This window comes from Henckelia pumila, chromosome 1 (assembly GCF_033568475.1).
Source record: "Henckelia pumila isolate YLH828 chromosome 1, ASM3356847v2, whole genome shotgun sequence".
NCBI classification, from domain to species: domain Eukaryota; kingdom Viridiplantae; phylum Streptophyta; class Magnoliopsida; order Lamiales; family Gesneriaceae; genus Henckelia; species Henckelia pumila.
In genome coordinates this window covers 147,497,606-147,569,694 of record NC_133120.1, presented here as the reverse complement: position 1 = coordinate 147,569,694, position 72,089 = coordinate 147,497,606, and the positions used below count along the sequence as shown (strand labels likewise).

At 38.2% G+C, this 72,089-nt stretch overlaps 1 protein-coding gene and 1 non-coding gene across 2 annotated transcripts; both read right to left on the bottom strand.

The window, feature by feature from the left end:
* Positions 1-20,925: 20,925 nt before the first annotated feature.
* On the bottom strand, positions 20,926-22,162 carry LOC140874185 (uncharacterized). Its single transcript, XM_073277465.1, has 2 exons — positions 21,618-22,162; positions 20,926-21,502 (listed from the first exon to the last, which is right to left on the bottom strand). The coding sequence occupies exons 1-2, from the start codon at positions 22,160-22,162 to the stop codon at positions 20,926-20,928; spliced, it is 1,122 nt and encodes a 373-aa protein (XP_073133566.1).
* Positions 22,163-39,120: 16,958 nt separating this feature from the next.
* On the bottom strand, positions 39,121-39,226 carry LOC140876520 (small nucleolar RNA R71). Its single transcript, XR_012148827.1, has one exon. It is a non-coding gene; the product is annotated as a small nucleolar RNA R71 (small nucleolar RNA).
* Positions 39,227-72,089: the final 32,863 nt, after the last annotated feature.

The window sequence follows — 72,089 nt, the reverse complement described above, 5'->3', positions numbered from 1 at the left end:
CACTCCCCCAGAATCTAGAAGTAAACCTGGGGTCCCGATCGCTGACAATGCTCACAGGCACTCCATGAAGTCGGACGATCTCCTCAATGTACATCCGTGCCATGCGATCCACAGAGTACTCTCGGCTATAGGCAATGAAATGCGCTGACTTGGTGAGTCGGTCCACCACCACCCAGATAGCATCACAGTTATTCGGGGATACCGGCAAATGGGTCACAAAGTCCATAGTGATAAACTCCCATTTCCATTCAGGAATAGGCAGACTGTGAAGCAATCCTCCAGGTCGTCGGTGCTCTGCCTTGACCTGTTGACACACCAAACATCTCGAAACAAACTGATAAACACTGCGTTTCATTCCCTTCCACCAGAAACGAGTACGTAGGTCCTTGTACATCTTGTTGCTCCCAGGATGAATACTCAACTTAGTGCGATGTGCCTGAGATAAAATCTCCTCTCGCAACTCTTCATCCTGTGGAATCACAAGCCTACCAGATAAACACAGAAAGCCATCTGACTGATAATGAAATCCAGACGAGCTACCCTCGTTAGCTAGACAAGCTAAACGTTGGGTCTTTGAATCAGACATCTGAGCATCTCGGATCCGCGAATACAAGGCTGGCTCAGATAATATCGCAAACATCTGGATACTCTGTATACCTTTCTTATGCTTGAAGGTAAAACCTGAAGTACAACAGTCACTGATCGCACTAGACATCGAACAAGTCTGAAGTGCGGATAGTCGCACCTTGCGACTCAAAGCATCAGCGGTGAGATTAGCAGCTCCCGGATGGTACTTAATCTCGCAATCATAGTCCTTAAGCAAGTCCATCCAACGTCTCTGTCTCATGTTCAATTCTGCCTGAGTGAACAAATACTTGAGACTCTTATGGTCGGTGAAGATCTCAAATTTCTCGCCATAAAGATAATGACGCCAGATCTTCAAAGCGAACACAATGGCTGCCAATTCCAAATCATGGACTGGGTAGTTGTCCTCGTGAAGCTTCAGCTGTCTAGAAGCGTATGCAATCACATGCCCATTCTGAGTCAGGACACAACCTAACCCCTGAAGAGAAGCATCCGTGTAAACTGCATACCCTCCAGATCCTAACGGTAATGCCAACACCGGCGCAGAAGTCAACCGCCGTCGAAGCTCACGGAAATTATCCTCTCCTCGCACTCGGAGGACCATTCGAAATCCACACCCTTGCGGGTAAGCTGCGTCAACGGTTGAGCTAACTGAGAGAAGTTCAGAATGAAGCGACGATAATACCCTGCTAGACCCAGAAAACTACGGATCTCAGCAACTGTCGTCGGACGCGACCAATTAAGTACCGCTTCAATCTTGCTTGGATCAACAGAAATCCCCTCCCTGGATATGATATGGCCAAGGAAGACCACTCTATCCATCCAGAACTCACACTTGCTCAGTTTGGCGTACAACTGCTCATCCCGAAGAGTCTGCAGTACCAACCGCAAGTGAGAAACATGCTCTTCCGTATTACGCGAATAAACCAGGATGTCGTCAATGAAGACCACGACAAACTTGTCCAAATACTCCCTGAAAACACGGTTCATCAGATCCATGAATATAGCCGGCGCATTAGTCAAACCAAATGGCATCACTAGGAACTCATAATGCCCGTAGCGAGTACGGAATGCAGTCTTGGCTATGTCCTGATCATGGACTCTCAACTGATGATACCCAGATCTCAAGTCAATCTTGGAGTAAACTGATGTGCCCTACAGCTGGTCAAACAAGTCATCAATACGAGGCAACGGATACTTGTTCTTCACAGTCACTCGATTCAGCTGCCGATAGTCAATGCACAGCCGCATCGACCCATCCTTCTTCTTTACGAAGAGAACAGGAGCTCCCCAAGGAGATACACTAGGACGAATGTACCCCTTGTCCAAAAGATCCTGTAGCTGATTCTTCAACTCACGCATCTCTGACGGAGCCAGACGATACGGTGCTCTAGAAATAGGCGAAGTACCCGGCATCAACTCTATGCCAAACTCGACTTCCCTAGCAGGAGAAAAACTCGGAATCTCATCAGGAAATACATCTGGAAATTCATCCACAACAGGAATGCTCTCTATCCCAATACTCTCAGCGGACAAATCAGCTGCATAGATAAGGTAACCTTCCCCGCCAGACTCTAGAGCTCGACAGGCTCTCAAAGCTGATACCAAAGGCATCGGGGGTCGCGCTCCCTCACCATAGAAAAACCAACTCTCACTCCCTTCCGGATGAAAGCGTACTAATCTCTGATAGCAGTTCACTGAAGCTCGATAGGTAGTCAACACATCTATTCCCAGAATGCAATCAAAGTCGTCCATCGCCAGGACCATGAGATTCGCCAACAGAACGTTCCCTTCGAACTCTAAAGGGCAACCCATCACTAGATGCTTAGCCAAAGCAGATTGGCCCGTCGAAGTAGAAACAGACATCACTACGTCTAGTGCAATGCATGGTAACTTATGCCTCTTAACAAAACGTGCAGAAATGAAGGAATGAGATGCACCAGTGTCAATAAGTACAAGAGCAGGTATACCATAAAGCATAAATGTACCTGCGATGACTTTCTCATTCTCCTCCACAGCCTGATCATGTCTCAGGGCAAACACCTGGCCAGAAGCTCGTGGCCTCAAATGAGAACTCCCAGCAGACTGTCCCTGCGACCTCTGCTGTACGGTAGCCTGAGAACCCGATCCTGTACCAGAACCAGAACCACCTCCCCCAGACATTGGACAATCTCTCCGGATATGACCAGTCTCTCCACAACGGAAACAAGCTCCAGAAGCTCTACGGCACTTGTCGGATGGATGGTTCTTCCCACAGTGATCACACTTGTCCTTCTTACCATAACGGACAATACCTCCAGAACCAGAGGAAGAAGAAGATCCAGACTTCTTGAAAGTTTGGGCACGGGGACCCAAAGAACTAGCAGGCCTCGACTGAGGGAAAGACCTGTTCCGCCGAATGCTGTCCTCTGCCTGATGACAACGGCTCACCAAACCTTCGTAGGACATGTCGTCGCCAACCGCCACACGGTCATGGATCTCAGGGTTAAGGCCCTGAAGAAACAGATTATACTTCATCTCTGAGCTATCAGAAATCTCGGGGCAATAGGATAACATATCAAAGAACCTGTGCTGATACTCATCGATAGACATGGTTCCCTGTCGCAGACTCAGTAGCTCGCCTGCCTTCGACTGTCGGAGTGCAGGAGGAAAATACCGCTTTTGGAAAGCTGTGCGAAACTCGGCCCAGGTGGCCACTCCTCTCGCCGCAACAAAAGGTGCAGAAGTAAACCTCCACCACCTGCGCGCACGCCCATCCAGAAGATAGCCAAGGGTCTCCACCTTCTGCTCATCGGTGCATTGGAAAGTCTGAAAAGTCGTCTCCATGCGGTCTAACCAGTTCTCCGCATCCTCCGAAGACTCACCTCCAACTAAGGGCTTAGGACCCATAGCTAAGAATCGACGCACAGTGAAACGCTCGTCGTCATGATGACGATGACGCCGTTCTCGACGAGGCTCCCGGTCGGCATCACCCCAACGCCTACCAACACTGCCATGAGAACTTTGGTCGTCACGATTTGACATCTACAAAAATACCTCAAGATGAGACTAAATCCCAAGAAATCTTTTGCATGCTCTGATACCATAAATGTAGTGACCCTTACCCGGATCACCTACTAAACAGAACTTATGCATGCAATTAACTTAATTAAACAGATATCAGAATAAAACTGTGGAATCCAATAACATTATACAATCCCAAGTAAAGGAATCTGTAATTATCCAATATTATACAACCAAATCGAATAGCTGTATAAACCCAAACAACAGTAATAAAAGCTAGACGAAGCTCCAGCTGGCCAACCACTGACTAGCCCTTCCTGGATCCACCCTCCTCGTCCAATCGCAAACCTGCCCCATGGAATAGGGTGTCCAGAAAATACAGAGTACGAGACGTGAGCATACAACGCTCAGTACGAGAGTATGAGTATACATGCATGCAAAGTGAACTCCCTATAGACTCGAGGTCAAGGATCAGATAACAGAGACAGACCGGGCCCTGGTATGTAGCACGCTGTGCCGTCGCTTCAGGAGGTGGCTCCCATACCGAGATAACCGTGGAAACGCCGGACCCAAATCGATGGAAGTCCATCCACTAACAGGATAGGGTACAACCCTACTAACAGACATCTCGAAGGAGATACCGCAAGAAGCAAATGAATGCAGCATAATATCATGGCATATAAATCATGCAGTCATATAATACATGCATACTCAATCAGGATATCTCGAACAGTACTTTCGTACCTCAAAACAGTGCAAGCTCTACCAACTCTAGGTCCACGCCTATAGTCTGCTCTACACTGCCAAATGATACTACTATCATTAAAGTGCTCTAAAAGCCTTAACTAAGCTATTGCATACTCCTAAATATTTATAGGAAGCAAAAGCTATACCTTCGTCCGTCGTTAGCCCTTTGGTGTCGATGCCTCCAGAACTTGGGCACAACTCCGCTACGACTACCGAACGCCTCTCCGACCTCCGGACCAAGCCTAAGAAGACTAGAACAGCTCCAAAAGGACTAGAAAGGAAAGGAGAACTCGGAATTGGCAAATGAAAGTGAAGTCTCGGCTTTCTATTTATAGACAATGATCGGAACTTCCGATCCTTGATCGGAACGTCCGAACCTCGATCGGAACGTCCGATCCTGTCATCGGAGCTTCCGAAGATCCTGATCTGCCACGTGTCAAAATATCACTTGTTGATTCCGGATAGGGGTGATCGGAGCTTCCGGTCCTGATCGGAGCTTCCGATCCAACCACACGTCATGCCTGACGTAATAACATCGGTGCCTCCGATCGCTCATCGGAGCTTCCGATCATGTTCGGAGCTTTCGATCATGTTCGGATCCTCCGATCGTGCCTTCGGAGCTTCCGATCCGTCCAATACCCAATTCAATTAATTAGAATTAATCCTTTAATTACTCAATTAGGGCACGGGCTACTACAGGTTTGATGGGATTGGATGTGAATTTTTGTTAAAATTTTTTTTTTTCTGAGGCCATTGCTCCATAGTAGTTCTTGATTCTTGTGTGTGTGTTGTTTAATCTTGCTCGAGGGCGAGCTAGGTTTAAGTTTGGGGGTGTTGATAAGTGTGTTTAGTATGCATTATTTTATAGCATTTTTTGTTTAGTTTGCATGCATTTAGGTTAATTTCATAAGTTTTATTAGTGTCTTTTGTTATGTGTTTGAATTAGACTCACCTGGTTGAATTTTGTAGGGAATTAAGCAAAAATTGGGAATTATGTTCGTCCAAGGCGCGCACGCGAGCCCCTTGCTCGCGCGTGCGCAGAAGAGAAATCCAGAGCATGAATAGAAGAGGCGCGCGCGGGCGAGCTCATGCCCCGCGCGCGCACCGAATAGATGTTCAGAGAGTTACAGAGAAGCCGCGCGAGACAATCGAGGATGCACTGTTTTTTTACGTTTCGCGCGCGCGAGATTTCCTAGGCGCACGCGCGCGTGTCCGCATAACCTAATTTTGAGTTTTTTTTAAGTTTGAAAAGGACTCCAATTGGCTCAGCCGTATAAATAGAATTTTTATGCTCTTTTCAAGGACTTTTGATCTTTTTGAGTTCGGGCAAAGCTTACGGTGGCTGTGGGGCGAATTTCTTCAGAATTTCTTCTATTCTCGTATTTTTATTTTATGTTTTTAAACTTGATTTATTGAATCATGTTTGTTAGTGAGTAGTTTCTTTTCTTCGATCAAGGCCACGTGATTGGGCCAGACAGTTTATGTAAAAACTTGATTTGTTTATTTGAGATTTTCAGACTTAATTGATTTTATTGATTATCAAATTTATCTTCGTCTTACAAATTTCTTGGCCAATTATTTGTTTGCTTGTTAATCGAGTCTAAGTCGACAGAAGAGGTCTCGAATTCGATCACTTTGATTTTCAACATAGTGTAAAGCTGACTAAAAATAGAATTCGGTTTCATTATGCGGTTTAGGTGTCTACTGAATTTTCACGGTGATTTATTCATTCAAATTTGATTAGAATTACGAAAGATTAGTTCATCAATATTTGAATAGGTTTGATTGTTCTAGAAATAGACATTCGAATAAATTAGGAAAATTTCCATAAATTAAGATTAAGTCTGATATCTTAGATCGATTGCTTGTTGCATGAATTGTCTGGTACCTACGTGTGTCCTTGATCGAACTTTTCCCAAATTTTATGTAATCCAAAGTTTTCTGTTGCGTTTTTATTTAATTTAATTTTATTTGCAATTTTCTTCATTAGTTTAAAATCTGAAATCATCCTTTTTCATTAGTCTAGATTAAGTAGAAATAAATAGATTTTGGTAATCATATTTTTACAGTCCCTGTGGGTTCGACATCTGGACTTTTGTCCACTTTATTATAATTTGACCTGGTTCGCTTGCCAGTAGAATTTATTAATACCGAAATAACCGGTCATTGCTCCATGATTGCGAGAACATATTGTGACTCGCAGATGAATATGTGATCCTACGAAATGATATTGAAGAAAGAACTTTCCGATATTGAATTTTGGAATTTTGCGAAATGTTGATTGATCGAATTTTTACTTGAAGACATTAGAGGAATATCGATTTGATTAATATTAACTCAACATATGAGTTTGGGATATTAGGAACTGTCTGATTGACATAAGTTTTCTCTGAATTCTAAACTGTGTATTGAGTCTAGATTAAGATTGATCGATTGAAGATGGAATTGTTTACTCGTTAAAGGATTTCGAAGTATTCTTGGTTGATCCATTATCAACTGACAGACAGCTAAAATCTGATAACAGAATTTAGGTCAGAGTTTGATATTCAAGAAACTTTTTTTTTCCTCGCCTTATCAGAGTATAATATATTATTTCAGACCGACAGACAGCTAGAGCAGAATGTTCATGGTTTTGGGAGGATATTCTACGAGCCGTAGTGCTAGAGTTTGCACTAGTTGGCTAGATTCATGATTTGGTTGATTGTTCTGATTTGAACAAATACCAGAAGATTTTAGAGATGACTCTTTTCGAAGCGAGATACGATGAGTACTACAAATTTTCTTCTCATTTCGAGAATGATGATTCTGAAATACATCAGCAATAGAGTACGATTTGACCTGATGTGGTAATAGATGTCAGATGTGTCAGAGTTGTAAGTCTTGATTCAGACTTTAATAATGGAACAAGATTCGTTCCTTTATACTTTGGCGAGATGAGACTGAATTGAATGAAACTTTGAACTACTTTGATTGATCGATAACCGATGACAGATACAGATTACGTACCGAAAGAGAAGTATTTCTAGAACAAGTCAATTCTAGTTGTTTCAGTATAATGACTTAAAGAAGGTCGAAGAAATCACTTGGAAGATAGAACATGATATGAGTTAGAGATATCCGAATCTTTTTATTGCAATGAGATTAAGTACAGATTCTTTCAGATCTTTATCTGATGTGCTCAAATTCCATGAGATTTCGAGGACGAAATCAATTCTTAGAGGGGGAGAATTGTAACGCCCCAAAAATTAATTAGCAATTAAAATAATTATTGAGTTGATGAAATAATTATTATTGCTAATGAGATTATAGAGTGTATTTATAAAATACACATACCACTTAATCAATGAATTTGACTATTTCTGGATATCTGATATTTTTGGCATTTTGAAATAATTATTGAGATATTGAAATAAAAATAATTATTTATGCTGGATAAATTGATTTGGAGAATATTTGACCGAGTTGACTGGTCAGAGTCTAAGTTGGACTATTATTTTAATTTGAAAAATTATGAGTTCAATAGACTGGTCAAAGTCAATAATTTCAGATAATGATGTTAATAGATTTTGGATTTGTGTACCAGAAAAATATCAGATTGAGGATTAATTTTACCAATTGTGTATCAAATAAATTAGTCCGAGATCCGAAAATATCGAGTTACTATAAATAGAAAAACTCACACTGAGAAAACACGGATCAAGATTTTTTCCCCAATTTTTCCCATTTTCTCGACTTTACTGTAGCAGTCCACGTTTTTGATTTTTTTTGGACGTTCACCGGAGCTCCGACCAAAGATCCGATCGGTCACTTTGTAGCAAACATCAAGACAAAGCTATTGGTGTAAAAACAATCGATGATCGGACGGTTGGATCGCTGGAAAATTGACGTAGAACAGACAAAATTTGCGCAGGTACTATTCATCATCATCTTTGTCGGAAAATTCACGATTAGAGCCCGTTTTTGTTGGTTTTAAGGCTATTAATCGATTCTATGAGGTGTGTAGAATATTTCCCAACCATAACCCGTCGGTTTTAGACCATTTCAGGCCAAGATCAGAGCTCAAAGACTTCGCCGGCGCCACCCTGTTTTTCTCCAATCTACGGCGCGTCGGAGCTCCGTTCCAGGTGTGGCTTAGATGGTTGAAATCGTCTTGTCAAGCTCTACAACCCTGCCAAATTTCATAATTTTTGGAGAAGTTTTGAATCGCCGCCGCCGGACCGCCGCGTTGCCGCCATCTTCTCCGGCGAGCCACTGGATTTCGACATATTACCCAATTTTGATCGTCTCGACATGATGAATTCAAATATCCAAGTTTCGAGTTGGGATTCAAAACCATGAAGCGGTGAGAACACAATAAAGTTTGCAATTTAGCGGTCAAAGTTTGACCAAAGTTGACCAAAGTTGACTTTTTGTATATTATGTGATTTTTTGCAGATTTGAAGCCATTCGAGGATAATTAGAGGTACAAATCAGCAGTCTAGGGATTTGAGCTTTTCCAGATTTGGAAAACTGAGGTATGAGCTGATGTTGATTTTGAAGGGAATGAACACTCGAGCGAGATTGAGATTCTCGAGTTCCCGTTAAAATCACATACTTGCATGATTATTTGATAGTGATTGAATACATGCTCTTATATGATTTTGTATGAGCTATTAATTTAATTGATTAATTTTTGATATGAATTGAAAGACATGAATTTGTTTATATGATTTTGATTTGGAATATTGATGCATTTATTTGATCGAAAAACATGATTTTGCTTATTTGAAATTAATTCAATGAGTTTCGATATTATATTCATGATTTTGAATATATGATTTGAATGAGATGACATCTACGATATTTTGATGTCTGAATAAAGAGATTTTTTGTTTTAATTTGATTTAATTGCATCTGAATCATGTGCATTCATCTTGAGCCTAAATCCTTGATTTTGAAATAGGCTGAGTTGCCCCGATGCGAATTAGACGATTTGGGAGCTATATTTGAGTGGCCTAGGTTGTTGAGTTACGCCTAGCGACCCGAATACTCATTATAGTTGCACCAAAGTCTAGAGGTTTGAGACACGTGACACCACCTCGAGCGGGAGAGTCGGTGAGTTTGTTGCGTGATCTTGACCTCGGGATCCCAACCGAAGTATCGAGTCTCCCTTGATTATCCGATTTGATAATCCCGATTTTTAAGCACATGCATTTCATATTTATTTATCATCGAAGAATGTTTATGTTATAACATGATTTTGACATACTTATTTGATATTGCATGTTACGTCTCTTATACTGGGATTTTATTCTCACTGGAGTTATCCGGCTGTTGTCTTATTTTGTATGTGTACTTGACAACAGGTGGGGCAGGAGCTAGTCAGAATCGGCATGGTTAGCTTGAGATCAAATGATAGACGTGAGGCGTCGGTTTAGAAGTTGAATAATTGTTCGAACTTGTAAAAAAAAAAATTTATTATTAGTGTCTTGACTTATTATTACTTATTGATTGATTTAATTTTGATTAGATGATTAGAACCGTGGTACTCATAGTTCGTCTTCCTCAACAAAGTATTAAAACTTAGCCAACAATATTCATGAATTTTCTAGAAAAATTCATGAAATAAAAATTAAATCTAAGAAAAGAGAAATGAAACCTAGCCGCCAAGAGATTCTCTTTTTATTCTATTCATAATTTCCCAAGACTCTAAAATTCGAGATATATATTTTAATTAAGGCTAGAGTCCTTAAAAATAAAATTTCCTAAATTACAGATTTTTTTCCGAACAGCCCGTCTCGCTCGATCTGTTGAAATCTGCGGATCGAGCGAGAGTCTTTTTCCAATCCTACTGTTTTCATATTTCTTGGCACCGCTCGATTGATTGAAGTATGCAGATCGAGCGGCCAAACTCTTTCTCGCAAAAATCATCTGCACACAGCCTTGCGCAAACGTGCATCACATAATCCTCAACAGCGCATCATGTTGTGCAAACAACATCCAAGCCTTCATCCTTGCTCATTTCCTTCTCTAAATCAAACCAAAAACATTCATTATTAACTATACAATGAATTTAATCAATGAAAACTCTTCCAATCACACCAATTAACCCACATAAATATAGGAAAATATAATCACATCAAACTCCCCCATACTTAATCCTTGCTCACCCTCGAGCAACACAAAAAAAAAAAAAAAAGTTCGAACTCATAATCCATAACAAAAATAACCATGATCTTCACATTTGTGCCTCAGGAATAAACTCAATGTATGATCAAGAAAGGCGCTAAAATGCTAACAACGGAAAAAATTTAATATCCAAACATTTCAACTAGAGATATAGCCCCAAACGTGTGTGTGTGTGTCATGTTACCCCAGTTACATGCAACTTCAAAAGACAAAGTCTCAAGACTGTTCGCCGACCTATAAAAATTCAGTGTAATGCTTCACAATCAAGAACCCTCATCTCAAAAATCCTTCGACACAACACACAACACGACTCTCTTGAGATAAAATTACGCATCGTCGGATTTTGCACCCGACAATTTTAAAGTCCCAATAATTACCCGCAGACTTAGCTATAACTAGATAGGATTCGAATTTCAATCCCCTCGTCTATATCCCGGATGAAACTTCAATCCCATTAAGTCCGCATACTTAGCTATGAAACAGTGAATAGAATTTCATTCACATTCCAAGCCCGGATGGAATTGTTATTTCAAAAAAAATTAAAAAGTTTAACCCATTCAATCCGCATACTTAGCCACAAACAAGAAGATTAGTATTTCAATCTTCTTGCTCGCAACCCGGATGGAGCTAATTAGAATTTCATAACCATTTCATAAAATATGTAAAAAGGTGTGCCCAAGAGGGTATATGTCACATCAAATAGATCATCAAGACTCAAGAAACTATCATGTTCCACAAACACCAAATGTTTTGTAATGATCCAACAGACATCCACAGTATCTAATACATCACTACACTTCACCGGTTAAACATGCGTGCTTAAAATATTCAAGAACCTTATCAAAGTCTAATTTTCATTGGAGATCAAAGTGTTCCAAGGTTAGCAAATAATCTATTTTCAAAAGTGTGCATGTCATCAATTAGATATCATCATAGGCTAGTTAATTTCAACAATAAAATTCATCACAAACTATGAGCTCTAAAAAAAAAATTTTTTTTTTTCACAAAAACGACTAAATTCTCTCAATGGCTGGCTAAGTCCTCTCCCCCATACTTAAAATCTTAAATTGTCCCCAATGTTAGTAAAAATGTAAAACAAAAATAAATAAACACTAATAATGAAAAGAATTACTCCCCTTGGGTTGCCTCCCAAGCAGCGCCTTTGTTTACAGTCGTCGGCCTGTCTGTATGCTTCATATCCTCATGGAGGTTCATATGTAAGGCCCAAGATTATTTGATTTAATCCGAACTTATTTAATTTTAATCCGAGTATATTTAGTTTGAGAATTTTTAGAGTTTTGATTTAAATTCTAATATTTTTAAATTATTTAGGATTGAAATAGAATTAAAAATAGGGTTGAGGTCTGAATTGCAATTTCTAAAGTTTTTAGGGACTTAATTGCAATTATGCTTTAATATATCTAAATCCACATGAATTTTCAGCTATCTTACGTGTGAAGTGCATATGCCATTCAGAAAAGTTAGAGCAGACGTCGAGACCTTCAAGTTTTTCATTTGATTTTGATTTTCAAATCCTTGTATCTTTTGATCCGATTGTCCGATTTCAATTCCGAAAATAGTGTTGCGATCTTTACGACTAGGGATTCAGTTTGGTGTAAGTCTTTATTGACTTCAGCATGTTTTGAAGATTGAAATATGGTAGAGATCAGAATTTGCTGCTATGCACGTGTTCTTGAGATTATATATTGTATCGTATCGAAACTGAATCAAAGAATGAGTGTCGTATGAGTTTAATATGTTTTCCAGAAAATGTTTCTAAAGTTAGGAATCTGATTTTTCTGAGTTTTGATGTTATTTAGCTGGTATATGATGGTTATGGATACTTTTGAATGATTAGAATTTGTTTTGATATTGTGTCGGTTACCAATTTTCAATCGCTACGCTGTCGGGTTATGATTTGAGGCCGTTTTGATAGCCTATGATTGAGCTGAGATATTCTTTGAGTTGTTGTTGATAGTTTAGCTTATGCATTCTTCAATTGCAGATTAGTATTGAAGGCCAACGACTCAAGAACTTTGACTTCGAACCGAAGAAGAAGTGATCAAGGTTTGAAGTCATTTTGATTGAAGATCTAATGATGCTTGTGAATCGATTTTTGAAGTATAGAAATGAATGAAGTTTGATATGAATGTTTTGATGTTATGTGTCAAATTTGAAGCGTTCAAAACCAAGAAAATAAGAAGCTATAAGACAACATCGCAATTCAGGGATTTGAAACTCGAGAATGAAGCTTCTTGAGTTATTCCGCCAAAATCACATACTTGTTTATTGTTTTATAATTGATATTGTCGATCCATCAAAGGTAGTAGATCTTTATTTGATATGAGATGATATGTGATATGAATGGATTCTTGACAAGGTTTGATGAACCTTATTTTCGAGTCAGACGACTATGATAGATGGATATTCATGTCAAGATCGGATACAAATCTTGATGGCAATGGCGTTATATGAATCAATTTTGTATATATTTATGCGTTGATTACTCTATTCTCGAGATGAAATGTTAGAGTTGATATTATTTATGTTAACACATATATATGTTGATTATACTGAGATTGTATTCTCACCGGAGTTTATCCGGCTGCTGTCTTGTTTTGTATGTGTGCATGACAACAGATGAGGCATGAGCTAGTCAAAGACGACATTGATATCTCGAGAGAGAGTATAGAAGTGTGGACTCGGGTTGTGTAGCTGAATGATGAACTTAGAAGGTTTGAAGGCATGTTTAAAAATAATTTAGCATGTTATGTTTTGAAGAACATTGGAACAAGTTATGTAACTTCATGCTTTTGGTTAGTTTGTACTCTTGTAGATCTTGTAAAACCTAGTATATTATGCTTAAGACTTGATATATATGTTGATACATGGTTAGGCATTGAGATATCATGCTTTGGAATTGATTTGGTTGAGTGGTTATGTGTTGGTATCGGTTTTGACAGCAAACAGAGTCTGCAGAATTTTTGAAATAGAGGTGTCGCTCGATCGATTAATTTGCACCGATCGAGCGAGGCCTGTTTTTGTCAAACAGAAACTTTGATGATTTGAGCCCGATCGATCGGCTAAATTTCACCGATCGAGCGAGGCCAAATTTTGCTCAAACCCGAGACTTTGCATTTCTTGCTTGCTCGATCGGTAGGATTTAACCGATCGAGTGAGGTGCCCTTTAAAAAAAAATTTAGTTCTTGGTTTGAGTATTCTTTTAAGGTATGATTAATTGTTAATTAATCGTTACTTGCCCTAAGATGAGATTAGCAACCCACCCGAGGTTCCCACAACAGGTGGTATCAGAGCTTAAGTTTCTCGGACTGAGAATAGATGAGTGGGGTAGATCGAGTCCTTTTGATTGCATGCTCGCATGGTATATGCTTTACTATTGTTAAATTTTATTATCGCATGATTATGTGATTAAATGGTAAAATTATGCTGTATAGTTTTCCGAATACATGCTATCCGAATATCTGAATTGAGTAGCCGCATGTATTGAATGAGTATGAATCAGAACTCGATCTCTTGACGACGCATGAAAGTGCTAATCAGAGGAGGGACTGAGACAGAATTGTGTATATGATATATTGATGAATTGTGCAATAATCTGTTTGATTATCAGATATGCCTCCCCGTCAAGTACCGAATCCTCGACAGATATTGGCAGTGAATCAACCAGAGCAGATTAATGATGCACAGATAGTGCCACAGGTACAAGTGACAGCGCCTGAACTAGGTCAGGATAGTACTTCTGCTGATACCATGAGTGCAACTGCAACTCCCATGGAAACACTATTGAAAATATTTCAGTCCTTCAAACCGCCAACATTACGAGGAACTAAGAACGCTGTTGATTGTGAGAATTGGCTAGAGGATATCGAGCAGTTATTTGAATCCCTTGTTTATACAGATGACTGACGAGTCAGACTTGTGATTCATCAACTACATGGCCTTTCAAAGAGTTGGTGGATAGCGACGAAGAGAGAGTTTGAAAACCGAGGTACAGTTATCACATGGTTTGTATTTAAAACTGATTTCTATCAATTGGTTCTTTAATGTTTCTTATCGCAAGGACAAAGGAGCAGAATTTGCAAGTTTGCAACAAGGGAAATTAAATATTGAAGAATATCTTGCAAAGTTTAGTAGTCTACTGAAGTTCGCTCCGCATATTGCTGCAAGTGATGAAGCTCAAGCTGATCAGTTTATAAACGGGCTAAATCCAGAAGTGTTCACTTTAGTGAATGCGGGACGACCAAACAACTTTGCCGATGCTCTTAATCGTGCAAAAGGAGCTGAAGCAGGGATACTGAGGCAACGAGGAGTACAGTTTGTGCCACAGCCGGTGAAACAACCGCAAGAGTAGCCACAAATTCCACCACCACCTCGATTTGATGCAGGAGGTAGCAGTAGTGGTAAGAAAAATTTCTTTAAGGGAAAAGAGAAACTGTTTAAATGATCAGGAGATAGCTCTTCTAGTTCAAGTGAATCCCGATAGTCTAGAGCTAGACAGAGATCTGATGTTTACTGTACCAAGTGTGGGGGTCGTCACACTAGTGAGAAATGTCGAGGAGATTTTGGAAGCTATCATATTTGCAATCAGACAGGTCATTTTGCACGAGTTTGCCCACAGCGGGGTTTTGGAAGTGCACAGGGTACGGGATCGTCTAGACCAGTAGCACAAACTGGGAGACAAGGATCCTCTGTGAATTCGTTTCAACCACAACCAACAGCACAAGGTAGAGAAGGAGGAGGAAATCAGACAGTGAATCAACCTCCAAGACAACATGCTCGAGTGTTTGCACTGACTGAAGAGCAAGCACAAGCTGCACCTGATGATGTGATTGCAGGTAACTGCTCTATTAATGGTTATCCTTCTTATGTGTTATTTGATACTGGTGCATTACACACATTTATTTATGAGCAATTTGTTGCATTACATGAATTTCCTGTTGAACCCTTAGTTACTGTAGTGTCTATTTCATCACCTTTGGGAAGATGTATTATACCAGTGAAGTCTGTAAGAAATTTTACATTGCAGTTTGGTTGTCATGAGATTGAAATGGATTGTGTTGTGATTGGTTTGTCTAATTTTGATTGTTTTATCTGCATAGACACGTTAACCAAGTACAGGGCTACAGTTGATTGCTTTCAGAAACTTGTGAGGTTCAGACCAGAGATGGCAGACGAGTGGAAGTTCTATGGTAAGGGTTCACGAGCCAGAATTCCTTTGATATCTGTTCTTTCTATGACTGATTTATTGCAGAAAGGGGCAGAAGGATTTCTGATTTACGCAGTTGATGTACTTAAAACTAGCTCGAAATTGGCTGATTTGCCAGTGGTTAGTGAGTTCGCTGATGTTTTCCCTGACAAGATTTCGGGATTGCCTCCGTTTCGAGAGGTAAACTTCAGTATAGAATTGATGCTAGGTACACAACCGATATCGAAAGCACATTACCGTATGACACCAATTGAATTGAAAGAACTGAAAGAAAAACTTGAAGATCTTTTAGCCAAACGATACATTAAACCGAGTGTCTCTCCTTGGGGCGCTCCAGTTTTGTTTGTTAAAAAGAAGGATGGATCAATGAGATTATGTATTGACTACCGTCAATTGAATAAAGAAATGGTAAAGAATCGATATCCTTTACCTCATATAGATGACTTATTTGATCAATTGCAAGTTTCGTCAGTATATTCGAAGATTGATTTATGATCTGGTTATCATCAACTGAGGGTAAGATCTGAGGATATTCCTAAGACTGCATTTAGAACCTGGTATGGCTATTATGAATTCATAGTCATGCCTTTTGGTTTAACGAATGCACCAGCAGTATTTATGGGATTGATGAATAGAGTATTTCAAAAGTATCTAGATGACTTTGTGATTATCTTTATCGATGATATTTTGATTTACTCTAAGAATCTGTGTGATCATGATGACGACCTCAGAACTGTTTTGAGAACTCTACGAGAAGAGAAATTGTATGCCAAGTTGTCAAAATGTGAATTTTGGTTGCAGAAAGTCGTTTTTCTTGGTCATATTATTTCAGGAGATGGTATTTCAGTTGATACAAGCAAAGTTGAAGCAGTGACCAGTTGGCAGAGACCAACATCTGTGCCAGAAATTCAAAGTTTTATGGGCTTAGTAGGTTATTACCGTCGATTTATCAAAGATTTCTCGTCTATTGCGAAGCCTATTACTCAGCTCATACAGAAGAATACACCATTTGTTTGGTCTGAAGCTTGTGAAGTTAGTTTCCTTGAGCTGAAGAAAAGATTGACTACAGCACCAGTCTTGACAATACCTTCAGGTACAGGTGATTTTGTTGTGTATTGTGATGCTTCTCACCAAGGTTTGGGTTGTGTCTTGATGCAGAAAGGACATGTTGTTGCTTATGCTTCTCGACAACTGAAACCACATGAAGTCAGATATCCAATTCATGATCTTGAATTGGCAGCTATCGTCTTTGCATTGAAGATCTGGCGACATTATCTATACGGTGAGAAGTTCGAAATATTTTCTGATCATAAGAGTTTGAAATATCTGTTTTCACAATCTAAACTGAACATGAGACAAAGAAGATGGCTTGATTTACTGAAAGACTTAGATTGTGAAATCAAATATTATCCAGGGATGTCAAATGCAGCAGCAGATGCCCTAAGTTGGAAGGTATGTGCTTTATCCTTGTCTACTATAGGTGTATGTAATTTGATTAAAGATTCTATATTTTTGGATTAATATTTGAGACAGATAGAAGACCAATGAGAATTTGTGCTATAAGTGCTGAGCCTGAATTGTTGAGTCAAATTAAAGAAGCGCAGAAATCAGACTTAAGTGTTCAGAAGTCTATAGAAATGATCAGATCAGGGCATCAATCTGAGTATAAGGTCAGTATGGATGGTATTTTGTATGTGAATAACCAAATTGTTGTTCCCGATCTTTCATATTTGAGACAGAATATCTTGAAAGAAGCCCATTGTAGTCAATTCAGTGTACATCCTGGAGGCAAAAATGTATAATGATATGAAAAATCAGTACTGGTGGAAACAAATGAAGTCTGATGTGACTGAATTTGTATCAAAATGCCTAAATTGCCAATAGGTGAAGGCTGATAGGAATTGCAGAGTTTATCTGTTCCTAAATGGAAATGGGACCACATTTCCATGGATTTTGTGATGAAATTGCCACGGTCATCCCGAGGATGCGATGCTATTTGGGTGATCATTGACAGGTTGACGAAATATGCATGTTTTATTCAATATTGAATGACTTATCGTCATGATCAGATGGCAGATTTATATGTTCGAGAAGTAGTACGGTTACATGGTGTGCCAAAGTCGATTGTATCTAATCGAGATCCTAGATTTACTTCGCACTTTTGGCATAGCCTACAGCAAGCTTTAGGTACGCGTTTACATTTGAGTACCGCTTATCATCCTCAAACTGACGGATAATCTGAATGAACTATTCAGACTCTTGAGGATATGCTTAGAGCTGTAATAGTGGATTTTGGTACTACATGGCAAGATTCATTACTATTGGTGGAGTTCTCTTATAACAACAGTTATCAGACTAGTATAGAGATGACTCCATTAGAAGAACTGTATGGAAAGAAGTGTCGATCACCACTGTATTGGGATGATGTGTCAGAGGTACCTGAATTGGGACCAGATATGATCAGACAGATAACTGAGAAGGTAAAGTTCATTTAGCAGAGAATGAGAACAGCGTAGCATAGACAATCCAGAAATGCAAATAATCGATGACGACCGTTATGTTTTGAACAGGGAGATAGAGTGTTCTTGAAAATTTCACCGTTAAGGGGCACAGTCCGATTTGGAAAGAAAGGAAAGTTATCTCCACGATTTATTGGGCCGTATGAGATACTCGAGATGATAGGCAATCTTGCTTATCGACTCGCTCTTCCTATATCTTTATCTGGTATCCACGATGTAATTCATGTCTCGATTCTTCGAAAGTACCAACCTGATGAATCTCATATCTTGCAACCTGATGAAGCTGAATTAGATGAAACTCTTAGCTACTTTGAACAGCCGATTCAGATACTTGATAGGAAGGAAAACGATTCCGAAACAAGAACATTCCATTGGTGAAGATTCAGTGGAATCGGCATGGAGTTGAAGAGGCTACATGGGAAGTTGAAGAAGACATTAGGCAGAGATTTCCCTATCTATTCCATTGAGGTGAGTTCTTTTTGAGTTTTCTGTTATTCTTTATCTTATGTGTATACAGACTGCATGTTTAGATTGCTTATGAATTCGAGGACGAACTCATGCCTTAGTGGGGGAGAAATGTAAGGCCCGGGATTATTTGATTTAATCTAAACTTATTTAATTTTAATACGAGTATATTTAATTTGAGAATTTTTAGAGTTTTGATTTAAATTCTAATATTCTTAAATTATATAGGATTGAAATTGAATCCGAGGACTGAATTGCAATTTTTGAAGTTTTTAGGGACTTAATTGCAATCATGCTTGAATATATCTAAATCCCGCATGATTTTTCAGCTATCTTACGTGTGAAGTGCATATGCCATTCAGAAAAGTTAGAGCAGACGTCGAGTCCTTCAAGTTTTTCATTTGATTTTGATTTTCAAATCCTTGTATCTTTTGATCCGATTGTCCGATTTCAATTCCAAAAATAGCGCTGCGATCTTTATGATGAGGGCTTCGATTTGGTGTAAGTCTTTATTGATTTCAGCATGTTTTGAAGATTGAAATATGGTAGAGATCAGATTTTGCTGCTATGCACGTGTTCTTGAGATTATGTATTGTATTGTATCGAAACTGAATCAAAGAATGAGTGTCGTATGAGTTTAATATGTTTTTCAGCAAATGTTTCGAAAGTTAGGCATCTGATTTTGCTGAGTTTTGATGTCATTTAGCTGGTATATGATGGTTATGGATACTTTTGAATGATTAGAATTGGTTTCGATATTGTGTCGGTTACAGATTTTCAATCGCTACGCTGTTGGGTTATGATTTGAGGCCGTTTTGATAGCCTATGAATGAGCTGAGGTATTCTTTGAGTTGTTGTTGATAGTTTAGCATATGTATTCTTCAATTTCAGATTATTATTGAAGGCCAACGACTCAAGAACTTTGACTTCGAACCGAAGAAGAAGTGATCAAGGTTTGAAGTCATTTTGATTGAAGATCTAATGATGCTTGTGAATCGATTTTGGAAGTATAGAACTGAATGAAGTTTGATATGAATGTTTTTATGTTATGTGTCAGATTTGAAGCGTTCAAAACCAAGAAAATAAGAAGGTAAAATACGACATTGCAAGTCAGGGATTTGAAACTCGAGAATGAAGCTTCTTGAGTTATCCCGCCAAAATCACATACTTGTTTATTGTTTTATAATTGATGTTGTCGATCCATCACAGGTAGTGGAACTTTATTTGATATGAGATGATATGTGATATGAATTGATTCTTGCCAAGGTTTGCTGAACCTTATTTTTGGGTCAGATGACTACGATAGATGGATATCCATGTCAAGATCGAATACAAATCTTGATGGCAATGACGTTATATGAATCAATTCTGTATATATTTATGCGTTGATTACTCTATTCTCGAGATGAAATTTTAGAGTTGATATTATTTATGTTAACACATATATATGTTGATTATACTGAGATTGTATTCTCACCGGAGTTTATCCGACTTTTGTCTTGTTTTGTATGTGTGCATGACAACAGATGGGGCATGAGCTAGTCAGAGATGACATTGATAGCTCGAGAGAGAGTATAGAAGTGTGGACTCAGGTTGTGTAGCTAAATGATGAACTTAGAAGCCTTGAAATCATGTTTAGGAATAATTTAGCATGTTATGTTTTGAAGAACATTGGAACAAGTTATTTAACTTCATGCTTTTTGTTAGTTTGTACTCTTGCAGATCTTGTAAAACCTAGTATATTATTATTGAGACTTGATATATATGTTGATACATGGTTTGGCATTGAGATATCATGCTTTGGAATTGATTTGGTTGAGTGGTTATGTGTTGGTATCGGTTTTGATAGCAAACAGTTTCTGCAGAATTTTTGAAATAGAGGTGCCGCTCGATCGGTTAATTTGCACCGATCGAGCGAGGCCTGTTTTTGTCAAACAAAAACTTTGATGATTTGAGCCCGCTCGATCGGCTGAATTTCACCGATCGTGCGAGGCCAAGTTTTGCTCAAACCCGAGACTTTGCATTTCTTGCTCACTCGATCGGTAGGATTTAACCGATCAAGCGAGGTGCCCTTTTAAAAAAAATATTTAGTTCTTGGTTTGAGTATTCTTTTAAGGTATGATTAATTGTTAATTAATCGTTACTTGCCATATGATGAGATTAGCAACCCGAGGTCCCCACATCATATCTGGTGCCTTTGTCCACCTTCACTCATCTGAACAGTTTTGCAGTTATTTTTGGCCCTTGCCTCCTCTGCTTCGATTTTCTGGGGATTCCAGTCTCTTGATTCTGCTTCCCTTTTTCCATTGGTATTCCTTTCACTCGATCTGGAGGAAGTTTTGTCTCAGTTCTAGGTACCTGCAAATCAGAGATAAAAATTTCAGCAATAGAAATTTTAGCAGGTTTTGCAATAACTTCCTTCAACTTATCCTCATTCACATCTTTCGTGTATTCTTGTGACAAGTGATCATTGATATAAATATTATTAACAACACTTTCACAGCCAGGAATTTTCAGGGTGCCAAAAATATGAAACATAACAATCTCCCCATGAAACTCCATAGTGAGAGTGCCATTTTTAACATCTATGATAAACTTCGAAGTTTTCAGAAATGGTCTTCCTAGCAAAATTGGACTATTCATATCATTATTTTTCATATCAAGTACATAGAAATCAGCAGAAAAAACCAAATTACCAACTTGCACAAGAACATCCTCTAACACACCCCTAGGACAAATACTAGATCTATCAGCCATCTGGATAACAATTGTAGTTTCATTCAAAGACCTTAGTTTTAAGGAAGCATAAACAGAATATGACATAACATTAATCGATGCTCCTAAATTTAACATGGCCGTATCAAGCTGAACATATCCTATTTTACAAGAAATCAAAAACATACCGGGAACCTTGCATTTTGTGGGTATTCTGAATCACAGCAGAAACCTGTTCTCCTAGTTCTAATTTCTTACATCCCTTCAGTTTTTGTTTCCTTTTCGTAGTACATAATTCTTTTAAAAATTTAGCATAGCGAGGTACTTGTTTGATAGCATCTAACAAAGGGACATTTACCTCGCATCTACAAAAATTTTCATACAACCCCTTGATACCTTCATCCTTCCTAGACTCTTTCAACGCTAAGGGAAAAAGGGCTACATGTTTATACTCAGAAAGGGGAGGAAACTTACCTCTTGCAGTGTCTTTTTGAACTATCTCATCTTCCTCTACCTTAGATTCCTGCACATATTCATTATGTACTGGTTCTTTCACCACTTCTTCATGGACCTTCAACTGTCTTCCACTCCTCAAGGTGATTGCACTTACATTCTCTTTCGGATTCACCACTGTCTGTGATGGTAAGCTGCTAGAATTTTGTGCCTCCAATCTATTAATTGCTGTGGCCAACTGCCCCACCCGAGTGTTCAAGTGTTGGATACTTGCTCTCATTTTTGTTGAAAAGTTACAGTATTAGTAGCAAAATCCTTAACAATATTTTCTAGAAACTCACCAAGCGTTGGAATTTGAGGACGTTGTGGTTGTGGAGGATACGATGGCCTGTATGCTTGATTATTTGGCTGTACTTCAAGTGCAGGCTGGTTCATTGCAGGATTTCCATATCTGAGGTTTGGATGATCCTTTCAACCTGGATTGTATGTGTTGGAGTAAGGATCATATTTTTGTTTTGGTGACCCTGGAAATTCTCTTGCTGCATTAACTTGCTCAGTAGATCCCTCTTGAAGCGTGTGACACGTGTCAGTTGCATGTCCCTTTGTAGTGAAAATTCCACAAACTTTCACATTTTTTCCGTTCCCTACAACCATTTGACGCACAAGAGACGTCAGTTCAATCAATTGTTGTTCAAGGGAAGAAACATTTACCTCATTACTCCTTCTCGATGTTGAATCACTCCTGTTGGTGCCAAATTTCTGAGAATTGGCAGTCATATTCTCTATCAAGTTCCTTGCTTGTACTGAAGTCTTGTCCACAAAAACTACGCCATCCGCATCGAGCATATTCCTGTCATGAGACAATAAACCTTCATAGCAGTATTGGATTAACAAATTTTCACTTATCTGGTGCTGCGGACAGCTAGCACATAGTTTCTTAAATCGCTCCCAATACTCATGAAGTGACTCCCCTTGATTCTGCTTAATGTCATAGATCTCTTTTCTGATATTTGCTGCTCTTGAAGCTGGAAAATACTTGTAACGCCCCGATTTTATCTTAAATGAGTTTATTTGAGTTAATTTAAGATTACAGAGTTCACGAGCCGACTTGATTTTGATCAGGGTCTATTTTGAAAATTTTGGAAATTTTAGGGTCTAAAACACAAATATGGGATTTTATATATTATCTACACTTGTTTGACTTGAGAATATTCTTCATCCTCCTCCTCCAAATTGTTTCTCTCCATGGAAGCTTAGGAACGCCTATTTCAAGCTTTCCAATCTCGGTTTCCGGTCAATCCGTCCGTTGAAATTTAATTCTGAAGGCATTTTAGCGATCACAGCAGCGAGAGCTTCGTTCTATCGTAAGTATTTCTCCGATCAGATACATTCTAGTTTTTGGATGTTGTTAGAATAGTTCGAGATTCGAGTATGTTGTACTTGGCGGAGTTTTGATCGTTTATTATCTGTCGGTTTTGAATTTGAGCGTCGTTCGGAATTGTTTTGATTTTCGAAAGCCTTGTTCGAAAATTGGGTTTTGAGATTTGTTGGAATTTCCTTGATATTGTTGTTTTAGCATTGATTCGTATTGATATCGGAATTGAACTGCTGTAGCGTTTCCGGTATGTTCAGTTTATAGCCGTTATGCCGTCAGTTTGAGTTTCGAGATTTCGAACCATTTTGAATTATTGAACTTGGCTTGTAAGTTGATCGTGGTTATTGATCTTTTATTGTATCTGAACAGATTCATTTAGAGTTTGTCAAGCCCAGGGTTAACAGCATTTAATCGTCGAGAGTTGGACGAAGATCGGTAAAGAGTTATCCTTGAGCCGTCGATTGTTGTTTAGGTTGTATAGTTGTTGATACAATCTTTTGTTGTAGCTTTTCCAGAGTTGGAACTACTTGCCTTGAAAGGTAAAAGCAGTCATCGTTGTGCGGGATAGCATACTCGGGACAGTTGGTTCTCGAGTTTCCCTTAAAATCACATATTGCATCGATACTGGTTCTAGTTTATGGAACCTGTATTTTGTTGATTATTTGAATGAATTATATGGCTAAGTTCCTTTTTGTTACCATATGCATTCATATTGAGCCAGCACTATTGTTTCGATGGGCAGAACAACTCTTTTGTTAGACGTTTGGGAGCTATAGTCGAGTGGCCTAGGACGTAGTCGTTGCGCCTAGTGCTAGCATACTCATTATAGTTGCTCAAAGTCTAGAGGAGTGGGATACATGGCACCACCTCAATTGGGAGAGTCGGTGAGTCGTCACGTGATCTCATCTTTGGGATACCAAAAAGTACAACAGCAATCTCTAGTTTATCAGAATTGATATCCCGATTTAAAGACATGCATTTCATTACAGTGTTATTTGATTATGTATTGCCTTGGAAGCATGTTGATTGATTGTATTACGTATTATGTTGCTTTTGCTGGGAATATCGTTCTCACCGGTTTATCCGGCTGTTGCTTTGTTTTGTATGTGTACTTGGCAACAGGAGGGGCAGGATCAAGTCAGCGTAGACCTGGTTAGCATCAAGAGCAAGAGATATAAGTGAGACTCGTTTAGAATTCGAATCAGCATGTCAATCTAGTTTATGTTTTGCGATCATGTTTTGTCATTCGAACTTCTTGTGTTGTATTGTAAGCAAGAATCGATGTAGGTACTACCGAATCGAATGTTTTTCTTCCCTAAATTGTTCTTGTATTGTTGTTGGCTTATCAGATATTTTAAATGCAAGTGTTTAGGTTTGGTTGGATTTCCTTTCGGTGCCTTTGATTTCTGGGCGAGAGGATGGCGCGGGCGCGCGGCCTCTTGGTGAGGTTAGGGCGCGGGCGCGTTGGTTTTGGCGAGGTGCCGGCGCGTGCGTGCTGACTTCAGCGCGGGCACGCGAACGTCCTTTTTTTTTAAAAAAAAATTATGTCTTTGGTTGTTTTGTCCGAGATTAGTTATTTAGAAACGAGGTCTCACATTAAGTGGTATCAGAGCATTAAGATTCTTGGTTGAACTAGAGTGAGCGGGGTAGTTCGAGTCCGCATGTATTGGCTCCTCGCATGTGTTTGAGTTCTTTAATTGTTTAATTAATACCATTCGAGCATGCTTTATTATTTAAAAATTAATTGAAATACATGATGTTGTGATTTAATTTATAAAGCATGAACTACTTGAGATATAAATGTTTTTGTTATCGACGGGTATCCGGTATTCCAAGCGGTTGTTAGGGCACCGAATTGTAGCGATTGAGATTATCTCGTGCCCTAACCTTTGATTATCAGATGGGTCCTCGTCGAGTGATTAACAGGAACACACCGCCAGTCATTCCTACGACTGAACAAGCTAGCACTGAAGTTGATCAGTTGGATGCTACAACGACTCCTATGGAAACCTTGCTGAAGAGGTTTCAGTCTTTTAATCCGCCTTTGTTGATGGGTACTGAGAATCCAGTTGGCTGTGAGAGTTTGTTGGATGACATTGATCAGCTGTTCAATTCCCTGGATTATACAGATGACCACCGAACCAGGTTAGTCATTCATCAGCTGCGTGGTGTTGCAAAGAACTGGTGGATCACGACCAAGAGATCCATGGAGAACAGAGGTACAGTTGTCGATTGGTCTATTTTCAAAACAGAGTTTTATAAGAAGTTTTTCCCTGTTTCGTACCGAAAGGACAAGGGAGCCGAGTTTGCCAATCTGAGGCAAGGGAATATGAACATTGAGGAGTACGTAGCCAAGTTTGACAGCTTGTTGCGTTTTGCCCCGCACATTGCCGACAGTGAAGAAGCCAAAGCCAATCAGTTTATCAACGGCTTGAATGCCGACATCTTCACGTTGGTGAACACGGCTAGGCCAGACAACTTTGCGGATGCCATGAATCACGCAAAGGGAGCAGCAGCAGGCTTGTGGAGGCAGAGAGGTAATCAGGTGGTATCTCAGCAGCAGAGGCAGTATCAGAACCAACCATCTCAGTATCAGAATCAGCCACCTCAGCACCAGAACCAGCATCAGAGGTATGAAGGTGGAAGCAGTGGGGGAAACAGAAAGGATCAGTATAAAGCAAGAGGGAAACAGTTCAAGAGGCAGGGGAACAGTTCTTCTAGTTCCAGTGGTTCCAAGAAGTTTGGTTCTGGACAGAGTTCCGGATCATCTTCCTTGTATTGCAGCAAGTGTGGAGGTAGGAACTCGACAGATCAGTGTGTAGGAGTATTCGGGAACTGCAACACTTGTCAGCAACCGGGACATTTTTCCAAGGTGTGCCCTCAGTGTAACAGAGATCGAGCTTAGAGTTGAAGTTCATCTCGACCTACAGCTCAGCATGTGAGGTAGTCTTCTGCAGTGCACTCTTTCCAGCCTCAGCAGTAGAACAGACAGGGAGGTAACTCTAGTGCGAACCAGCCTCCGAGACAGCAGGCACGAGTCTTTGCTCTGACAGAGGATCAGGCTCAGGCAGCACCTGATGATGTTATAACAGGTAACTGTTCGATTTTTGGTTATTCTGCTCATGTCTTGATAGATACAAGTGCTTCCAATCCTTTATCTCTGAGAAATTTGTGTTATTGCATGCTTTGCCTACTGAGTTGTTGCCTACTGTAGTAGCTGTTACTTCACCTTTGGGTGGAGGAATTGTTTCTGTCAGATTAGTCAGGAACTGTGAATTGTGTTTTGAGGGTAATATTTTAGAGTTCGACTGTATTTTACTTGGGCTGTCAGATTTTGATTGTATTGTCGGTATCTATGCTTTAACCAAGTACAGGGCAACAGTCGATTGTTTTCTGAAAGTTGTCAGGTTCAGACCTGAAATGGCCGACGAGTGGAAATTCTTTGGTAAGGGTTCTCGATCTAGAATTCCTTTGATTTCAGTGTTATCTATGAATCGTTTGTTACAGAGAGGTGCAGAGGGGTTTTTGGTCTATGCAATTGATGTACTGAAATCTAGCCTAGAATTGGTTGATATACCAGTTGTTAGAGATTTTGCGGATGTGTTTTCGGAAGATGTTCCTGGATTACCGCCTATTCGAGAGATTGAATTCAGCATCGATTTGGTGCCAGGTACTCAACCTATTTCCAAAGCTCCTTATCATATGGCACTTATTGAATTGAGAGAGTTGAAGGAGCAGCTTGAGGATTTGATTGCCAAGGGATACATCCAACCTAGTGTATCGCCTTGGGGTGCTCCTGTTCTGTTTGTTTGGAAGAAGGATGGTTCTATGCGGCTCTGTATCGACTATCGTCAGTTGAATCAGGCTACAGTCAAGAACAGGTATCCTCTACCCCAAATAGATGACCTTTTTGATCAGCTACAGGGTTCTTCTGTCTATTCTAAGATTGATCTGAGATCAGGCTATCATGAGCTGAGAGTGCGAGAGGAAGATGTTACTAAGACTGCATTCAGAACGAGGTATGGTCATTTTGAGTTTATAGCATGCCGTTCGGTTTGACTAAAGCTCCAGCAGTTTTTATGGGTTTTATGAACCGTATCTTTCAGCGTTATTTAGATGAGTTTTTTATTATTTTCATCGATGATATTCTTATCTATTCGAAGAGCCGTACTGACCATGCAGAGCACTTGAGGATCGTCTTGCAGATTTTGCGAGTTGAGCAGTTGTTTTCCAAACTATCTAAATGTGAATTCTGGTTAGATCGAGTTGTCTTTCTCGGTCATATAATTTATAGAGATGGGATTTTTGTCGATCCTAGCAAGATTAAAGCGGTTATGAATTGGCCTAGACCGACATCAGTACCTGAGATCCGAAGCTTTATGGGTTTAGCTGGTTATTATCGCCGATTCATCGAGAGTTTCTCTTATATTGCCAAGCAAATTACCCAGCTGACTCAGAAGAATGCGCCTTTTATCTGGACTTCAGATTGCGAGGTTAGCTTTGTTGATCTGAAGAGGAAACTGACCAGTGCTCCGATTCTTTCTATTTCGAAAGGTACTGGAGGTTTTACCATGTATTGCGATGCTTCTAACCGTGGCTTAGGATGTGTTCTTATGCAACTTAAGCATGTGATAGCGTATGCATCATGGCAGCTGAAACCGCATGAGACTCGTTATCCGGTTCATGATCTGGAACTAGCTGTGATCGTCTTTGCTCTGAAGATCTGGCGTCACTATCTTTATGGTGAGTCTTTCGAGATCTTTTCTGACCATAAGAGCCTTAAGTATTTATTTTCACAGGCAGAGCTGAATATGAGACAGAGACGATGGTTAGATCTATTGAAGGATTTTGACTGTGAAATCAAGTATTATCCGGGAAAGTCAAATGCAGTTGAAGATGCCTTGAGCCGAAAGCTTTGTTCTCTATCTCTTTCGACTATTGGTGTTTCTCAGTTGATCGATGATTGTTGCACTTCTGGTTTAGAGTTTGAAACAGATAGGAAGACTATCAGAGTGTTTGCTATTCAAGCCGAGCCGGAGTTGTTTGTTGCGATCAGAGAAGCACAAAAGTCTAAGCCGAGCATTCAGGTTTCAATAGAGAAAGTCAGATCTGGGCATCAGTCTGAATTCCAGGTTAGAGATGACGTTTTGTTCATGAATAACCGTATTTTTGTTCCTGATATTTCGGAGTTTAGACAGCGTATTCTCCGAGAGGCTCATTGCAGTCGGTTCAGTGTTCATCCTGGAGGTCGTAAAATGTACAATGATCTGAAGAACCAGTTCTAGTGGAAGAGAATGAAGAGCGATGTTGCGAGGTTTGTATCTCGGTGTTTAAACTCTCAGTAAGTGAAAGAAGAGCGGAAGTGACCGGTTGGTCTATTGCACAGTCTATCTGTACCTGAATGGAAATGAGATCATATTTCTATGGATTTCGTCACGAAGCTACCGCGATCTGTTCGAGGATGCGATGCTGTTTGGGTAGTGATCGACCGATTGACGAAGTCTGCTTGTTTTATTCCGTACAGGATGACGTATCGTCATGATCAGATGGCTGAGTTGTTTGTTAGCAATGTTGTGAGATTGCATGGGGTGCCGAAGTCGATCGTTTCAGACCAAGATCCTAGATTCACTTTGCATTTCTGGCACAGTCTTCAGGAGGCACTTGGTACTCGATTGCATCTGAGTACAACTTATCATCCTCAGACCGACGAACAGTCAGAGCGGACTATCCAGACATTAGAGGATATGCTGCGAGCGGTAGTGCTAGACTTTGGCACTAATTGGCATGATTCTTTGCCTCTCGTTGAGTTTTCTTACAACAACAGCTTCCAAGCGAGTATCGGTATGACGCCTTTTGAGGCATTGTACGGTAAGAAATGCCGATCTCCATTGTTCTAGGATGATTTGTCCGAGTCACCTGATTTGGGACCGGATATGCTTAGAGGTGTGGCAGAGCAAGTTAAGATCATTCAGTTGAGAATGAAATCAGCTCAAGATAGACAGGCGAAGCATGCAAATGTCAGACGTAGACCTCTAAGTTTCGAGCAGGGAGACCGTGTTTTCCTTAAGATTTCTCCTTTCAGAGGTACTGTCAGATTTGTGAAGAGAGGGAAGTTATCTCCGAGATTCATTGGTCCGTACGAGATTCTTGAGAAGATAGGAGATCTTGCCTACAAACTTGCACTTCCTCCGTCTTTATCTGGTATTCACGACGTTTTTCACGTCTCTATGCTGCGAAATTATCATCCAGATCCTTCTCATATCCTTCAGCCTAACGAAGCCGAGTTAGACGAGACTCTGAGCTATTTTGAACGACCGATTCAGATCCTTGATCGGAAGCAGAAGCAACTCAGAACCAAGTTGATTTCGTTGGTGAAAGTGCAGTGGAGCCGTCATGGGGTCAAGGAAGCGACTTGGGAGACAGAATCCAACATGAGACTACGTTTTCCTGAGTTATTCGGATGACGTGAGTTCTTCTTACCGTCTTTAGTTCTTTATTCTATCTTATGAGTTGTGATTCGTATTGATTTCGAGGATGAAATCTCTTCTTAGAGGGGGAGAATTGTAACGCCCCGATTTTATCTTAAATGAGTTTATTTGAGTTAATCGAAGATTACAGAGTTCACGAGCCGACTTGATTTTGATCAGGGTATATTTTGCAAATTTTGGAAATTTCAGGGACTAAAATGCAAATATGGGATTTTATATATTATCTACACTTGTTTGACTTGAGAATAGTCTTCATCCTCCTCCTCCAAATTGTTTCTCTCCATGGAAGCTTAGGAACGCCTCTTTCAAGCTTTCCAATCTCGGTTTCCAGGCGATTCGTCCGTTGAAATTTAATTCTGAAGGCAGTTTAGCGATCACAGCAGCGAGAGCTTCGTTCTATCATAAGTATTTCTTCGATCAGATACATTCTAGTTTTTGGATGTTGTTAGAATCGTTCGAGATTCGAGTATGTTGTACTTGGCGGATTTCTGATCGTTTATTATCTGTCGGTTTTGAATTTTAGCGTCGTTCGGAATTGTTTTGATTTTCGAAAGCCTTGTTCGAAAATTGGGTTTTGAGATTTGTTGGAATTGCCTTGATATTGTTGTTTTAGCATTGATTCATATTGATATCGGTATTGAACTGCTGTCAGCGTTTCCGATTTGTTCAGTTTATAGCCGTTATGCCGTCAGTTTGAGTTTCGAGATTTCGAACCATTTTGAATTATTGAACTTGGCTTGTAAGTTGATCGTGGTTATTGATCTTTTATTGTATCTGAACAGATTCGTTTGGAGTTTGTCAAGCCCAGGGTTAACAAAATTTAATCGTCAAGAGTTGGACGAAGATCGGTAAAGAGTTTTCCTTGAGCCGTCGATTGTTGTTTAGGTTGTATAGTTGTTGATACAATCTTTTGTTGTAGCTTTTCCAGAGTTGGAACTACTTGCCTTGAAAGGTAAAAGCAGTCATCGTTGTGCGGGATAGCATACTCGGGACAGTTGGTTCTCGAGTTTCCCTTAAAATCACATATTGCATCGATACTGGTTCTAGTTTATGGAACCTGTATTTTGTTGATTATTTGAATTAATTATATGGCTAAGTTTCTTTTTGTTCCCATATGCATTCATATTGAGCCAGCATTATTGTTTCGATGGGCAGAACAGCTCTTTGTTAGATGTTTGGGAGCTATAGTCGAGTGGCCTAGGACGTAGTCGTTGCGCCTAGTGCTAGCATACTCATTATAGTTGCTCAATGTCTAGAGGAGTGGGATACATGGCACCACCTCGATTGGGAGAGTCAGTGAGTCGTCACGTGATCTCATCCTCGGGATCCCAAAAAGTACAGCAGAAATCTCTCGTTTATCAGAATTGATATCCCGATTTAAAGACATGCATTTCATTACGTTGTTATTTGATTATGTATTGCCTTGGAAGCATGTTGATTGATTTTATTATGTGTTATGTTGCTTTTACTGGGAATATCGTTCTCACCGGTTTATCCGGCTGTTGCTTTGTTTTGTATGTGTACTTGGCAACAGGAGGGGCAGAATCAAGTCAGCGTAGAGCTAGTTAGCGTCAAGAGCAAGAGATAGAAGTGAGACTCGTTTAGAAGTCGAATTAGCATGTCAATCTAGTTTATGTTTTGCGATCATGTTTTGTCATTCGAACTTCTTGTGTTGTATTGTAAGCAAGAATCGATGTAGGTACTACCGAATCGAATGTTTTTCTTCCCTAAACTGTTCTTGTATTGTTTTTGGCTTATCAGATATTTTAAAGGCAAGTGTTTAGGTTTGGTTGGATTTCCTTCCGGTGCCTTTGATTTCTGGGCAAGAGGACGGCGCGGGCGCGCGGCCTCTTGTCGAGGTTAGGGCGCGGGCGCGCTGGTTTTGGCGAGGTGCCGGCGTGGGCGCGCTGACTTCAGTGCGGGCGTGCGAACCTCCTTTTTTTAAAAAAAAAAATTTATGTCTTTGGTTGTTTTGTCCGAAATTAGTTGTTTAGAAACGAGGTCTCACAATACTTGTCTAAGAATATCCTCTTCATCTCTGTCCAGGTGGTAATGGATCCAAGAGGAAAGTAGTATAGCAAATCCTTAGCAGCATTCTTTAAAGAAAAAGGAAAGGCTCTCAGCTGGATTTGCTCCTCTGTTACTCCATGGGGTTTCATGCTCGTGCATACCACATGGAATTCCATTAGGTGCTTGTTGGGATCCTCACCTTCAAGACCATGAAAAGCAGGCAACAAATATATTAGTCCAGATTTTAATTCTAAAGTAGCATTAACTTCTAAGGTAGGAAAAGTAATGCATAAGGGCTGTTGATTCAGATCAGGAGTGCCCAGTTGTCACAATCTCAGATTAGCGTTGTTAGCCATTGCTAGTCTAAAATCCTCAAACACGCGCTCGTCTTCTTCTGGTCTCCTACGAGCTTCTCTCCTTCGTTTATTAAAAGTTCTCTCTATCTCTGGGTCGTATGGAAATTCTTCTTTCGAAGAGTCACCTGAAAGCATGAACAAACTCGAGAAGCACTGGGGAAAAGAATAAAAATAAATGAATAAATAAAATAAAAAGAAACACAAATAAATTAAATGCCCTTCCCCGGCAACGACGCCAAAATTTGGTAGCGCTTAGTCGTATCGCACCAAAATTAACCCAACTCTACTCAAACAAATAAATATGTAGTAGCGAGAGTAGAGATCATTCCCACAAGGAAAGAAAATTTAATGTGTTCTAAAATAAAAGAAAGGGGTTTTTGAGTTTAGAGATTAACTACTGAAAATTTAAGCAATTTAAAATTTGATTTTATCACTAACATGCAAGATTAAAACTATACTGAAGAAATCAATAAGAAACAAGCCTTAGTATCGGTCGACTACACCCTTGAAATTATTCATTCTATCATCGATTGCCTAGAAAAAATTAATCCTATCAAATATTCATCATTGAAAATCAAATTCATGTTTCACCTTAATCTTAGTTAATTAGACACCAGCGTTCTAGATTAACCCTTACAAATAAATCAACCCGGATACCAGCAATCTAGATTTAAAGTTAAGGTAGCATTCAAATGAGTAAAACTGATGAATCTAGACAACACAAATACCAGCAATTGTATTTAATCTATTAAATTATTGTTCCTGCGATTTAACAAATTCACTAGAAAAAAATATTAAACGCAGTTGCTTCGCAAATTAGTTGATTCAAACAATTATGGATTTGAATTCTAATTTAGCATTAGATTGTATAATGAAATCGTAGGGTGATCAATCCGAAAATCTCATAAACTAGCATATCAATCAATTCCAAACAACTTTTGATACTCAATAAGAATTAAACACTAAAAATCAACATCTCATGAGTAAACAAAATCAAGGATTCTTCTTCCTCAACCAAGTATTAAAACTTAGCCAACAATATTCATGAATTTTCTAGAAAAATTCATGAAAGAAAAATTAAATCTAAGAAAAGAGAGAAGAAACCTAGCCGCCAAAAGATTCTCTTTTGCTTCTATGTCGTCCAAAGATCTTCATAATTTTCCAAGACTCTAAAATTTGAGATATATATTTTAATTAAGGCTAGAGTCCTTAAAAATAAAAATTCCTAAATTATAGATTTTTTTCCGAACTGCCCGTCTCGCTCGATCGGTTGAAGTCTGCGGATCGAGCAAGAGTATTTTTCCAATCCTACTGTTTTCATATTTCTTGGCACCGCTCGATCGGTTGAAGTATGCAGATCGAGCTGCCAAACTCTTTCTCGCAAAAATCATCCGCACACTGCCTTGCGCAAACGCGCATCACATAATCCTCAACAGCGCATCATGTTGTGCAAACAACATCCAAGCCTTCATCCTTGCTCATTTCCTTCTCTAAACCAAACCAAAAACGTTCATTAGTAACTATACAATGAATTTAATCAACGCAAACTCTTCTAATCACACCAATTAACACACATAAATATAGAAAAATATCATCACATCATGTAGGGACAAATAAATGTGTATATGTATATGTGTGTGTAAGTATAAGTATGTGTGTGTGAGTCAAAGTCTTAAAAGTGCTACACCTTCAACTTATAAAAGTGCTACTTAAAGTTTTACAACTTTACCACTACTCAAAATTAGCCCCTCAAAATTCCTATGTTTGAAAATTCAAGAATTTGAAATAAATAATTTAATTTCACTTTCCGGGTTTTAAAATGCTAACTTTTTGGAAAGTTCTAAAATAAATTCATAAATGCCTCAAAGACGATTTTGGTCACCCGGAAAATCTTTAAAAAAATAGAAACTTGATTTATTTTTATCAACTCCTCACAAATATTAACTCTTGAAAAATCTAAGAATTTACCATCAAAATCCACCATCACCTCATGCCGGGACCGGAAGTCACTGAACTCAAGCATCTTAAGAATAATTAACTTAAATATTTGAGCAACATAAACTTTAAAGGAATTTAAAGCAATTAAATCTCATAAATTAAAATTATAAATATTAGAACGAACTTAGGCTTGTAATCTAGATTATGAAATTCTTGACGCTAAAATTCTTCATAACTCAAGAATTTTTTAAAAACCAATACTTAAATATTTTGATGTCACAATGATATAATAGACATTTAAATAATAATGAGAGCGATTAAAATAATTTAAATAAATTATCTGAACATTTAAAAGTCAATTAAATAAATACACGAGCAAAAATAAAAATCTTTAAAACAAATTAAACAATCAAAAGCCCTTAAATAAATAAGTTAGACATTTAAAATCATTTAAATAACTATTCAATAAACTTAAGTCATTTTAAATTAATAAGCGGACAATTAAAATCATTTGAATAAGCAAGCTTACACCTTTAAAATCATTAAAACAAATAAGTTGTATAATAAAATTATTTAAATAAATAAACTAAACCATCAAAAGCATTAATTAAATAGTTGGTACAATAAAATCATTTAGATAAATAAATAAACATTTTAATAACACATAAATCAAATAAAGAATTTAAATCAATGAAACATAAAAATAATAATCATAATATTTATTTAATTTAATGAATGTGATTTAGTAGATTGGATTTTAGGTACTACACATCTGTCATCTCTGGTCTAAACCTGACAACCTTCTGAAAACAATCCACTGTTTCCCTGTACATGATTAGTGCATCGATTCCAATAATGCAATCAAAATCAAATAAACCAAATACTATACAGTCAAGTTCAATCATATTCCCTTCAAATTGTAGCTCACACCCTCTAATCAATTTCACAGATATGATTCCTCTACCCCAAGGGCGAAGAAATGGCAACTATAGAAGGCAAAGGCTTAGAGGGCAAAGAATGCAACTCAACAAATTTCTCAGCTATAAATGTATGTGATGCACCTGTATTTATCAATACATAAGCAGGATAACCAAAAATAAAACAATTATCTGCTATCACATCATCTTGTGCATCCTGAGCTTGATCCTCGGTGAGTGCATAAACCCTCTCTTGTTGCCTAGGAGGTTGGTCCACATTTTGGCTACCTCCCTGTCTGTTCTGATCTGGCCTGTTCTGAGGCTGAAAGGAATGCACTGTAGGGGCTTGCCTGTTAGGATAAGGTGCAGGCCTTCATGAACTTCCACCTTGTGACATCTCAGAACCACGCTTAGGACACACCTTAGCAAAGTGTCTCATCTGATGGCACAAATTACAACTTCCTGAAACTCCTTTACAGTTATTATTGGAATTTATTCCTCCACATTTGTTACAAAAAAAACCTAAAAATCCTAAACTCTGAACCAAACCAGACTGTCTCGGTCCACTGAAATTTGATGAGCTACTTCCTTGCCTTTTAAATTGCTTGCCTTTTGGTCGGAAGTGATCTCTTCTGCCACTGCTGCTACCACCTCCCTCAAATCTGTTCTATTGCTAAAAATGTGTCTCATGATGTGGCTATATTGGTGGCTGAGGCACAAACTGAGTTCCTCTATGTCTTATCAAACCACCCTCTGATCCCTTAGCTCTGTTAGGGCTTCGAAAAAATTACTCGATCATCCAGTGTTAACCAAGGTAAAGATCTCAGGGTTAAGGCCATTAATGAACTGATCGGTCTTGGCTTCCTCAACAATAGCTACATGGGGTGAAAACCTCAACAAACTCGAGAATTTAGCAACGTAGTCCTAGATATTCAAGTTACCTTGCCTCAGGTTGGCAAAATAAGCTCCACTGTATTTTTTTTATGATGTAGGGAAGAAACGCTGATAGAACTCAATCTTAAATACAGCCCAGCTAATAACAGTACCTCGATTCTCCAAAGATTTCTTGGTCATGATCCATCAAATTTTAGCGACATCAAGAAGTTGATGTACAATCAATCTGATCTGCAATCATCAAAGTAATCCAAAGACTCAAATAACTGTTCATTATCTTCAATCAAACTCTCACATTCAATGGAATTTTCTGTCCCTTTCAAAGTCGGTGGCTTAAAAGATTGAAATCTTTTCAACAACACCTCCATCGGTGTAGGAGCGACATCCATAGGCTCAATGGCGGCACCGCCTAGCTCAGTCTGAGGTATTTCATCAGTCAAAGGCCTATTTCTGGCTCTACGATGAGGCATCTATGATATAGAGGAGATCATATAAATAAAATCAAGTAATCATAATCATCATCTCAATTTCAATCATCCTTTGCTCATCAAGCTCAAGAGTGCTAAAATTCTTATCAAGAATCTCTCTGATTCTCTTTTCAATTATTACATATTTTACAAGTAATTCAAATAAGCACGTATGCATATAATCCTAAAAAAGTAAATCATGGTCGCATGGAATTCATTTAATCAAGCAATGAAATCAATCTCATGCGAAAAATAAAATCAAGAGGACTCGATCTACCCCGCTCACAAAATTCTAACTCGATCCAACAATCTTATCGCTCTGATACCACATAATGTGGATGCCCCGGGTTCTATCTACAACATGAAAAGCAACCAACCGGAATAATAATAAAAAAATTTATATAGACGGGCTGACCTAGCAGTGCACCCGCCCACCTCGGGCGATGCGGCCGCGCTGCTGTTGCAGAGGTGTAGCGCGGTCGCGCCGCCCGAGAGGCGTGGGTGCGCTGCTCTGGCTGCCTCTCTTTTTTTTTTCGATTCAAACATCAAAAACCGTAACATCGCGCTTCTCGATAAATTGTAAGATCTTACAATCAAAAGGATTTAAAAATACCTTAAAACGAGACAAATATACATAAATGTTCGACTAATACAATGTTCGACATATATTCCAAAATAAGTTAAACGACTTGAATGCTTAACCCGAGCTCCACTTCCACTCTCAATCCCATCGCCTTCAAGGTCCTTTAAAGCTAGACCCTGAACCACCTGTTGCAATGCATACACATAAGACAAAGCAACAGCCGAAAAACCGATGAGAATATCATTATGAACGATAGAAGCAAATAAGAATTTAAGCATTTCAATAAAAATAATCTAAGTACATGAAAATATCAAATGGATAATGCTCAAATGAAATGCATGCACAAGAATCTGTGGGCGATCAAAATCTTTGATTCAGTATGAATCTCGGCTATAGGGATCCCAAGGGAAAAAAACACAACAACACCACCTACTCTCCCAATCGGGGAGGGTGTTGGGCTTCTCAACCCCGGACTTTGGAGCAACTGTATAGAGTATTCTAGCCATAGGAGCTGCTCTGCATCCTATGCCACTCAAATATAGACCCAAAAGTCCGCTGCAACAAAGGAAATTTTGCCATCAAATCTCAAAAGAGTCTGGCTCAATATGAATAAGATGATGCAATTCAAATATATCTAAAACTCTGATCAATTTGATCATTTCATCTCATATATCAAATCTTCGATTCATATAAATATCATAAATGCAAATGTCGATAATCATCGAGCTATAATCAAAGAACATAACTCATGATATTCAATCAATCTCATGAATCGAATAAATTAAACACATAACATATAAGCAAGTAAATGTTTGATTTTAAGGGCTCGAGAAATCTAAAACCATCTCAAGGATTCAAACCCATTCTTTCATTATCTGCTTATACCTTTGATCTTTTAAACTCTGAAGAATCTCAAATCCCTGAAAGTAATAACTCAATCAAACTCAACAATTCCATTCGATCAAAATTCGGCATTTCAAAACAATAACCAAACCAACCTCTCCCGAATTCCTCAACAATCAAATTCTTGCAAACTTCAACTGAATCAACTCCAATCAAATCTAAAATGGATAATAAAATAACAAAATCATTTCTCAAATTCTCTTGGCTCAACAATAAATCAACAACTCTTTCAAAAATCAAATCGGAGGCATAACGGCTAAAAATCGGATATCCCCAAAATCTCAATCATAAAAATCAACTCAAAGTCAACTCCAAAACAACACAAAATCATCACCAGATTTTCAAGATAATCTTCCCCAAAAATCTATAATTTTTGAAAAATGCGTCCAAAAATCAAAACATGCTCAAACATAGTATTTTCTCAAACCGTCTTAGATATACCATCTCTATAAGCTCAAGAACAAATCTATACATTCAAATCTCAAATCTAACATAACCCAAAATTTGGAACTCGATAGAATCTTACCAAATGTACATATAATGAAGCACTCGACGCTGGGATTCCAAATATGTGGTTATCTTTAAAATCTAACGTATGATCGAATGAAGCCGGATTTGAGATCCAAGAACTCAAAAATGGCGTCTTTTTTCTTTCCCTGATCTTCTCGGCTCTCTCTCTTGTTGATGGGCTGAAAAATGAGCTACAATGCATAAAATATCTCTCCTTTGATTGGCTAAGAGAATAGTTAAGTTCATTTTGCAATTTAGCCCTAGGTAAAACTTAAAAATTTCAATTCGGCCCCTAAATTTCTGAAACTCAAAATTTAAATCCAAAATTTCATAAATCTTCAAATTAAACATTTTTGGATCATTACAGAGAGCATTAGGAAAATAAATAAGAGAAGAGGTGCAAGCAATGATTGAAAATAATCAACCTCTTTTGGTGCCAATTAGATACCACTTCCGGCCAGTAGTCCATGCTCATTATTCTGGCATAGCTAGAGGAACTATCAATGCAAATAAATTTGAGCTGAAACTTACACTGATCAATATGGTTCAGCAGAACCAATTCAATGGAAGTTCTACTACCGATCCTCATCTGCATCTGAGGACATTTTTGGAGATCACTGATACGGTAAAAATGAATGGTGTTTCTGAGGATATTATTAGATTGCGCTTGTTTCCATTTTCTCTCAAGGATCTAGCAAGGTGTTGGCTTCAATCACTACCGTTGAGGAGAATTACTACATGGGAGGACACGATAGTGAAATTTTTTGAAAAATATTTTCCACCTGCCAAGTCCACCCAATTGAAGAATGAAATCGGCACATTTAGGCAACATGATTCTGAACAGCTGTACGAGGCCTAGAAGCGTTACAAGGATTTTCTCAGGCGATGCCCAAATCATAAATTTACATATTGGGAGCATAATGAATTATTCTATAGTGGACTGAATGATCCAACAAGGATGTCTGTGGATTCTGCGGTTGGAGGTACAATATTTGCAAAGGATCCTGCTCATGCATATGAGATGCTGGAGAAAATGACTATCAACAGCTTTCAGTGGTCGAATGAACGAGTTGACATCCAAAAATCAGCAGGAGTTTATGCATTGTATCCTCTTACATCTTTATCTGCTCAAGTCTTGGCTTTGACTACATAGATAGCGGCTATGAGCACTAGAAATTTCAAAGGTAAGACTATTAATATTTTAGAGGCACTGATAAGTGTCTTTTGTGTGTATTATTTTGTGTTATTTTTAGATTTATTTGGCATGCATTCATATGGTTTCATGTGTGTTTGTACATGTTTTAATTATAATTTATTTCATGCATGTGCATGTCACTCTCTAGGTTTTATTTGAAGGAAATATTGAAGAAATCAAGAATTTGGAGCAAGAGTAGAGCCGCAAGAATGAATTAAGGAGCAGCAATGGTCAAAATTTATTAGATCAAATCTGATCTCCATCGTTCAAAATGAATTCAAGATGTTTTGAAGCTGCTGTCCAAATTTTGGCTCGATCCGACGGCTAGAACTCTAGATATGAATTTTTTAAAATTGCTGCGCGCTGGACAGAAAGTTTCTCTCTCGGGCGGGAATTTTCTACCGCTCGAGCGAGATTTGTGCTGCGGGGAAAAAAATATGGGGCAGAAAGTTTCTCGCTCGAGAGGAAATTTTCTACCGCTCGAGCGAGATATCGCGCAGATCAGAAAATCATAATTTTCGGCAATTAAAAATCTTATTTTGCGGGCTTTATTTTATGGGCTTTCAAAGCCATATAAACGGGGACTTAACAGCAGATGAAAGAGGAGAGATCGCACGCATAGATCGAGGCGGCAAGGGCGGAGATTGAAGATTTAAATAACGCTCCATTATAATTTCTTTTCTTTTTATTCTTTTTTTATTTTTGAATTAATATTTGCAATTATTGAGTAGTTTCTTTCAACCAAGATGACGAGATTGGGCCGAAAACTTTTATGTCGAACATGTGGATGTTGATTTGGGATTTTTGGATTTTTATCTAGATTATTTATTTTTGGATTTATATTTTGTTCTTGTGAATAATCTGATCAATTATTTACTTGCATGTTAATCGATTCTGAGTGAAAATGTGAGTAATTGATTTTGATCGCTCCATTAATCAACACAAGGTTAAATTGACTAGAAATAGTATTCGATTTCATTGTGCGGCATTAGGTGAAAACTGGATTCTCACAATTCCGAATGCATTTGAATTATATTTGAATTATGAAAGATTAATCCGTCAATATTTGAATAGGTTTAATTATTATAGAAATAGACTGTTAAATAAATTAGGAAAATTCGCCGTGATTGAAGATTAAATCTGGATCTTAGATTTTGCCACTTTTTTGCATAATTTGTTCGATACATGCATGTGTCTTGGTTGTCTCAATTTAATTAAATTTATTTTTCTTCTATTTTAAATTCTTATTATTTTTAATAATTTAATTTTTATTTAATTCTTAGCACTCATATTTATTATTCTGTCTAGATTAAACTAGATAATTAAATCTTGAAAATTGACTACAGTTTCTATGGGATCGATACTTGGACTCACATCCATATACTATTACTTGACTTAGTGCACTTGCTAGTAGACATCGAATTAAGCGGTCAAGTTTTTGGCGCCATTGTCGGGGACTGTTTAGTTAATATTAGGATAGATTATTTGCTTGATACTAGACATTTTATTATTGTTATTTATTTATTTTTTATTATTTATTTTGTTGTTTTTTTTACTTGTGAGGTGCTTGTAGATGGATCATCGACGTGCGTTCACAAGGTTTGACCAACAATACTCTGAGCCATTCTGTAAGGCCCTGAAAATATGAATATTAATTATGGAATTAGAGATTTAAATTTAGTATTTGGAAAATATTCAATTTGGAATTTATGGAAATTAGAGATTTAATTTTCGAGGCGAAAATATTTAATTTTAGAATTTACGGGTTTTGAAAATTAAATTCGGGATTCTTAAATTAAAAGAATAAATATTCTAATTAAATATTTGTGGGATTTAAGATTCAAATTCCATGTTCCGAGAATTAAAGGATTTAATTGGAAGAAGGAACTCGAGCAGGGACTGAACTGCAAATATCGAAGTTTTAGGGGCTAAACTGTAAAAATGGGATTTGACTTGTCAACAAGAGATTTATATTACACTTTGCATGTGTATATCTTCCCTTCAGCAGTAGCAAGACCGAGAGAGATGAATGAAGGTTCTAAGGACAATTTGCAAATAACCAAGCTCTCAGAGACCAAAGTGCAATTTCCATATTGCAAGTGGATGACACATGTAAGCTAAATGAATATAAACGTGTAACTCCATCAGATTTCAAAAAAAGAAGTCGAGATTCAGCCAAGGAAGAAGAAGAGAAGTCGATTCTTCCATTTCCAAAATTTGTAGAATTTAATCCGGCCGGTAGAATTTCAAATTGATCGTATATTTGCGATCACGGCTTCGAGTGCTACACTTTGACGTAAGTTTGGCTAAATTCTACCGTGTTTGAATTTTAAGATGTTGTTAGAATTAAGATTTGATTGTATAAACGTGTTCTAGTATATACGACGATAGCATATCTAAGTCAAATCGTGAAAAGATCGTCGTTCGGGCTTGTTTATCAATTTTTGAATATTTTTTGAATTTCTTGAAATTTTATGCTGCTGAATTCGTGTATGGCTGATGGGAATTGGTATGAATATGTGTTTAGATGATTGAGAAGATGATGTTAATGCTTTTAGAATTTTCAATTCCGGTCCGTTGTGCCGTCGGTAGAAGATTTTGAATTGATATGAAATTCTGAAATTATTGGGATGCTATTTTTGAATTATGGCTTATATATTGAGGTTGATATTAGATTTAGATCAATTTTAGATGATGTGTAAGCCTTTGGATTTATCAAATTTGAATCGTTGCGCCGTCGGTTTAAATTCCGGTCAATCGATCAAGAATTGTAGTGGCTGCTTGATGAATTGTAATGATGTTTAGAAGCTGATGTTGAGTTTTAAACAATGTAATTCAGATTTAAGTTGGAAAGTATCGAAGTCGAGTCGATGAGTCCGGAATTGATTTGAAATGAGCTTCAAGTTGGACATAACTAAAGAAGAATGAACAAGAAGTGAAGTGAGCAGAATTTTGAGAAGCTTGTTGTTGTTGTTTAGAAGTTACAAGAGTTTTGAGAAGTAAAGATCAAGATCAAGGTATGATTCGACATTAATTCGACAGGTAGAATAACTCGGAATATTGTGGTTTTTGAGTTTATTAAATCACATACATGCATGATTAGGTGTTTTACTTAATCTTATATGATTCTATGAATTACATGACTTAGTTGATTGAGTTAATTGATATATGAGTTGTTTGCTTTCAACATGATTTCTTGTTGAGATATATGATGGATAATTTATTTGAGATTTTTGGTTTAGATTATTTTGAAGTGTTGAGTTGTGGTAGATTGATTATAGAGTTGAGAGTAAACCCTTTGAGCCACAATTCTTTCGAAATCTTGAAAACAGAATCGAAAAGAAAATATTGGACGTGGTGAACTTATATGCGAGAGGCTAGGGATCTGACTTGATTTATTTTGCCACGATTCTCAATATAGTGTTCACAGTCCAGGGAATATCAGATTTTACCACCCCAAGCGGGAGCGTAGGTGGGAGGCTTGATTTTTTTATGGCCTGATTATATTCCCGGGATCCCAATGATATGAATTTTTAAATTATCGATTCTGTAAGACTTGAATCCTTTAACCTTCAACCGTATTCGAGTCTTTATGATATTGAATGTGTTTATTTGAAAGACATCCGGCAGGTAAGGTATAAGGAAATTGTTGATTGTAATAGTAAATTACTTGATTGAGTTATTTCTATTTGATTTATATAGATGTCTTTCATACTGAGATTTATTCTCACCGGAGTTATCCGGCTGTTGTTTTGCTTGTATGTGTGCATTGCATCAGGTTGAAGAGTAGCGAGTCAGACTTGACATGGAACCGAGAGATTGAGAGATTAGAGTGGAGACTCAGGTTAAGAATAGAAGTTGCTGTCAAATTGATGTTTTGAGCTACCTGGAGTTTGTATATATGTTGTCAAACCTTGTATAAGTTAGTTGTTGGATGTTTAGTTTCAATACTTGTATGCAACTTATGAGTTTGATGTATTGCATTGTAGAAACTTGTACAAGTTAAGGTTTGAGTTTGTATGCATGTTATACCTTGTAGCTTGCCTTTAGATCATTCTAGTATGGAATTGAGATGCCTAGAATGTTTCAAGCTCTTTATATCTTGCATAGGACAGCAACAGCAGATTCTGGATTTCTGCACAAAACCTTCTCTCTCGATCGGTGGACTTTAACCGATCGAGCGAGGCCATGTGAATTGCGGGCAGAAAGTTTTTGAATTTGTGCTCGCTCGATCGGTGAACTTTTACCGATCGAGCAAGGCCTTTTTTTAAAAAAAAAAAATTTTTTATTGCTTTTGCTTTCAAGTTTAATTTGTTTGCTTGTAACTTATTAGTTTAATTATCAGTGTAATTCTGATTGAATGTCGATAATTGAGATTAGCACCCGAGGTCTTCACAACAGGTGGTATCAGGGCGTAAATTCTTGGAATAAGATAGAAGTTGAGCGGGGTAGATCGAGTCGCATGCATTTTTTTTTAGTATGGCTTGATTGATGCTTTACTGAAATTGATAAAATGTATGTGAGTGTGATTTACTTCTTGGAAAAAAAATTTATTTGAGTACATGCTTAAATATTTATGTGCTTACTTGATTATGTGAATTCACATGAATTTTGAATTCCTTGTAGGCATGTTTCTTTGAATAGCATGAAGAGTTGTAAGCATGAGTAATATGACAAATCATGAGATTATATGTATTTTTAATGATTTGAATAGTATACTCTCCGTGTTGCTTATGAATTTTATTTTCATGTAAGTCAGGTTATTTGGGTGATGTAAGCACCCCAGATTGAACCGAACAGTACTCCGCAAGTGAAGTAAGTACCTCCGATTGAACAGATCAGTATTGTAGTAACCTATCACAATCGATGGATGCTACACTCACACCGATGGAGGTGCTATTTGAACGATTTCAGACTTATAATCCGCCAATTCTGAAAGGTACCGAAGATACTAATGTTTGTGAAGGTTGGTTAGAAGAGCTTGATCAATTGTTTGAATCTTTAGAATACTCTGATGAACGAAGAATCAAGCTTGTTGTATACCAACTGCAAGATTTAGCAAGAAGCTGGTGGTGTGCGACGAAGCAATGTCTGGAAAACAGAGGTATAGTAATTTCTTGGCAGGTATTTAAGACTGAATTTTGTCAACAATTTCTTCCGAGATCTTATAGAGAAGATAGAGCAGGAGAATTTTTTAACTTGCAACAAGGAAATATGACGATCGATGAGTATGTTGCTAAATTCTCCAACTTGCTCCGATTTGTTCCTCACGTAATTCGGGATGAAGAAGTCCAAATGAATTTGTTTATCAATGGACTGAATCCGGAAATTTATGCTTGGATAGATGTTGGGCGACCAAATAGATTGGTTGATGCTATTGACAGGGCTAAAAGAGCTGAAGACGGTTTTATGAGACAGAAAGAAAGTTCAATCGTGCCTCAGCATTTCGAACAACCGCACTTTCAGTCACCATTGTCATCACAGAGCAGATATGAGGCAGGAGGTAGTGTTAGTGGAAGTGAAAAGCGGTTACAGCATTTGAGGCAACAGTTCAAGAAGTCTGGAAGTATCTCTTCTAGCTCTAGAAGACTGAAGCAACTTCGTATGAGTCAGAAAGCAGAATATGCCGGCGAATACTGTACTCATTGTGGAGGAAAACATGCTAGCAATGAATGCCGAGGAACTTTAGGAAAATATCATCGTTGCTATCAAGTGGGACATTTTTCGAGAGTGTGTCCTAATCCTTGGGGAACGAGGAGAAACTTGAATGAAGATCCAACTCTGAGACAACAAGCATCTACAGATACTTTGGTTCAATATGCACCAGATGATGACACTACAGGTATAATTGAGCTTTGAGTAATTTGCCTGTATATTGATGAAACTGGGTGCATTGCATACAGATATAGTTGCATAATCTATTATGTTACTTTAACGGTATGTTGAACCTTTATCTGAAATAGTTATTATGAACTAATCGTGATGAACGGCTAAGAAATAAGATATCAGTACTTGTATCAGAAAAGCTGAATTAGAGTTTGATAGAAATCAGATTGAAAGGAAGTTGATTGTGTTACTTGAAATATTGTGAGAATTATCAAATTCAGGTTCCGCTTATTTTGGGTATTGAATAAGTCTTGAATCAATCATGATTATTTGGGAACAATTTAGAAATTTGATAAGATAAGTAAGAAAATCAGTTACAGTTGAGTCTTCTTTTTGATTTTGCTGAATCTAGTATATCATGGAATCATGACTCTTGAATTTCTTGATATCGATTATGAGTTTTTGTATTCGACCTCGATTGATTTTGATTGACTCTTATTCCTTGTTAGAGTCTGATTTGATTCACTCGCTTAAAGTCGAGACGCAAGTGAGTTGTTTTGACTTTACAAATTTTGTCGTTCAGAATATGTGTTCTTTGGATGACCTCTACTTGAGTGAGTTTCTTTGATTATGAATTTCAAGAGTCTTTAATCATTTGATATATAAATTCAGTATATTTTAGTGATTTTGGCTCGTAACTGATAGAAATTTAGAGTCAGAGTATCAGTAAGAATTTTGAATTGATTGTATGATTTTGCCATAACTGGATATTAAGGCTTGATCGACTGATTAAAGACTTTGTTTGTACTTGAGTTCTAGACAAGATACTCAGATAATCAGGATTGTTGCAATCCAAACTACGTTAGATTTGTTTGGAGAGTTAAAGCAACATTGAGTTTAAATCAAGCGATTAGAATTTAGAAACAAGAATGGATGTTGAAATGAATATTCATTTGAGTGTGTCAGGTAATCTAGATATGAGATATCACATCCTGGAAAAGGCACACTACAACAGATTAAATATCCATTCAGCTGTTTGAAAAATGTATGAATTACTCGAAATTTAGTATTGATGAAAGAAAATGGAAACAGATACGACCGAATTGAAGTCTCAATATCTGAATTTCCTGTAAAAGAAGCAGAAAAGAGGAGACTGAATGGGCTATGAAACGGTTTTATGATTTTTGAGTTGAAGTAAGATCGAATTTTCGAAATAATTTTAGTTGAAACTACTCGAGTTGTCAAGAGTTTGCGAATGGAATGAAGATAAGTTCCGATCGATTTAAGAATATACTGTATTAGATGGAATACAGATATGATTAGATAGTTGTTAAGAAGGTATTGATGTTATAAGATTACAAGAATCATTGAAATCTATTGTCGAGATAGAGACTTTAGAGTTATTTTGAGAGAGTGTGGCATCGATTTTCAGAGATTCCGAGTGTTTGATTGGAGGTGATTGCACTATACCATCCTGTGATTGATGGATTGTCTGAGGCGACTATCCAAATTTTGTTTTTGAAATGCTCAGAATTATAGTATCTGATTCGGTATTATCTGATTTATTTTTGCCACTTGATGATTATGATTCTTGTAACAGCTAACTAATGGATATAGAGATAGAGTTTTGATTATGAGATGATAACAGAATCAGGAATTTCTTTATTTTGAGAGAGTATTTCCGAAATATCAGCGATCAAACCGGATATGGTTTGTGAAAAAATTGAAAATGTAAAGATTGATTTGAACAGAATAAGAACAGTGCAGACTGGTTAGAGTTGAAAATTGAATGACAGATATAAATTTTGAAGTTTGAACAGAATGATCAGCGAGAACTGTTCTGTTTGAAGCACCATTTGATTCAGAAAGAGAGAGTTCAGAAACGATCTAGAGGTTTGTGAATAAATAAGACTTGTTTCTGGTGTATACGCTGAAGAACATCAATTAAACTCTTGTCTATGAATTCCAATTAGATGAAACAGAACCTGATAGGGTTGTGAAATAATTGGAATGATCAATACAGATTTTGATCAGGAGTAAGAGCAGCTTAGAAGTGAGTTAACTCAGTGACTACGGAAGAATGAAATTGATATGATTGAATAAGTGATCAGAAAGGAAAAGACGAGAAGAGATATCAGAACAAATATCTGAATTCACAGAATAGAAGTAAGAATTACTTCAGGAATCTTTTCAGTTTATGAGATTTTTTGGTAAGATAGAATGCGATTTCGAGGACGAAATCATTCCTTAGAGGGGAGGAATTGTAAGGCTCTGAAAATATGAATATTATAGAGATATATGATGAATAATTTATTTGAGATTGTTGGTTTAGATTATTTTGAAGTGTTAAGTTGTGGTAGGTTGATTATAGAGTTGAGAGTAAACCCTTTGAGCCACAATTCTTTCGAAACCTTGAAAACAGAATAGAAAAGAAAATATTGGACGTGGTGAACTTATATGCGAGAGGCTAGGGATCTGACTTGATTTATTTTGCCACGATTCTCAATATAGTGTTCACAGTCCAGGGAATATCAGATTTTACCACCCCGAGCGAGAGCGTAGGTAAGAGGCTTGATTTTCTTATGGCCTGATTATATTCCCGGGATCCCAACGATATGAATTTTTAAATTATCGATTCTATAAGACTTGAATCCTTTAACCTTCAATCGTATTCGAGTCCTTATGATATTGAATGAGTTTATTTGAAAGACATCCGGCAGGTAAGGTATAAGGAAATTGTTTATTGTAATAGTAAATTACTTGATTGAGTTATTTCTATTTGATTTATATAGATGTCTTTCATACTGAGATTTATTCTCACCGGAGTTATCCGGCTGTTGTTTTGCTTGTATGTGTGCATTGCATCAGGTTGAAGAGTAGCGAGTCGGACTTGACATGGAAGCGAGAGATTGAGATATTAGAGTGGAGACTCGGGTTAAGAATAGAAGTTGCTGTCAAATTGATGTTTTGAGCTACCTGGAGTTTGTATATATGTTGTCAAACCTTGTATAAGTTAGTTGTTGGAAGTTTAGTTTCAATACTTGTATGCAACTTATGAGTTTGATGTATTGCATTGTAGAAACTTGTACAAGTTAAGGTTTGAGTTTGTATGCAGGTTATACCTTGTAGCTTGCCTTTAGATCATTCTAGTATGGAATTGAGATGCCTAGAATGTTTCAAGCTCTTTATATCTTGCATAGGACAGCAACAGCAGATTCTGGATTTCTGCACAAAACCTTCTCGCTCGATCGGTTGACTTTAACCGATCGAGCGAGGCCATGTGAATTGCGGGCAGAAAGTTTCTGAATTTGTGCTCGCTCGATCGGTGAACTTTTACCGATCGAGCGAGGCCTTTTTAAAAAAAAAATAATTTTTTTTATTGCTTTTGCTTTCAAGTTTAATTTGTTTTCTTGTAAGTTATTAGTTTAATTATCAGTGTAATTCTGATTGAATGTCAATAATTGAGATTAGCACCCGAGGTCTTCACACATTCTATGTTGCTTGGGGGAGATTCAATGATTTGGCAAATAATTGTCGATATCATGATTTTTCAAACTACAATCTAGTACAAATTTTTTATGGTGGTTTTGATGAGACAACAAAACGTTGGGTGGATTATGGAGCTTTGTCATCTGTAAGTCACTTGTTCAGCAGAGATTACGATAGTTCGATGCACTTGTTAAATGATATGGCAGATTTCGACTACCATTGGCATTGTGATCCTTCACTGCAGGGTTGGAGTCACAAATATCCTCTAAAATTCAACTCCACAAATTTTGAGAACCAACCACCTGAGCATCAAGAAGAGTTTATAGGGCGTTTTTAGGATCATGTGGCTCAGTTGGAGAACATTGTGCGACAACCGACAACAGACATAGATAAATAGGTTTTTAGAAAGCCGCATCAACTCTTTAAGTTTCTTGGATGAGCATATTGAGTGTTTTAAAGAACCACTTTCTGAGATCTGTCATGAGAATGAATTAATTGCGCCAGATCATGAGGAAATATTTTTTGAGGAATCTTCATGCGAAGAAGAGCCAAATGTGACAGTGGAGGAGGAATAAATATACAAGGCGAAGGATTTGACATCGTTTGTGGTCTTTACATGTACACCATTAGAAGATCCTTTCTTTTCATTGACGCCAACTCCACAGTATTCCATCCTCTATGAGCTTCAGCAAAGATTCGGAGTCTCCTTCCTAAAGAAAAATTTCATAACTAGTATTGTTGAACCGACGAGCTTTCCATGTTTATATCACGCCAAGCTTGAGGGCGTAGGAAATCAAGAGCCATACATAGAGTCGTATGATTCTTACTATGGGCGGCAACCGCTCTTTGATGGATGCTACTGGAAAGTCAGGCAATAGACTATAAACTTAGCGCTGACTGGGAGGCAACCCAGTGTTCTCTTTTCTTTAATTTTTATTGTTATTTTTTTTATTAATTTTTTCTAATCCAACGCCTTAACCGTCGCCTTTATATGTGCAGTATGTTGCCCCGCTATGAGAAGTTGATGTTCGTGCTCCACAGTCGGAGGAGGATGTGGAATCTAAAACCAGGAGAGTGTTAATTTTGTTTTCATTGTGTTTTTTGTTCGTCTTGAATTTGTTTGGTTATTTTTGCATATTGTTCATTGTTTCTAAAGCATTGAGGGAAATGCTTTGGATAAGTATGGGGGGATAGTCTAGTTTTTAATTCATTGTGTGTTTTGTTTGTGTTGGATATGTTAATGTTTAAGTTTGTGTGAATTTGGTTAGTTTTTGTGTTAGTTGTATGTGCATTGAGTAGGATAATGAATGGGAGCCAATGATGTTATGAAGTTAGAAAAATGAAATTTTTTGTGAAAATGTTGCTCTTCATTCGACATGAGAAACCGTAGTTTGGACCGTGAACATTTTTAGTACTCATGTTAAAACAGTGAATTGTGGCGAAAGATTTGATGAAGTTTGTGTCTCTTTGACCATTGCACAGCACTAGGTGTTTAGTGATCTTAATTGTATCATGTGAATTCTATTGATCCTCTACAAATTGCACTTATGATCTTGGGCGCACAAAACTTTTTGAAAAATTTAAAATTGATACGATTGTTTGAAAAATTAAACTCCATTCGGGTTTCGGGCAAGGGATTGAAATCCTAATTGCCTAGTCTAAAACTAATTTTGCGGATTCAATGGGGTTGATGCTCCGTCCGAGCTATAGACGAGGGGATTGAAATCCAAATCCAATCACAGTTATAGCTAAGTTTGCAGGTAATTATTGGGGCTTTAAAAAGCTGGGTTCAAAATCCGGCGGTGCGTAAAAATAATCTCAAAGAAGGTGTGTTTTGTTAGAGGCAATTGGAAGGAATTGGCGCATACGAGTGACTCTTGCACTGATGTGTTATTAGGTAGCTAAGCAGTCTTAAAACAGATTCTTTCTAAGTTTCATGTAGCTGGAATAACATTGCACACACACACGTTCACGCTAAATCGAAGGTGTATTATGAACGGTTGAGAGCATTCATGTTTTTTAGTTGACAATAGAACTTCTCTGAGGCTGACACATGCCATGAACCGTTCCTACTTTTTTTTTGTGTTTTGTGTTTGTTTGTCATATGTCTTGCTCGAGGGCGAGCAAGGTTTAAGTATGGGGAAATTTATTAGTGTCTTTTGTGTGCATTATTTTGTGTTATTTTTAGATTTATTTGGCATGCATTCATATGGTTTCATGTGTTTTTACATGTTTTATTTATAATTTATTTCATGCATGTTCATTTCACTCTCCGGGTTTTATTTGAAGGAAATATTGAAGAAATCAAGAATTTGGAGCAAGAGTAGAGCCGCAAGAATGAATTACGGAGCAACAATGGTCAAAAATTCATCAAATCTAATATCAACCGTTCAAAAATGAACTTCAAGATATTTTGAAGCCGCTTTCCAAATTTCGGCTCGATCCGACGACTAGAACTCTAGATATGAATTTTTAAAATCGCTGCGCATTGGACAAAAAGTTGCTTGCTCGAGCGGGAATTTTCTACCGCTCGAGCAAGATTTGTGCTGCGGGAAAAAAATATGTGGTAGAAAATTCTCGCTCGAGCGGGAATTTTCTACCACTCGAGCGAGATATCGCGCAGATCAAAAAATCAAAATTTTCGGCAATTAAAAGTCTTATTTTGCGGGCTTTATTTTATGGGATTTCAAAGCCATATAAAAGGGTACTTAACAGCAGATGAAAGAGGAGAGATCGCACGCACAGATCGAGGCGGCTAGGGCGGAGATTGAAGATTTGAAGAACACTCCATTCTAGTTTCTTTTCATCTTCTTTTTTTTCTTTTTATTTTGAATTAATATTTTCAATTATTGAGTAGTTCCTTTCAACTAAGACGGCGAGATTGGGCCGAAAAATTTTATGTCAAATATGTGGATGTTGATTTTGGATTTTTGGATTTTTATCTAGATTATTGATTTTTGGATTATTATTTTGTTTTTGTGAATAATCTGATCAATTATTTACTTGCATGTTAATCGATTCCGAGTGGAAAGGTGAGTAATTGATTTTGATCGCTCCATTAATCAACACAAGGTTAAATTGACTAAAAATAGTATTCGATTTTATTGTGCGGTATTAGGTAAAAACTGGATTCTCACAATTCCGAATGCATTTGAATTTGATTTGAATTATGAAAGATTAATCTGTCAATATTTTAATAGATTTAGCTATTTTAGAAATAGATTGTTAAATAAATTAGGAGAATTCGCCGTGATTTAAGATTAAATTTGGATCTTATATTTTGCCATGTGTTTGCATAATTTGTTCGGTACATGTTTGTGTCTTGGTTGTCTCAATTTAATTGAATTTATTTTTCTTATTTTTTAAATTATTATTATTTTTAATAATTGATTTTTTATTTAATTCTTAGCACTCATGTTTATTATTCTGTCTAGATTAAAATAAATAATTAAATCTTCAGAATTGACTACAGTCTCTGTGGGATCGATACTTGGACTCACATACATATACTATTACTTGACCTAGTGCACTTGCAAGTAAACACCGAATTAAGCGGTCAAGTTTTCACAATCCTGATGAGGCCCAATACATTAACTCCAGAGGCTATGGAGGATATCTAGGTAACCATTTTCCAAACTCTTATCATCTTGATTTGCGTAACAATGAAAATTTTTTTTATGATAATAACAGGAATGTATTGAATCCCTCTCTGGGATTTAATACAAATAAGGGAGAAGGGAAGCCATCTCTGGAGGATGTGGTTAGTACTTTTGTTGCGGAGTCTGGAAAATGAATGACGATGACGGAATTTTGTCTTGATAGTTTGGAGATGCATATGAGTAATATGGGTGACACGATGAAATCTTTGGATACACAGATTGGGCAGCTGACAAATGCACTGAAAGATCAAAACAAATGTCAGTTCCCGATTAATACTGAGGTAAATCCATTAGAACATTGTAAAGAAATATCATTGAGAAGTGGAAAAGAAGCTGGAGTCAATGAGCCGAATCTAAAGTTGAGAAGGAGAAGAAAGTTGAAGAAGCTGAAGTTAGTGAGAGTAAGCCTATGAAGTTGAAGAGTAAGCCTGAAGAGAAGTCTATGTTTAAGCCGAAGCTTCCTTATCCACAGAGATTCAAGAAGAAAACAATGGATGATCAGTTTGCCAAGTTTCTTGATATTTTTAAGAAAATTTACATAAATATTCCATTCGCCATTGATTTGTTGCAAATGCCAAATTATGCAAAATTCTTGAAAGAGGTAATGTCTAGTAAGCGAAAGTTGGAGGAGTTTTAGATAGTGAATTTGACTGAGTAGTGCAGTGCTTTACTGCAAAATAAGATACCACATAAACTAAAAGATCCAGAGAGTTTTACAATTCCTTGCACTATTGGTTTTTCTAATTTTAATAAAGCACTTTTTGATTTAGGAGCTAGCATTAATTTGATGTTTTTCTCTGTTTTCAGGAGCTTAGGACTTGGCAAAGTGAAGCCTAATAAAATCGCATTGCATTTAGCCGATAGATCTATCACATATCCGCATGGAATTATCCATGATATTTTTATTTTTCCTGTGGATTTTGTGTTGCTAGATACGGAGGAGGATGCAAATATGCCGTTGATCTTGGGAGATCATTCTTGGCTACTGCTGAAGCCAAGATTTGATGTCAAAAAAGTTAAGCTGGCAATGGGTGTTGACTGTGAAAAGGTGTTTTTTAAGGTGTTAAAGAAGGCTGAAAATTCTTCCACTGAGAAGGTGTACATGATTGAACAATCAAAGAAGATGGAAAGCTGTAGCGAATTCTAGTGCAGTAAAATTGTCAAGGGAGAAGGAACCGAAGGTACTAAAGAAAAAAAAGAAAAAAACAAAATCTAAGTTCAAGAGGGTTATTGAGTATGTTTGGAGGGTAAAAGAGAAAGTCAAAACCTCCAACAAAGTGGCAACGGGCTAGAAGTGGCATATAGTCGGGCTATGGACTATAAACTAATCACTTCTTGTGAGGAAACCCAAGCTAGTATTTTTTTTATTTGATTTTTTTTATTTTAGGTGTTTTTCTTTTATTATATTTTTTTCATGAGGAAATTAGACGTCAATAATAATTTTGAGTACTGACGCTCGGTGCTCAAGGTATGTGTTGCTTATTTTTATTTATTACTGTACATTGAGGACAATGCACATATTTAAGTTTGGGGAGGTGGTGTGTGAAAAAGTGTGAAAAAAGTTTTATTTTTTAAAGTTGAGTTGGTATATGTTTGAGTTTATTAATGATTGGTGAGACAAAGACGTGATGAAACGACCCTCACTACTAGACTATAATTAAAATAAAGGAAAATTACGGATTTTTAAAAATTTTGCCATGACCTATTTGTAAAACAAACAAGCCAACAAGATTCAGTCAGCAATTCAAATAAGGAAAGAAATACTGACATAAAAACTCAAGTGCGCTAATCATAAACATGCAATCCTAGTAACCACCTCCCGGTTACAGCATAAAGTAAACTAAGGCATTTAAAAGTTCGCAATAATCATAAACATGCATAAGTGTAGACATACTACAAATTCATAAACTGTAGCACAGGGAATGCACATCCTGGCTATAAATACTGAAAGTACTCAAATAACTCTTCATTATTACATAACAGAGTAATGTGCGGAAAAACTTAAACATAAAGAAGCAACGGTCACTGGGCCTTGCACCACCGATGGCCTCATCCCAGTAGATCATGCCCCTCCATCTCAACAACAGTCTCCTCACCTGCAAACATTCAAGCATAGTGAGTCTAAAGACTCAACAAGTATAAACAGTGTAATAACAAGGGTTTAAAATACGTGATGCGATACTTCAAACTATGATACATAGTATACTTTGAACTTTAACTGTAAATATGCATGAAAATACAAGAGTAATATAGCATGCAATGATGAACTCACGCTATGATAGACTTTCAACTTTCATAACATAAACTTTCATAACATTAAACTTAACCTCATGCATAACTGATTGACTGACATAAACGTAAGACGAGTCAACTGAAACTTTGAAACTTTAACTTTAACTTTTCTTTTCTTTTACTTTTTCCTCTAGAAATCAGATCCTTGATTTTTGACCCTCTGTTTCGATCATGATCATGGCTGCAGTGCACTATGCCGGCAAGACGACGAGATTTCTCCCGACGAACTTAACCCCTCTGTGGCAAGGAGACCGAGATAACTCCCGATCCCTCATTGCCCCTCTGTGGCAAGGAGACCGGGATTACTCCCGATCCCACATTGCCCTCTGTGGCAAGGATAAACAAGATGTCTCTTGCTCCCTACCCAACCTCTATAACCTCTTGGTGAGTAGACCGAGGCATCCCCTGGCCTAGAAACACCCCTCTTTGTCACAAACAAATCACTTCATTCAAAAACATTTACTTCCTTTTTTATTCATTCATTAAGACTCGACTCACACCTCTTTATAGCATGCAAAACAAGAAAGCTTCATTTCACTTTATGAAACTCAAGAACATGTCATATGCACACGAATAGGCAACCTTTAAGACATGAGACTCAACTCAAAAATGTGAGTGTAAGGTAGATGAGTGGCTGCCCCTAAGTCAAAAGAAACAAATCACTCAACAATTTCCCTCAAACTTGACGTAGCCCGAGCAAGATAACCGTAAGACCCTAAACTTTGTCATGCCTTAACCAAAACCCGTTCCGCTTGAACCGACACTTAACAAACACTTCAAATTACCCCTAGGAATAGGTGGTAACATCAAATGATCAAACGAGCTAATTGACAAGTCAAGAAAATTGGACAGCCCCTTTTTACAAAGAAAAATCCGCACCTACACCTCCAACTTAAAAGACTCATAACTTGGTCCAAACTTATCCGAAATAAGCCCATTTTATACCGACACGACCACAACATCATGAACTTTACTATGGTACAGCCCTAACCCTGCCCAAACCTTAGCCAAGACCTGCCCTGCCCCGTGAACAGTACTGCCATGCACACTCAACAATACCCAACTTACCTCTAACTCAAAAATTCAACCCCATAACCCTCTTTCCTCAACTTTTCTCCATACCAAACAACAATACACCTCAAATAACATCTCTTAGGACTTATCCCAAGCACTAGGGAAACACTCAACCACACTCCCGCTCCACAATTTCGAAATCATCAAGATCAAGCACCAAGCGTGTCTTGATCCTTGTTCAATCAATGTAACCAATTGCCAAACAACATAATGCATTAATCATACATTCAAAACAGCCCAAATATCATGAAAATTTCGAAATATATATAGGGCATACTTCTGAAAATTTCAAAAATCATATATGCAATCAAAACACTCCATTCTTTCCATCATAATTCAAAATGCAACTCCTTAAAACATATAGCACTTCCAAATTTCAAAACCACCCCAAGAACCCTACTGAAAACTGTCAAAATTTCAAACCCTATATGCATACATTAACAAGCATTTCGAAAATATTTAAGGGAATAAGAACAAGAGCATAAATAGCTTGAATGAGAGCCCAAGAAAAGTCTACACTTGCCTTCAACCTTGACTACCCAAGAATTCGAAAATAAAAAGGAAAGGAGAGCTGAAACTTCAAGCTAACACCAAGCTAAGCTTCTTGTGGAGTTCTTTCGGCGGTGGTCGGCGGCGGCGGCGGCGGCGGCTAGGAGGCGAGGGAGAGGAGCCGGCCGAAGTGAAATCTCAAGGGGAAGGGGGGTGGCGGCTCTTGAGTCAAAAAGGGGCTAGGGTTTTGACTTAGGTTGTAAATGTGTTTTTTAGAGGGAAATAAATGAGAGTGTATTGTGTGTAGTGTTTTAAAGTTGCTTTTGTACTTGTAAAAGTGCTACTAGCACTATTACAACTCTTTACCTCAAAACTTTTGCACCTTTAAAACTTCTAAGTTTAAAATTTCAACTCTCAATATTTTAATTGAAATTACACTAGCCCGGATTTAATAAAATCCTATTTTATGAAAAGTTTAGGAAATAATCCAAGAAAATGATAAAATTGCTTTTTGACCCCTTAAAAGTTCAAAATTCACATTTTTGGCCAAAATCCCCTTTTTCCTCTAACTTAAAATCTTAAAATCGAAAGTCTTGAAAATATACCACCGAAGCCCACCATCGTCGCCTGCCGGGATAGAAACTCACTAACTAAACAATTCAAGGCATTTAATTCAAATAAGTCAAGCAATGCTATCTTTAACTGAAACTTAAACAATTAACTTCAAGAAATTAAAAATATAAATACTGAAAATAATTTTTAGGCATGATATTCAAATTTTAAAAGTTCTTGGTGTTACAATTCCTCCCTCCCTAATAAGGAATTTCGTCCTCGAAATTAAAACTCACCAAAAAGTTGTGGATAGCGATCTCTGAAATCTGCTTCTGCTTCCCAAGTGGCCTCTTCATCCGAATGGTTCTGCCATCTCACCTTGATCATTGGAATTGACTTGTTACGGAGTCTTCTCTCCTGTCTATCCAAAATCCGGATGGGCGTCTCCTCATAGGACAAGTGAGGAGATAGCTGAAGCGGTTCCGAACTGAGCACATGGGATGGGTTCGAGATGTACTTCCTCAACATCGACACATGGAAGACACTATGGATCTTATCAAGGTTAGGCGGCAGGGCCACTCTATAAGCCAGTTCCCCCACCCTATCCAAAATCTCGAAGGGTCCTATAAACCTTGGTGCCAACTTTCCTTTCTTCCCAAACCTCAAAACTCCCTTCAGCGGAGCTACACGGATGAATACATGATCACCCACCGAGAACTCCAAGTCTCTCCTCCGGTGATCAGCATAACTCTTCTGCCTACTCTGGGCAGTCCTCATCCTATCACGGATCTTAGCCACTACCTCGGTGGTCAACTGAACAATCTCCGGACCAAATTTTGATCTCTCACCTATCTCATCCCACAACACTGGAGATCTACACTTCCTCCCATAAAGTGCCTCGTAGGGAGCCATGCCAATAGTGGACTGAAAACTGTTATTATACGCGAATTCCACTAGTGGTAGTCTCGACTCCCAACTACCTTGAAAATCAATAGCACATGCCCTCAAAAGATCCTCCAAAATCTGAATCACCCTCTCTGACTGGCCATCAGTCTGCGGGGGGAAGGCGGTGCTAAAAAGTAGCTTCGTACCCAAAGCGGAATGAAGACTCTTCCAAAAAGACGAAGTAAACCGTGGATCTCTATCAGACACTATGGAGACTGGAATACCATGTAGTCTGAATATCTCCCGGATATACAACTCCGCGAATTGAGTCATCGTGAAAGTCATATTCACCGGTAAAAAGTGAGCCGACTTAGTGAGACGGTCTACAATAACCCAAATAGCATTTGAACCTCTCACTGTCTTCGGCAATCCCACAACAAAGTCCATGGTGATATTCTACCATTTCCACTCAGGAATAGGGAGAGGCTTAAGCAATCCGGCCGGTCTCTGATGCTCCGCCTTGACCTGCTGGCATGTCAGGCATTCTGACACGAATCGGGCAATGTCACTTTTCATGTCTGGCCACCAATAAAGCTGCTGAAGATCCCGATACATCTTCATACTACCAGAGTGGATTGAGTACGGCGATGTATGTGCCTCTGCCATGATAGTAACTCGCAGAGAATCACCTGCGGGAACCCAAAATCTACCTCTGTACCTCACAATCACATCTACCACAGCATACAAACCGCTGCCTTTCTCTTTGTCCCTCTGTCTCCACTTCCTGATTTGCTCATCAACTGACTGCGCTGCACGGATACGGTCAAAAAGTGTAGTCTGCACACTTAGGGAAGACAATCGGGGAGCTCTACCACTTGCATAAAACTCAAGACCATACCTCTGAATCTCAACCTGCAACGGTCTAGACACTGACAAGGAGGTAATCACTGCAGTCTTCCTGCTCAAAGCATCTGCAACCACATTAGCTTTTCCAGGGTGGTAGCTAATATTGCAGTCATAGTCCTTCACCAACTCTAACCACCTACGCTGCCTCATATTCAACTCCTTCTGGGTGAAGAAGTACTTGAGGCTTTTGTGGTCTGTGAAGATCTGACTCTTCTCTCCGTAAAGATAGTGTCTCCAAATCTTAAGAGCAAACACTACCGCTGCCAACTCTAAGTCATGAGTAGGGTAGTTCTTCTCATGCTCCTTCAATTGCCTAGAAGCATAGGCAATAACTCTGTCTCGCTGCATCAGAACTGCTCCCAATCCCAACTTGGAAGCATCAGTATACACCACAAAATCACCTTGCCCGGATGGCATGGTCAACACTGGCGCTGTCGTAAGAGCTTCCTTCAAAGTATCAAAGCTCCTTTGACACTCGGCACTCCAAACAAACTTGGCGTTCTTCTTAGTCAACGCTGTCATAGGCACAGCAATGGAGGAAAAAACCTTGATAAATTTTCGGTAATAACCGGCTAATCCAAGAAAACTGCGAATCTCAGACGCGCTCCTCGGTATAGACCACTCCTTCACTGCTTGAACCTTTGAAGAGTCTACTTCCACACCACTCTTAGAAATAATATGACCCAAGAAAGCAACGTTCTCCAACCAGAATTCACACTTATCAAACTTGGCCAACAACTTGTGCTCTCGAAGCACCTCAAGAACGGTTCTCAAATGCTGTTCATGCTCCACTCTTTCCTTCGAATAAATGAGGATGTCATCGATGAAAACAATGACAAAGCGGTCCAAGTAAGGCTGAAACACGCGGTTCATAAGATCCATGAAAACCGCGGGCGCGTTCATCATCCCAAACGGCATCACAAGGAACTCGTAATGACCGTAACGAGTCCTAAAAGCTGTCTTCGCCACATCTGACTCCTTCACCTTCAACTGGTGATAACCTGAACGAAGATCAATCTTCGAAAATATGGATGCACCTTGCAATTGATCGAAGAGGTCCTCGATCCTAGGTAATGGGTACTTGTTCTTCACAGTCACTTCGTTCAAACCTCGGTAGTCTATGCACAATCTTAGACTACCGTCCTTCTTCTTAACGAAGAGAACTGGTGCGCCCCATGGGGAGAAACTAGGGCATATGAATCCCTTGTCAAGCAACTCTTGAATCTGCTCTTTTAACTCCTTCATTTCGGTAGGAGCCAATCTGTACGGTGCCTTGGAGATAGGCACAGTACCGGGAATCAAATCTATAGAGAACTCCACTTCTCTATCGGGCGGAATTCCCACAACATCGCTAGGGAACACATCCTCAAACTCCCTGACGACAGCCACATCAGAAATAACTCGTCGCTCTGGCAGCTCTGTCAAATATAAACTTGCTAGAAATGACTCGCACCCACTAAGTACAAGCCTCTGAGCTTACATGGTAGAAATGACTCGAGTCTTCCTCAAGCTCTTAGCAGCCTCGAACCAAAACGGTTCCTCGCCCTCAGGCCTGACTAGCATTGATCTCTGCTGGAAGTCTATCATCACCGCATTCTTCGTCATCCAATCCATCCCAAGAATCAGGTCAAACTCTGGCAAAGGTAGCACTATGAGGTCTGCTACCACTGACTGACCCTGCAAAAGCAATACAAGATCTCTCACCAAGCTCCTGGTGGATAGCTCTTCCCCTGAGGGGATAGTAACTGAGAATCCAACCTCCAATTCCTCGCTCTGAATGCCCCTCTCAAGGGCAAAAGACTCCGATATAAAGGAATGGGTAGCCCCTGAGTCTAATAAGGCCCTCGTGGCTACGCCTGCCACAACAATCCTACCTGTGAGAAGAGTAGTGTCTGGGTCGGCCTGCTCGGCCTCCATCACGAACACTCTGCCCTGCACGGGCCTCCTCAGCTCTGGACAATGGGTAGAGATATGGCCTGGCTTCTTGCACTTGAAGCAAACTCCAGCATCCTTCAAACATCTCCCAAAGTGCGGGCGGTGGCAAACCTGGCAAATGGGCTTCTCCCCAGCCTTGGGAGGAGCCTGTTTCTGGGCCTGACGCCCCTGAGGTGTCTGCTGTCCCTGCTGTCTCGGTGGCCCATGATACGGCTTCTTGCCGTGCTGCTGCTGCTGAGAGTGGCCCTGATGAGGGAAGGGCCTCTTGCCATGCGCCTCCGCGCTAATATCTCTCAGTGTCTGCTCAGACCTCAAAGCGCGCCTCAGCGCTGAAGCATAATCAGCTGGCTCCGCCATAAGTACATCCCTACGGATGGCGGGTCGAAGCCCCACAAGAAAGTGCTCCAGCTTCTCCTTCTCGTCATCTCCAATCAAAGGCACGAAATGGCAGCCCCTCTCGAACTTCACCACAAACTGTGCCACCGACAAATCTCCCTGTATCAAGCTCATAAACTCCGTCTTCAAACGGGCTCTCACATCAGCAGTAAAATACTTCTCAAAGAACAGCTTCTTGAACTCAGTCCAAGGTAGAGTAGCTGGGTCCACAATCTTCTCCATTTCCTCCCACCAGAGGGCGGCATCATCCTGGAGGAGAAACACAGCACACCTCACTCTATCTGGATCTCCCAGCTGCATATAGCGAAATATCACCTCCAGAGAACGGATCCAACCCTCCGCTATCAACGGATCAGTGGTGCCAGCGAAGTCCTTCGGATTCATCTTCCGGAACTGCTCATAAACAGTCCCCACTCCATCTCTAGGAGCATCCACATGACGCTCGAGAATGCGGGCCAATCCCGCTAGCACCTGTCCTCCTATATCCACCTGCGGCGGCGGTGAAGGCGGCGGCCGTGGAGGAGGCGGCGGTGGAGGCGTAACTGCACGCTGATCACGACGACGAGCCATCTAAACGCATTGAGAAAATCCAACATTCAAATTTCATGCCATAGAAAATATTTTTACTTCAAATTTAAACTTCTCAATAACTCAAGAAACTAATACATCAAAACTTAAACAGATAGAGACATTAAACTTAAATCATACAGACTTTGAGGCGAGATCCCCTGAGTTTCAGCAACTGGCAGTAGGCTCAGCCCAAACCAAGACCGTGCTCTGATACCAAGTGAAACGACCCTCACTACTAGACTATAATTAAAATAAAGGAAAATTACGGATTTTTAAAAATTTTGCCATGACCTATTTGTAAAACAAACAAGCCAACAAGATTCAGTCAGCAATTCAAATAAGGAAAGAAATACTGACATAAAAACTCAAGTGCGCTAATCATAAACATGCAATCCTAGTAACCACCTCCCGGTTACAGCATAAAGTAAACTAAGGCATTTAAAAGTTCGCAATAATCATAAACATGCATAAGTGTAGACATACTACAAATTCATCAACTGTAGCACAGGGAATGCACATCCTGGCTATAAATACTGAAAGTACTCAAATAACTCTTCATTATTACATAACAGAGTAATGTGCGGAAAAACGTAAACATAAAGAAGCAACGGTCACTGGGCCTTGCACCACCGATGGCCTCATCCCAGTAGATCATGCCCCTCCATCTCAACAACAGTCTCCTCACCTGCAAACATTCAAGCATAGTGAGTCTAAAGACTCAACAAGTATAAACAGTGTAATAACAAGGGTTTAAAATACGTGATGCGATACTTCAAACTATGATACATAGTATACTTTGAACTTTAACTGTAAATATGCATGAAAATACAAGGTATTATAGCATGCAATGATGAACTCACGCTATGATAGACTTTCAACTTTCATAACATAAACTTTCATAACATTAAACTTAACCTCATTCATAACTGATTGACTGACATAAACGTAAGACGAGTCAACTGAAACTTTGAAACTTTAACTTTAACTTTTCTTTTCTTTTACTTTTTCCTCTAGAAATCAGATCCTTGATTTGTGACCCTCTGTTTCGATCATGATCATGGCTGCAGTGCACTATGCCGGCAAGACGACGAGATTTCTCCCGACGAACTTAACCCCTCTGTGGCAAGGAGACCGAGATAACTCCCGATCCCTCATTGCCCCTCTGTGGCAAGGAGACCGGGATTACTCCCGATCCCACATTGCCCTCTGTGGCAAGGATAAACAAGATGTCTCTTGCTCCCTACCCAACCTCTATAACCTCTTGGTGAGTAGACCGAGGCATCCCCCGGCCTAGCAACACCCCTCTTTGTCACAAACAAATCACTTCATTCAAAAACATTTACTTCCTTTTTTATTCATTCATTAAGACTCGACTCACACCTCTTTATAGCATGCAAAACAAGAAAGCTTCCTTTCACTTTATGAAACTCAAGAACATGTCATATGCACACGAATAGGCAACCTTTAAGACATGAGACTCAACTCAAAAATGTGGGTGTAAGGTGGATGAGTGGCTGCCCCTAAGTCAAAAGAAACAAATCACTCAACAATTTCCCTCAAACTTGACGTAGCCCGAGCAAGAGAACCGTATGACCCTAAACTTTGTCATGCCTTAACCAAAACCCGTCCCGCTTGAACCGACACTTAACAAACACTTAAAATTACCCCTAGAAATAGGTGGTAACATCAAATGATCAAACGAGCTAATTGACAAGTCAAGAAAATTGGACAGCCCCTTTTTACAAAGAAAAATCTGCACCTACACCTCCAACTTAAAAGACTCATAACTTGGTCCAAACTTATCCGAAATAAGCCAATTTTATACCGACACGACCACAACATCATGAACTTTACTATGGTACAGCCCTAACCCTGCCCAGACCTCAGCCAAGACCTGCCCTGCCCCGTGAACAGTACTGCCCTGCACACTCAACAATACCCAACTTACCTCTAACTCAAAAATTCAACCCCATAACCCTCTTTCCTCAACTTTTCTCCATACCAAACAACAATACACCTCAAATAACATCTCTTAGGACTTATCCCAAGCACTAGGGCAACACTCAACCACACTCCCGCTCCACAATTTCGAAATCATCAAGATCAAGCACCAAGCGTGTCTTGATCCTTGTTCAATCAATGTAACCAATTTCCAAACAACATAATGCATTAATCATACATTCAAAACAGCCCTAATATCATGAAAATTTCGAAATATATATAGGTCATACTTCTGAAAATTTCAAAAATCATATATGCAATCAAAACACTCCATTCTTTCCATCATAATTCAAAATGCAACTCCTTAAAACATATAGCACTTCCAAATTTCGAAAATCCCCCAAGAACCCTACTGAAAATTGTCAAAATTTCGAACCCTATATGCATACATTAACAAGCATTTTGAAAATATTTAAGGGAATAAGAACAAGAGCATAAATAGCTTGAATGAGAGCCCAAGAAAAGTCTACACTTGCCTTCAACCTTGACTACCCAAGAATTCAAAAATAAAAAGGAAAGGAGAGCTGAAACTTCAAGCTAACACCAAGCTAAGCTTCTTGTGGAGTTCCTCCGGCGGTGGGGACGGCGGTGGTTGGCGGCGGCGGCGGCTAGGAGGCGAGGGAGAGGAGCCGGCCGAAGTGAAATCTCAAGGGGAAGGGGGGTGGCGGCTCTTGAGTCAAAAAGGGGCTAGGGTTTTGACTTAGGTTGTAAAAGTGTATTTTAGAGGTAAATAAATGAGAGTGTATTGTGTGTAGTGTTTTAAAGTTGCTTTTGTACTTGTAAAAGTGCTACTAGCACTATTACAACTCTTTACCTCAAAACTTTTGCACCTTTAAAACTTCTAAGTTTAAAATTTCAACTCTCAATATTTTAATTGAAATTACACTAGCCCGGATTTAATAAAATCCTATTTTATGAAAAGTTTAGGAAATAATCCAAGAAAATGATAAAATTGCTTTTTGACCCCTTAAAAGTTCAAAATTCACATTTTTGGCCAAAATCCCCTTTTTCCTCTAACTTAAAATCTTAAAATCGAAAGTCTTGAAAATATACCACCGAAGCCCACCATCGTCTCCTGCCAGGATAGAAACTCACTAACTAAACAATTCAAGGCATTTAATTCAAATATGTCAAGCAATGCTATCTTTAACTGAAACTTAAACAATTAACTTCAAGAATTTAAAAATATAAATACTGAAAATAATTTTTAGGCATGATATTCAAATTTTAAAAGTTCTTGGTGTTACACATGATGTGTAAATATTTTGGCCTATGATGATGAAAATAATTGTGTTGAAGAGAAATCAGTGTTAGCTATATTTAATCTTGAGTTCTCACAAATATGCACGAATGCCATGATTTTCGATACTCCTAGCAATTAGAGAACAATTATGTTGATTTGTGATGTGGATTTAAGGATTTGATTCTTAACTCTTGTGATTTTTTCTTGAGACTAAGGTAGATTTTTATGAACATGGAAATGATTTAGGCGTGTTTGAATCAATTGAGCCTTTTTAGCCACTCTATATTCTTGGAAGCACAAATTTTAAATTGAATAGCTAAAGAGTTCAAAGAAAAAAATGTAATGGCGGAGAAAGTAAGGTGAGAGGAGGCCTTGAAAAAAAATATATTGAAATTCTAGTCCAAATACAAGGCTAAAGATGGAGAATGTATGGAGTAGAATGAAGCCAAGTTCAATATCTGGCAGTATAAATAATAATAGTTTAGCTACTCATACTGATATGAACCAATCCTTTTGCTTGAATCTTTAGTTTCTGATTACCATTGATATATGTTTGGATACATATCTCCTGCTAATTTTCTAGAATCTAAAATTAGTTTATCGAAAAAACCCTTTTGATCTGTGCAAATAAAGGTTGAACTTGGTTGATTGCGTTTTGAAACTTGAGAGAGGAGTTAAGGATTTTATGAAGCTTATTGATTGCATGATTTTTTCGAAAGTTGGGTGGGTAGATGAGATTGACAATTCACACACACACGAGAACTCTTGAGAAAATTATCCGACATGTGGATTGACTTATGGAATATAAAATTCGGAGGCCGATTATATTACTCATTATTGTTTTGCTCGTGACGAGCAAAGTCTAATTTTGGGGGAATTTGATAAGTGAAATTTATGCACTTAATTAGCATGTGTTTTAACTTGGCTTTTGTGATGTATCGAGCGGGTTTATGCGTATTTGTTTGGTGTTTTGGTGATATGCAAGGATTGGAAGATAAGTACCAAGAAGAGGCAAAAGAAGGAATAATAAAGCCGTAAGTTAAAAAAAATTATCGGAGATGATAGATACATCCAAATCTAATCTCCACAGTTCAAAATGAAGTTTAAGATTCTTAAAGCTACTGTCTAAATTTTTGCCTCAATCCGACGGTTAGAACGTGAGATATGATTTTTTTGAAAAATTCCGTGCGCCTGACACATGGATCAGCAGAGCAGTAGCTCTTGGAACAAGAGCAGTAGCGCTACATTGGCGAACATGAAGAGAAGAAACACTTAAATTGAAGAACATCAACACAAAGTGTACGTAAAAGAAGTGCAAAAGCGCTAGATGTGAATCGTTGTAGCGTTGCTGCATGAAGAATTATAGCAGAATTTCGGAAGTTCAAAACACTTGATTGTTGGGCTTTGATTCAACGGACTTCGAGGAGGAATAAAAGCGGGGTGGATGCGGCACAAGAAAACACACGCACAACAACACATCAGAAACGAGAAAGATATAATTGAAAGAGAACGGCTTCACAACGTGAAGGAGAAGAGATCGGAAGAAATAAGATCAAAGACGAAGGACGCGGACACTACTTTGGGTTTGTTTTTCTTAATTTTTTCTTCTTAAATTTTGAATATTGATGTCTTAACTCCAAAACATGATTTTTTTTTTGGTATATTTTTCATCATGAACTAATATTCTTAATTCTAGAGGTGGATGTAGCTTAGTCGAGACTAGAGGTGCAAACAAATCGAACCTGTTTATGAGCTTTTCGAGCCGGTTCGATAAATATTTGATTCGTATTCGAACTTATCGAACTCGAGCCAAATTCGAACATGTTCAAACTTTTTTTCAAGCCGATCTTTAGCCAAAATTATTTTGTTCGATAGTTCGCGAATAGTTCACGAGCCTTAACATTTAATTAATATAATATAATTATATAATAAATATATATACATTTCAAACATTTTCGAACATTTTGAGCTTTTCAAACCATAATATCCCAACAATAGTTCATGAATAGGTTCGAATATTTCGAGTAAAACTCGAACTCGAACTTTATTTTGAGCCGAGCTCGAGCCAAAATATTTGAAATTATTCAACTTCGAACCGAGCTCAAACTCCAATATTCTTATATCGAGCCGAATTTGAGACTTAAAATTTTACCATTATTCGGCTCGATTCGGTTCGTTTGCACACCCTGAATTCTATTACTGTTTATTTATTTGACTGAATTCCCTTAATTTAATTGTGTTTTCTAGAATTGATTATTTTTCAATTACCTGATCAATAATTGAATTATCATATTTATTTGAAATCGATGCTCGGGAGAGGGGATTTCGAATAGGACCAATAAAAAATAACTATTAATGTTTATATAGCTCGGGAGGATGTATAACTTTAACAGAGCTTGTGTAAGAACATTGTTTATCATAAATAATTTAGCTTAGATTTGTAATAGGGATATTAGAATCAAATTTTATTTGATACATTTTATTTGTTGCTCGGGAGATGGAAATTGAAATACTTAAGTGTTCTTGGTTATTAGATGAAAGAAATTCATGAGCATAAATTAATTAGAAGTAGTCATTATCGAAACTAAGTGAAATAAAATCATCTAGATATTTATCTCTCTCAAGCGCGCTATTTGTTAATTGGTTTGCTGATTTATTTGTTTAAGTTTGGAAGAAAAAATTCTTATTTGATTTTCTAAATAAAGTCTAGCTATTTTAATTATAAGCATTGATATAATTTTCAAGCATACTCTTCGTGAGAAAGATACTCTATTCATCCTTTATTAAAACTTTACAATCGTGCTCTTGCGAGCAAAAAGTTACAAAACATATTGGCATGACACCCTTTGAGGCTCTTTATGGTCGTTGTTGTCGTATACCCTTATTTTGGGATGAAGTGGGCGAGCAACAGGTTGAGGGACCAGATTTGATTCAACAGATTTATGATAATGTCGAGTTGATCAATAAAAAAGTCAGAGACGCATAGGACAAGCATGCCAATTATGCTAACACCAGGCACATACCTCTGCATTATGAGCCAGAAGAGCATGTGCTCTTGAGAGTTTCACCTTTCTGGAAGGTGATGAGGTTTGATCTGAAGGGAAAATTAGCACCGAGGTTCATTGTCCCATTTCAGATTCTAGAGAAGGTCGGAGATGTTGCTTACCATTTGGCATTACCACCATATCTCTCTAGCATTCACGATGTTTTCCATGTATCATCGCTTCGTCAGTATATGGAAGATGAGTCGCATGTATTGCATCCGACGGAGTTTCAGTTAGAGTCTGACTTGTTGTACGTGGAGAGACCACTAAGGATCATTGGAAGTAAAGACAAGGAGTAGCGGAACAAGCGCATTCCTCTTATCATGGTTCAGTGCAGTTTCGAGGCACTCAGGAGGCGACTTGGGAATTAGAGATTTGTTTGCGTTCTGATCATCTTGAGTTGTTTTGATTGTACTTTCCTTTGATCAGTTCAGTTATATTTTTAAAATTAAGGGATTTAAAGAAGCATGTTTTTCGGAATCTTTTGATTTGTTACCCTAGTACATATTTCGAGGAATAAATCTCTTAAGTAGAGGAGAATGTGGTAACCTGATTCTAATTTTAAGTTGAATAAACGTTAAAAAAAGAATAAGGGTATTTAATTATAACAAATATATGGCTTAAACAAATTAAGAAAAAAATTCCAGGCTTCAGACCCTCAAAAGAGTTTGGAATATTTGAAAGATGTTCGGAAAATTTGAAGGGATTTCAGAAGCACTGAACTGATCAGAAGCAACATCTGATACAAATTCTTATTGGCATGAAAAAAAACAAGATTATTGATGAAACCACGCCTTCAGTTCAATAACAAAAAGATTCAAAGAATTTGTCCCGATATTTGAAACAAGTAAGTTTATGAAAACGAGAACTACGAAGATTCACAAAAAACAATTGAGAAATCAAGAGGACTTTCAAAGGAACTTGTCTTTGACAATCCAAGTGATAATAAATAGAAAAAGGCCACAAAGTGTTAAACTTTGATAAGTTTGATTTGAAAACAAAGCAATGCTTTGGAAAAAATTCTATAGATAATTTTTAAGAAAATTTCAATATTGAAAATCTGAATTATGAATTGAATTGTATCTGTTTGTTTTTGTTACAACTTAAAAAGGTAAAAGATAACACAAAATATGCCAAACCCTAGCTTCCTAATAATCTAAAATTATCAAAAATAGTTAAAAACATCAATATTCACACGACACACATAACACGCCACACTGTTTGTATGCACGGACCATGGAAGGGGGTCCGTGTGGTCTGGGTGTCATTCGAGTGGGGTCCAAGCTTGTCTTGTCTTATTTTTATTTTTGCACTTGAATCATGTTGAAATGCCCTCCAACTTTTTTCCAATGCTCTACAAATCCTTCTAGTCTTGATGAAATTTTGTTGGACACTTCTTGATAATTTATCACAAATCCTTGAAGTGCTTCTTTAAACTTCTTGCTCCGACCCCTCGTTTTTGGTACCTTGCGGCAACTCTAGCGGATCCCATTTCTTCTTAGCTTGTTTACTTCTAGAGCTATCCATGATAACATTATTCGAAATGATACAAATTCTTATTGGAATGAAAAAGAAACACGATTATTGATGAAATCGCACCCTCAATTCAATAAAAAAATATTCAAAGAAGTTTTCCTGATCTTTGAAACAAGTAAGTTTGTCAAAATCCACCCCTAGCTTACGAGAAATATTAACATAGATTCACAAAAAACACTTGAGAAATCAATCGGACCTTCAATGGAAATTGTATTTGACAATCTAAGTGATAATCAACCGACAAATGCCACAAAATATTAAACTTTGATAAGTTTGATTTGAGAATAAAGCAAAGCTTTGACAAAATTTATAGAGAGATGTTTAAAGAAATATTCAATATTGAAAATTTGAATTGTATCTGTTTGTTTTTGTTAAAACTTAAAAAAGTAAAAGATAACACAAAATATGTCAAAACCTAGTTTCCTAATTGTAGTGACCCTTACCGAAATCACCTACTAATCAAAAACTTAGACATGCAATTAACTTAATTAAACAATAATCAGAAATAAATTGCGGAAGCAATAAATATTGTACAATCCCAAAGAAAGGAATCTGAAAATATCCAAATAGTTATACAACCAAATCGAATTACTGTATCAACCAAATTCAATAAGATAAAACCCTAGGCGAAGCTCCAGCTGGCCAATCCACTGCCTAGCCCCTCTTGGATCCACCCGCCTCAGCCAATCGCAAACCTGCCCCATGGAATAGGGTCTCCAGATACACAAAGTATGAGACGTGAGCATAAAATGCTCAGCACGAGAGTATGAGTATACATGCATGCAAGTATACCTCCTACTGACTAGAGGCCAAGAATCAAATAACAAAGACAGACCAGGCCCTGGTATGTAGCACGTTGTGCCGTTGCTTTAGGAGGTGGCTCACATACCGGTAACCAGTGGATACTCCGGACCCAAATCGATGGAAGTCCATCCACTAACAGGAAAGGGTAGAACCCTACTAACATAAATCTCAAAAGAGATAGCTCAAGATGCAAATGTATGCAGCATATAATCATGTCATATAAATCATGCAGTCACATAATACATGCATACTCAGTCAGGATATCTCGAACAGTACTTTCGTACCTCAATTATTAGGCAAGCTCTACCAGCTCTAGGTCCACGCCTATAATCTGCACTACACTGCAAAATGATACTAATATCATTATAGTGCTCTAAAAGCCTTAACTAAGCTATTGCATACTCCTAAATATTTTTAGGATGCAAAAGCTATACCTGTGTCCGTCGTCAACCCGTTGCTGTCGCTTGCCTCAAAACTAGGCCACAGCTCCGCTATGACGCCTGGATCGCTACGCCACTTCCGGATTCCCAATGGGACGCCTAAAATTCCCTAGATCTAAGCTAGAAGGCTGAAGAAACAAGAGAAAAGAGGTGATTGGTGCATCTGAAACTGAGGCTCGGCACCTCTATTTATAGACATGGAACGAAACGTTCGTTCCTCAATGTTGCGTACGTTTGTCCAATGATCATTGCGTCCGTTTCCCATCATTGCTTCCGATTTCCCATCAAAAGCATAAGCAATGACGCATTCTGCTGGCACGAACGTTGCGTCCGATCCCAGGACGTTGTGTCCATTCCATCTGACCCTCCGTACCATTTCTGATCATTTTGGGTCTATTTCCGAACTCCGTTTATCCATTTGAAGTTTCCTTAATCATGTTTAACTTAACTAACATGATTTATTGGAGTGATTAACACTTAATCACCAATTTCGGGTATGGGCTACTACATTCTCCCCCACTTAAGATATTTCTTCCTCGAAATCAGATCTTAAGTATTGAATGTAAAACAACATACAGAAACATCTTTATTCAAATCCAATGTTTATAGAGTTAACAACTGAATACAATTAGAAAAAAAATCAAAATAACTCATGATGCTCTGAACGTATCCTACTTTCCAGCTCCCAAGTGGCCTCCTCTGTAGTGACCCTTACCCGGATCACCTACTAAACAGAACTTAGGCATGCAATTAACTTAATAAAACAGATATCAGAATAATCTGCGGAAACCATAAACATTATACAATCCCAAGTAAAGGAATCTGTAATTTATCCAAATATTATACAACCAAATCGAATAGCTGTATCAACCCAAAACAACAGAAATAAAACCTAGACAAAGCTCCAGCTGGCCAACCACTGCCTAGCCTCTCTTGGATCCCCCAGCCTCGTCCAATCGCAAACCTGCCCCATGGAATAGGGTGTCCAGAAAAACAGAGTACGAGACGTGAGCATAAAACTCTCAGTACGAGAGTATTAGTATACATGCATACAAAGTGAACTCCCTATAAACTCGAGGTCAAGGATCAGATAACAGAGACAGATCGGGCCCTGGTATGTAGCACGCTGTGCCGTCGCTTCAGGAGGTGGCTCCCATACCATAATACAAGTGGATATGCTGGACCCAAATCGATGGAAGTCCAACCACTATTAGGATAGGGAATAACCCTACTAACAGACATCTCGAAGTAGATAGCTCAGTATGCAAATGAATGCAACATAAATCAATGACATATAAACCATGCAGTCACATAATACATGTATACTCAGTCAGGATATCTCGAACAGTACTTCCGTACCTCAAAACAGTGCAAGCTCTACCAACTCTAGGTCCATGCCTATAGTCTGCTCTACACTGCCAAATGATACT

Coding starts and splice junctions, on each gene's coding strand:
- LOC140874185 (XM_073277465.1), bottom strand. CDS start 22,162: ATGAGAGCAAGTATCCAACACTTGAACACTCGGGTGGGGCAGTTGGCC. Junction 21,503..21,617: donor CACAAAATGCAAGGTTCCCG/GTATGTTTTTGA, acceptor CTTAAAACTAAG/GTCTTTGAATGAAACTACAA.